We start from the raw sequence: 72,089 nt of genomic DNA, 5'->3' as shown, positions 1-72,089 counted from the left end.
TTTGCCTATAAGCGTCGGAAAGACTATATATATATATATATATATATATATATATATATATATATATATATATATATGGAAAATATGATGCAAGGCCTATAGATGAAAATGAACAGTGATTTCGCCTACCCTCATCACCGTCCAAAGTTCATCGTGCGGTCACAATTGTCCGGTAGTGTTTCATTTTTCATTTTTTTTCTACAAATTGAAATGACCTGAAATTTGGATTTTGTATTCATCAAAAATAGAGGAATATTTGAAAATTATGAAAGCCATATTTTACATGAAAACAATTGACCAAAATACCCCCGAAATGTTTTGGGGTATTTTGGTCAATTTATGTTTTACGAATAATTTTTTTTATAATTTTATTAGATGTAGCTCAGTAAGATGTACATGCTCTCCATATTTTAGGTTATTCGGATTTTTAGAAAAAAAATTGAAAAATAAAATACTACCGGACAATCGTGACCACTCGATGAAATTTGGACAGTGATGAGAGTGGGCGAAATAACTATTTATTTTCGCCTATAGGCGTCGGAAAGACTTATATATATATATATATATATATATATATATATATATATATATATATATATATATATATATATATATATATATATATATAAACTCTTCCTAACGCCTATAGGTGAAAATGAACAGTAATTTCGTCTACCGTCATCACCATCCAAACTTCATCGCATAGTCACAATTGTTGTCTATAGGATAAAATGAACTGTAATTTCACCTATTCTCATCACCATCCAAACTTCATCGCATAGTCACACTTATCCAGTAGCATTTTATTTTTATTTTTTTTCTACCAATCCAAATTACTTGAAATTTGGAGCATGTGTACATCTTAGTGAGGCACACCTAATAAAAATATGTAAAAAATAATTGATAAAATATAAATTGTTCAAAATACCCTTGAAACTTTACAAGAGTATTTTGATCAATTTATATTTTACGAATTATTTTTTTCATATTTTTATTAAGTGCGCCTCATTAAGATGTACACACGCTTCAATTTTTAAATCATTCTGATTCGTAAAAAAAATAAAAATTGAAACACTACCGAACAACTGTGACAGTGCGATGAAGTTTGGATGGGGACGAGGATAGGCAAAATCACTGTTTATTTTCGTCTACAGGCGTTTTGTAGTATCTTTCATATATATATATATATATATATATATATATATATATATATATAAAATAAACCTTACAATAGCTAGGTTCCTATAATGAATAGTTATATATGTAGAATCACGGCCATCAGTTCTTCATCGAGTAATTCAAAATGAATATTACTATTTTAATTTTAATTTTTTTATTAATCTGATTAAGATGAAATTTTGGGTGTATATACTTAACACTATTGAGCACAATACAAAAATATTAAAAAATTATTTTCAATAATTTAAAATGACCAAATTACCCCCATCTTTTTTAGGGGTATTTCGATCATTTTGTATTTTGAAAAATATTTTTTCATTATGCACCTTGTTTTTTAGTACACATAAAAAATTTCATTATGATCCAACTTTTGGAAAAAAATATTATAATTCATATAGTGATATGCATTCTTAACCACATGATGAAAATCTGACAGTTGGGATTTCACCTGTATTAGTATTCATTATAGCTACTATTAGCTTTATATATATATATATATATATATATATATATATATATATATATATATATATATATATATATATATATATATATATATATATATATATATATATATATATATATATATATATATAGACATGGGTGCAGTTTGCATACGGATGCATCCGTAGGTGTTGAGGTAAGGTGCACCTTCAAATTTTATCATGGTATATAATTTTGATGTAAAATGTTCTTAGGATTATCTCAAAATCTATTTTTATATCTAATTGTAAAATTTTAAATTTAAAAATTGGTTAAAATCAAGTAGATTTATAAACATATGAAAATATTGAAAATAGACGGTGTACATAATATTTTGTAAAAAGCACTATTTCTGAGACTTAAAATCTTTTTATTTTTCATAATCATACCGAGATGATCAATCAAAAGGTTTTTCAACATTAAAACTACCTTTTCTGATGGATTTTTGAAGGACATCCGTAGTTCTACATTATAAGGTAGCATCCTTATATAAACTTTTTCATTTATATATATATATATATATATATATATATATATATATATATTATTATTTTTCTTAAATTTACCTCGATCTGATGTTTTCGACATTGCACCAATAGGTTCTTTTTAAAAAAAGATATCACGTGGATGGGGCTTAAACGCCCCATTTTGCCCCCACCTCAACAACTTTCCTCTCTCTCTCTTGCATTGTTCCATTTACCTCTCCATAAATCCACCCCCCTGCTCGCTCTCCCTCTCTCTCTTGCATGCTCCATTTTACCCTCGACATACTTTAATAAATAAATTGAATTACTAGCATTCCATCAATATTTTAAGAGTCCCCTGTTTTCTTAGTCTTTCACTATGTGAAGAGTGAAAGAATTATCCTATCAACAAAAAATATATAATTATATAACATTCCATTTCAAGTTTTTAGCCTCCATTCTCCATTATTTTGTTATTGTCTATTAATTGGTGATGGGCAATTCTCTTTGATATAACAATGGGTCCTTTCTTTTCTATACTCAATTATTTTTTTTAATTAATATTAATGATACATGATTAAATCATTAGCTAGTATGGATGGTTTGTTATATAGACCTGGATTCTTGATGGGCTACTTTCTTTTCTTTATTCGTATTTTCATGGTTCTACTTGGTTATTATTTTAATTCTCTTGCTTGTATGGGTGGCCCCTATTTTATAATGCAATACTTAGATTCTGGTGAGTTATTTTCCAGTTCCTTGTTCTACCTTCTTTCTTCTTCTTTTTTCCTTTAATTTGCGTGACCTGTATATAATTGTCTTGAAATGCTTTTGGTAATGCACAAGGTTTAACATTTTTCTATTACTCATTTTGATAAATTATGTAGTTTATTCATTTGTGGTTTGGCCTAATTGATTATTATTATTTGCCTTCTTGGAAATAATTTATTGTGGATTTAGTTAATTGTTTTGAGTCATAAACCTGAAGTATGCTCATTTCTAAATATGTGTCTAGTTCATATGTCCATATGGAGACATAAAGATTCCTCCTTTGAGCATATTTTTATTATTTCTTCATATAAATCCTGTTTGTAATGTCACTATTTATCTTTTCCAAAAGTTTGTTCTCCCATTCTACATTTGATGTTTAGTGCAAGGAATGAAGCCTTTTCTATGTTTAATAAGGCCTAATCGCAAATATGGTTGGGGTTGTCGTTCGTTGGGGATTGTACATGAGTGGTAGATGGAGTTAATCATGAGTTTAGTGAAAAATAGTATTTATAAGAAGTTTTTGTACTACTAAATTGAAGTTTTGAAGTAAAGAAATTTTTAACAAGTGGCCAATCCAACTTATATGAATGGGTCTTTTTTTATTATCATAATTTTGGTGCTTCCTAATTGTTATGGAACATTCAAATATATGAGTGACATAGACGAGCTTCCAAATTTGTTATTTCATCATACTTGAATTGCTCAATCATCAGAAATTCCTATATTATACCATTAACTATATTATCTAATTGCAATAAAAGTTCCTTTCTGAAATATGCTTACTAAAAAACACGTTTGTTACAGTATGAAATGTATACTATGGCCCACCCAACAGCAGAGCAATGAGCTGAACTTGAGCTCCTGTACTTGCAGGGCAACACATCTCTTAACTATTTTTGGGAAGAAGTCATAACTAATCAACATGAACTTAAGAATACCAACATACTTTGATCAACACATCTTGATAAATGATTAATCAAGCACTTTTGCAAATCCTTGCAAGAGAGGAAAGGTATATATCTTGACATAGATGGAATCATCTCCAGAGATGGTCTAGGTTGCTGACACTGGTGCAGAGGGACCTTGTTGGTAGGGCAAGGTTATTGCCCTTCACGGCCTAATCATTGTGGTAAGGGAAAGATGACCGAGCTCAAGTAGTTGTAGGGAACATATCTCTAACGATGTTTGGGAAGAAGTGGCTAATAAATCTACATGAACTTGAGAATACCTACCTACTTCATCAACACTATCTTAGTAAATGACTAATCAAGTGCTTTTACAAATCTTAACAAGAGAAGAAAAGTATATATCTTGACAAACGATGGAACTATATCTGGAGATGGTCCAGGTTGCTGACACCTGTTCATAGAGCAGGGTTATTGCCCCTTGTATATCAACAGGCAAGGAAGATCGCCCACGGCTTAGTCATTGCAGTAGAGGAAAGATAATGCTTTATTGTGGCTCAATGTGATTGGAGACCCTATTACTATAGAGGATTACCGACCCTATCAGGTGTATATTCACACTTGGCTTGGCGTTTCTCTTGGAGGTCCATTTGATAAATTAGTTACTATCAAATACAATTGGTTGAGGGAGAGATTCTGGTGCACCTTGTTGGGAGTACCATTTTTGCATGCTCAAATAGCAACGAGGTGTCCGCAAGGTATTTGAGGCTCTTCGAGGATTTCGACAGGTCAGGGAGATATGCATGGGCTATTGTGGCTCTAGCCTTTTTGTTTCGCTCTCTTTATAAGTTTGACATTACCAAGAACCAACACTTTAGTGGTGGGTTAGCGACACTTCTTCAAGTAATTGTGCATGGGTAGTTGTGTATCAGTGTGACAATGTCTTTGTGTGATATTCCTTTTTAAAAACCATTAGGTTGATATACTTATTTTATTTTATTGTCATTAATTCATTCTGCAGAGTTGGGCATTTGAGTATTTTTTTGACTTTACAGCCTAATGATAAGGAGAAAAAGGTTAGTGTGGGCGAGCCACTAGCAAAGCGATAGAAACATCCCCTTAAAAATATAAGCCCTTCACACAATCTTGCCTACTATTGTCAAGAGATCGACCTCATTGATCCCAATAGGGTTAGTACAACCACACCTATTTATCAAAATTATCAATTTATTGGTAAAAATGTGCTCTATCCATTGAATAAATTGAATTATTTAATTAGTGATGAGGTCTAAATCTAATTACCAATTTTTTTGTTAGAATAGTGATAGTGTTGTTGAAAGTTTTTAATTATTTGTGGGTTTCATATTGTACTTGTAAAATAAAGCTATTGTTCTCAAATTAGAATATCTCCTTGTACGAAATTTGTAAGAATAGTGCGAGCCATATGTCAGAAAGTTAAATAGGGGCCAAATGGATCAGGATGAGTGGGAAGCATTTAGTGATGCCTTAAGCTCTCCAATGTGCAATTCCTTTCTTATATTTCATTATATAGTGGACTACTATATGCTAGAGCGAGTGTTTTGACAATTTGAGCGCAAGCATGGACTTCCTCAGAATTCAGAGAGATGGCAACGAGGAGAGGGGTAAGTATGTGACTTTGTGGGAGCAAGAGCTAGCCCCTAGATCCAAAGATCGAAGGATCGATACCATTACTAGGTTAGGGGTGAGGATGACACTGAGGGTGGGGTGCCCTCAATACGGTATATGCAATGGCACTCAAAGGTGTCAAGACCGATGATTTGGGACCCTACACATCCAAGGGATGTAACATTCACCCTGAGAGACTATGCCGATAGGTTAAGAGTGGTAAGGAAATGTTACTTATTTATTTTTTATTTATTTCACAATAATATCTTTATGGCATGTGACATACACCTTTTATGATACTTGCATCTTTTGCAGATTAAAAGGGTATAGTGCACACTGAAACACCTCATTTATGCACTGGCATCAGGTAATATGGGACCCATCACTCCAAAGCACGTAATGGCTGCATGTCGAGAGTTGACCATGTAGGAGGTGCACGCAGTAGATGAGGAAGATGAGGAGGTGCATGTAGCTGAGGAGATAGATGAGGAAGCGGAGGAGGAGGTCCCCTTCCCCAAGAGGCAGAAGCAATGGCCCCCTTGGCCAAGCCTGTGGAGGCCGCTGAGGAGGTCCCCTTCTCCGAGCATGTGGAGGTAGACAAGGAGGCGCCCATGTTTAAAGACATTTTCCAGCACCATGGGTTCCCGAAGCGGAATAAAAGAGAGAAGCCGGTCAATAAAGCCTGACAAACTGTGAAAATTTTGACAGTCTCAGAATGGCCCGAGAATTGGTCAAGTTCTTCATAAGGACTCCTGAAAGTCTCATGCCAAGTTTCGTCACATTCTAACATGTCTAGGGCAGTGCAGAGTGAGAAACAGTTTTGGCATAGTCAACCTCAAGCACCCTGAAATGGACTCCTATAACTGGAACCATACTTTTGAAGCATCAAAAAGCCATGGGACCATCGTCATTGGATCCAGCATGGTTGAAAACCCCTAGGGGTCAATTTCAGCTTAAACAAACACTCCAGGAAGAAGTTATGTGCAAAATATTAAAACACGAGGAGCCGCACACTATTCTTGTGTGGCCACCCTGCAACTAAACTCCATTAAAGAATAGCCACAAACAGTGAAATTTTGACATCCATATCTCCCTCGTCTAAGATCGGATCACGCTCAACCTTGTTAGAGCGTGTTTATCTCGCCGAAACGAGCGTTTTGATATGTGGCACGTCCCGTGATGATGTCGAAGCAGGGAGAAAAGCTAGAGAGAAGTTCGTGATTCGAAGCCGCAAGTTGCAGAAAATCAGCAGGACCTCCACTCACTCGAGCAGCCATATCACAGTGCCCGCGAGCCTGATCGACGTGAGATCAGTTGCATCACATGCATAAGGTCCATCGTGTGCATAAGGTCTGTGGCTATCGCTGATTCGAACCCCGCGCGTGATGAACGATCGGATTTCGCACAAGATTTAGTTGAAGTCACTGCAGATTCCGACAACCAGAATTCTAAATTTCGACCAAAATTTCAAGGTTGTCAAATCTTTGTTCGAGCACCAAATCGTGTTCTGTTTGTTGCAACGTGATCGTGGTGACATGCTCAGTGCAATTCAGTGAAGAAATCGAAGAAAAACATCAAGATGAAGACGCACTATCAGTCAAAAGTTTTTAAGATCTATTCAAATTTCAAGCTACATGATCATTCCTTTACAATATGATTCATGGCTTAAATTTATTATCAAAATGATCGTAGCATCGAGCCCTACGCGATGGCAATCATCTTTTGTTCATTGGGATGCTGGATTGTCAATGGATCGTTCGAGAAGAATCAAGAACGTCCCTAGTTCTCAACAGGGACTATTTTGAGATTTTCCTAATTCTTAGGTAGAGGCAAAGCCATTTTGCACCCTATTTTTTTTTTCTTTTTTGATTCAAATAAACTTTAATTATCATCAATTAGGGTTACTTTTGGGTAATCCACCCATGCATTAGCCCTAGTCTATAAATAGACGCTACTTCTCATTGAGAGGGAGGAGGAAAATCGTTGTATAAGGATTCAACTTCTGATCAATAAAAATTAAGGTTTTCTTCTTGAGTTCTCTTGAACACACTTGGAGAGAGAGAGGAGAGAGAAAGTTTAGAGCGATACCCCTCCCATCTTCAAGGTATTTTCTCTCTCTTCCCTTCTTCTCTCTCTCTTTGGTTTTCTTTTTCTCTCTTCTTCTCTTTCTTCTTCTTCGTCTGTATTCCTCTTCTCTACTGAGTTTTTCTCAGAGGTTATGCATGGCAGTGGCAGTGTTGTGCATGCCTCTTTCTTCTTTCTCTCTTCGTTATTCTCTTTCCCTCAACATAGTTCACACATGGTGTTAGTCGTTGCTACGCGTGATGCCGTCTGAAGGAGCACACAGTGAGTCAAACTGTACTCAAGCAGCGGGTCGGGCTCCTGTTTCGGTTGCAGGATTGGTGCCACGCGCAGCGATATATTGCCGACCGTGAACTATTTTTCTTTCATCTCATGGGTCACAGACGGCACTGCTCATTGCCGTTAGCAGACGTATCTTTGGCGTTCTGCGCAAGCGCAGATGGCGATGGTTATTGTCGTCCGTGGACCTGCCTTCGGTGTGCTGTGCCTATCGCAGACGATGATGCTTATCGCCGTCTGTGGGGGTCTCAATCGTGCTTCACATCTATGGCAAACGACGATGCCTATCGCAGACGGCGATACCTATCGCCGCCCGCGAAGGGTCATTGCTGCCTTCTAGTGTCACCGACGGTGATGGCCAACGCCATCTGTAGTTCACTGCTCCCCCCCTTCCGTCATGAGTAGCAGTGCCTAGTGCCGTCTAGGGGCCACGACACTGTTACTCCTTAGCTGTGGGCGGCGATGCCTAATGCCATCGGGGCCTTCTTTTTCCTTCATTTCGCAACTTCTCTCCGCTCTCTTCTCTTCTCCTTTCTTCTTCCATTTTCGCTTGACTAAAGGACATACCACTGTTATAACGATCTGGCTGTCGAGCAGTATTACTGTCATGCTGGTCCAGAGTATCATGCCCGTCCTGCTGCCATACCAGATGAGGACAGTCATATCGTCCTTAGTTTCGAGTAGTATTATCGTCGCACAGGTCTGAGTTACCATGTCCATCTTGTTACCACTCCGAGTCGGTCACTATACTGGTTTAGCTATCATGCTAATCTCAAGTCCTCTTTTTTTTTCTCCTCCTTATTTAAATCCTCTTCTTCATCACCCTAACTTCTCATCTTCTCTGCCATATGAACGTGTACATTTGTGTATGTTCACCCCAAGATAAGGGTGGGTCCCTCGACCCACTTGTGTTGCAAATTAACCATATTAGTGCTTTGCAGAAAACAAGGAGATTGCAAGTCAAGAGAAGCAATTACGAACCAGCTGAAACAGCTGGGGGGCTTTCCGTCGTAATCTAAAAGGGCGCCCGCGTGAGTCAGCTCGAGTAAGTCACGGACCTGAGTGAGGTTGGTCCCACCTCACGAATAAAATTCCTCTCTCACCAATTGGGCACCTGCCCTTGTTTTGTGAACAAGGTTCCCGAGAGAGAGGTCTTAGGTCTCGGGTCTTCTGAACCTAAGATACATGTCACTAGATCATCTAGATCTAGGGGGTGAGATCGAGGCATCCGACCAGTTTGGCGACTCCATTGGGGACTTACTACCCCTTTGTTGTTCGCTCTTGCTTGATCGGTATCACCTTTTATTTTCTGCACTGCATTCCATGGCATTTGGGTTATTCGACCCATTCATCCGTACGCTCGTGACTGTCCGGGGGAAGCGAGTTTCTCAAGTCTTGTTCCCTACACTCCTCTTGAGTTGGGACTCACTGTTCGGCTCTCAGGTTCTTTCCTAAATTGATGGGAGAAGGGACTTGAAGGTCCCTAACTCCCCACTTTCTAGTCCAGGTGGACCCTCCACCAATGCCCTTCGCATTGGTAGCACATTTGCTACCACCCACAGCACGCACCCTGCTACTGGCAAGTCCCTTGCCAGTCACATTGCTAACGTACGACGAAAGGCTACCCTGTCCGCTTTCGCGATAGGCAAGCAAGTTGTCATCTCTCTTGAGGGTCGCCACAAGGCCACCCCCTATACTCCTTCACCACGCCGAACCTCTATGCCTAGAGGCTCGACACACCGAGGAGGATATCCTATAGCCTCCACCTCTTACACACACCTAAAGGCTCGTGATCCGTCCACTCGAGCCACACCTCGGGGCAAATTTCATGCTTCCTTGAGCTCGCATCCAAGGCTAGGCCTTCTCGAGACGAACCCTACAAGCACCATCCATCTGCATCCAATAGCTCGGGGCAATGCCAGTTCTGCGCCAACTCGAGCACACGAGGATCGACCACTTCGTCCCCCTTCTCAGAACACATGGCTTCACCTTGTGAGAGATAAGCTCCTACCCATTCCCTCACAAACACGAGCTCGTAGTGCTTGGCCTCCTAAGGTCGAACCAGCTGACCGAGCCCTGGCTGACCCCTAAGTCACTCGGAGGGCTGCCTCCAAAGGTGCATGCGCACCAGCTTCACAGGTTCCTGCCCGATCTCGACTCAGGCATGCACCCGGACCTTACAAGGGAACTCGGGACAAAGGCCTAATGGTAGATAGAAGCCTACAGCCTCCAAGGCAGCCTAGATTGCCCTCTATCTTTGGACCTCACTCTTTGCTCCAGCTGATGGACGTAGCCCTCGCATGCTCAAGAAAGATGGGGCAATCCAAAGCACAGGCTCAATTCTGGAGTAAAGTCTATTGCAGCCTCAAGATCAAGCAGAAGAGAGGCTTGTAGCTCTTGACTAGAGAGGCCCCTAAGGCAGTTGAAGTTACCACTCTTGATGACCTCCTGCCCCATAATCCCTTCTTCCCTCTTCAGATTCTAGAACCTGAGCAAGAATTCCAAGAATATTGCTCGGTGGTTACCATAACAGGAAAAGACCGAGCTGCCAAGAAATCACGGTCCCAAGACGGTCAAGAATCGATCCTTACACGGTCGGCATACAAGACTCGAGTCCAGTCGGGGCATGTTGAGCCCCTACAGACCGACTTACCAAGTACAACTCGCCAACCCTAACAGCTCACTACTCCACCTAGCTCTGACCCTCTAGAAGAAACGGTCAGCTGTGGTGATCAATGAGCCGAATGTGCCCAACAAGAGCGAATGAACATGTTCGAGGTGATGATGCAGTCCATTCTCGAAAAGATGGATTACCTGGAAGCCTCCCGGCCCCCTTCTTCTCACCATGAGGCCTACTCCCCGCTTGGAGAGGACACAACTCCCAGGCAAACTTCTCCACCGGCCTCCCAAGACAGTTATGCTCCTGGCATGGTTTCGCAAGCTAATATAGATGTCATGGTGACCCACAGGCTTAAGAGTAAGATCCCGAGCATGCAAGGGGCGCCGATTTACAAAAAGCCATACCCCTCGTATATCGACCAGGTTTCATTTCCCCCAGACTATCAAAAAGGGAAGCTCCCCCTATTCAATGATACTACATCCCCGCACCAGCATATCGCTCACTTCCAAGCGGCTTGTCGAGATATGACAGTTGATGGGCAACTCCTCCTCCATCAGTTCATCGAGACTCTCAAAGAGCCATCCTTCCAATGGTATGCTAGGCTACCTCCAAGCTCGATACACACATGGCAAGAAATAGAGCAATTGTTTTACCAGCGTTTCTATGAAATCCGAAGAAATGTGGAATCCATCGAGCTCCTCACTCTGAATTAGGAGCCTGGTGAGCTAGTCGATACGTTCATCGCCCGATGGATATAGTTGGCAACCTATCATGCCACTCCCATGACTGAAAGAGAAATAGTTCAGACCTGTATACGAAATATGCTGCTCGAGATCGCCCTACATGTTGAGGCTTCCAATCCAGCCTCCTTATCAGAGCTCATCTCTAAAGCGGTTCATATAGAAGGTCTGTTCAAGCACCATAGAGGATCTCGTCAGCAGCCCTCTAGCTCGGGAAATGGTTGAGGCAACGGCAATTCTTACTCCTATAATAGAGGCAACCACCAAAAAGGGGTGATTAGTGCGGCTGTCACCGTGACTGACACTAAGAAAGGCGCCCCTCAAGCCTTGGATCTCTCCAAAGGGGTAGTCATAATCAAGGCACAGCTCAGGCTGGAGGCAAGCAACAATAGTCCTATAACAACGTCCCGCCCCCTAAAAATATAAATCAAAGTGACTACTGGATCCAGCACTAGAACAAGGTGTACCCCTTCGAGAAGGAATGGGTTTCTGCGTTGCTTCGGTTACGACTAGAGCAAAACATGATCCAACTGCTGGAGGTCAAATCCCTAGAGCAGGTTGGACAGGAGACACACGAGAGATACTGCGCCTATCATAGGAGAGTAGGCCACCCCACTCAAAAGTTTTATACGCTCAAAGACATTATTGGAGCCCTTATTAACAAGGGTCAGATAAAGCTCGAAGAGTTAAAGAAAGCATTCGAGGCAATTGAGGCTTCCCACGTAGCGACAATCCAAGAGGAAGATGAGGCACCTACTGTCCTTCGTGCAGTATTCTCCATAATGCTCAAAGAAGGTCTCAACATACTGAAGCCGACAAGGCAGCCCAAGTTGCTGCCTCCAGGAATTGAGAACCTCTAATGTCCGTATCATCTGATATGAGGCCATGACCTGAGCGAACGTACTAACTTCCACAAGCTCTTGGCAAAGAAGATGTAGCACCACCAAGAAGTTCATGGTAACTCAAAAGGACACCCTCAAGTCCCTGCTCTACCAGTGCAAGAATGCCTCCCAACACAAGCTCAAGGAAGTGCACTAGACCCTCAGCGAGCCCTCTTCGTGGCGATACTCCAACAGCATCTTGTCACTCCCAAGCCCGCCTGGAAACCTAGGCGTCTTTCCCAGGGTATGGAAAATCTCTGGTGCTCATATCACCAGGTATGGGGTCATGAGCTAAAGGAATCTTTGGGTTCAAAGCTGAAGTCGCGGAGAAGGTACAAAAAGGATACATTGTTTGTGCTATTCTCCCATAACGCTTCCAAGCCATCACTCCCGTCCAAGAGGAAATCTCATTACAGGTCCCCTATGAGCATACACTAGACCCTTCAGAGCCCTTAACTCCTCAACATTGGGAAGTCTACCGTAGACGAAGTAGGCTCAAGTCCCAGACACATGAGGCAGTCCGCGAAGCTAGGGCTACTCATCAGCCCGATAAGACAGACCAAACACCTCCCAAGGGATTTAGAAGGAGACGAGCGCCCAGGTCAACTCGCCGAAGGAGCTATATCCCTCAACCACCAGTTGAGGAGCAATTCCTCAAACCCCTTCCTCCACTGCCGACCTTACAAGACTTCATCCCAGGCGCAACTCGCCTTATCCCATCGTCCAATCAGGTGGACGTCCCTGAGTCATCAATTGCTCGGGACTCATCCTATGCGGGCGACGTTAAAAGGATCCCCAACAGTCAAAGCTAAGGCAAGACTTAAAATACCCCCTACACACGTCCAATTCTGGCGACGACGTAAAAAGCTGCCCTGAACACTCTAACTCCACCTCTTCTTCTTCTCCTCCCTTTTCTTTTATCTCTTTCACAGGTACAGCTCAGCAATGTCCAGACTTCGAAGCTCTAAATAAAAAGCTCGAAGGCATCAAGATCAGCAGGTCGCACCCGAAGCGCCTAAAAACGATGTTGGCCCACACAGTTGGATTCTTAACCGTCGCTGATGCCCTAGCAGCCCAAGCCAACACCGAGCCATCTTCAAGCTCATGTTCCAATGATGCCTCCCATATGGTTCAGATCTCGGAAGTATCATCCAGCACGGGGCAAATGAGCCTAAAATCAGGGAAGAAGCTACAGCCCACACCTCAGAAGCTCAAGGTCCTCGAGTTTCATGATCCTTCACTTTTCCCTAAGCCTCAACCTCAGGCCTCCACATCCCTAACACAAATCTCTATTACTTCCCCATCAACCCAGATCGCACCTGCCGAACAACAAAGTCAGCCAGTATCACAAACCAAAACCTGCTTCTAAACCTACCCTACCACCTAAACCAGTGACATGAACAACATCGTAGAAGGATGATGATGATAAGGTGAAATATGACGTAGTTGGGCATTTGAAAAAGCTTCCAGCCCTTCCAAGTATCTATGACGCCCTTATGTTGTCTAGAGACTACCGTATGGCCCTGGTTCAAGCCCGTTCTAACCCGGAGGTGTACTAGACTGAAGTAGAGCCTATTGAGGTGGACCCAGCCATCCTGAGTGGGTACTTAGTGATCACCTTTTATAAATATGACCTTCAGTTGGGAGAAAAATTTCACAATCGCCCCCTCTTCATGACTGGTGAATTACATGCCTGCCCTATCGATCGGATTATGCTGGATGGAGGGTCAGCAGTCAACCTAATCCCAAGAAGGATCCTCACCTAATTGGGATTAGGATCTGGGGACCTCACTCCTACCCACATCACTGTGCAAGGGTTCAACCAATCAAGAGAAAAGCCAGTTGGAACAGTTCGTCTTCGCCTAAAGATCGGTGATTATGCTCAGTTTCACGTAATCGACACTGATACATCTTACAATGTCTTGCTCGGAGGCCCTTGGCTTCACAATCAGGGGGTGGTTCCGTCCACACTCCACCAATGCTTCAAATACAGTCGAGATGGGAGACAACACACGGTCTATGCTGATAAGAGGTCGTTCCCTGTAGCCAAGACTCACTATGCTGACGTTAAGTACTATTCCACGGATCTTCCAGCACCAGAAAGGCCAAAGGATTATGCTTGGAAGCCTGTGAGAGAGATAGGACCCTTTTCTCATGATGATGTCGAGGACCTTGGGCGAATGATTACGGATATGTTCAAAGAGAAGGAAAGACAAGGTAAGATCCTCCCTTTGACTCTAATTTATCCAAGTATACCTTGCCACATCTCTGAGGTCATCGTGTCATCCCCCGAAGATGAAGCTTCCCCCTCTAACTCCACTTCTAATTTGCCAGAACAAAATAATGAGCCAGAAGCAACTCCTGAGGCTGAGAAAGCCCTACAGTTAGACCTTCCAGCACCGAGGGTGACCTACACACCGGGCCAGCAAAAGGTCCTGCATGTGCCCATTACTCTCCTAGAAGCAAAACTGTCATACCAACCACCAAGAAAGGTACTCTAAATCCCATCCTCCTTAAACAAGGAGATCATCAATAACCAAAAGAAGCCTTACACTTCTCAAATGCTCTCGGAGAAGGGCAAGCAAGCACGGGTCAGCCCTCTGGCTCTCAGGAACGAGACCCCATGGAAGAGCTAAGAAGTGAGGTTCGAAGTCTCCAGAATCAGTTGGAGGTTATGCGCGTTGCTTCAAAGCGCTTAAAGGAGTTTGTCCCTGAGACTAAGACCTATGATCAGCTCAAGAGCAATGCACCCCGGATTGAAGCCAAGGATCCCCTAGATTGGAGTATTTACAACAAACAAGTTCACCAAATCATGAGAACTATGAATTATGAGCCCCTGTCTAATCAAACACTAAGGGGTGAGGAAGCAAATGCTCCCCCATTCGAGGTCATTGAAGCCACAGCAAGCTGTCATAAGACAAGCAAGGAGTGGGCTATTCTTTTTTGTCTTACACTGTGAAAGGGCAGAAACAATGAAGCCGAAAGAGAAGGAAGAGTAAAAGACATGCATCACACATAAAGAGGAAATAGCTATTTCATTCATAAATCAAGGGGGCATTACAATCATCCTTTCCTTTACAATAGAAGAAATGAGAAGAAGAAGAAGAGAAAGAAGGCACTGTAAAAAATGGTTAATGATCTCATTGACCTTTCCCCTGCACACTTCGGTCGATGCCTTCGCCTGCTGGATATCTCCTCTCAGTCCACCAGCCTGGCCTCATGCTCCACCAAGATCAATGTTTTGCCCAAGGAGTATTTGAGGTCATGCAGCTTCAGACCCAGCTCCTTATCCTCAGCCCCCCCAAGCTGCCATCTTCTTCTCCAGTTTTTCAAGTTCTCGTGCCCACTTGGCTATTTTCGCCTTCAGGGCCTTTACCCTGTTGTGGTGTGTTATAGCCTTCTTAGTAAGGGCGAAACTATGAGAGACAATAGCCTCCCTCTCTTGTAGTTGGGCCTCCATCAGTTCACAGTTGTGTGCCAGTGAGGCTTCCAAGGACTCTAACTAGTAGCCCCCTAATTGCACTACAATCTCTTTCTCTTGCAAAGCCTTCACCCTCCATCCCTCCAGCTCATTCACGATTTTGTCAAAATACGGGATGGCCTCTGGTGCGCTCCCTAGGGCAAGCTGCCTCAGTTGCGTGAACGTGCCACCAAGCTCTGCCAGGGGTAGCTCCTTCAGGTTTTGAACACCTACCCAAAGCATCTCCATGATAATTCCAGGCATTCCACTGAGGATGGGCCTAGGCGGCGCAGCACGCATGACTACAGCAGGAGAATCCCCAGCTGCAGCCAGGGGACTCACAGGAACAGTGGCCAGATGGGTCACTGGCGTCTCGGGAGAGACCACGAAACCCAAGGCCTCAGGCTCCCCAGATTCAGGGGCAACCTCAGGCTGCCCTGGTATCTCAGCAACAGCCCTCTCGCTCAAATCCCCTCCATGACCTCTTCGGGCTCGACCCTCACATGTTCAGGTGCTGCAGCGTCGCCCTCTGTAGGCTCCGCAGCCTCAACCCAAGCAAGGGCGACCTCCCTCCTGGAGCTACCGCCTCAGTATCATAGTGCACCACGGTAGCCTCCTCTCCCGGGGTGGTGTCTTTTTCTTGCTTCCTCTCTTCTTGAACCCCCACCTCTGCCTCGGTAGGTGCGACGCCTCTCCCCTCTCCTTCTTCGCCCTTATCCGCCAGGACAGTCATTTCAGCTACAGGCTCTTCCACAAGGTCTGCCTCTTTTGCAAACAGGGGTATCGCCTCTGAGCCTACGAGTTCAACCCCTTGAAGATGTCATGGCTCTTCGACCTCTTCTATAGCTAGGTTGCTCAAGGCAACGACTTCCTGCTGCTTGGGTAGCCCTTCTTCAGTCTCTGAAGCCCCAGCCTCCTCTATCACCACGGGCCCCCCTGTTTTGAGCAGAGTTTGGGTTGCCCCTTACATGACTGCATCCTCTGCTTCAGTAAGTGCAGCAGCTTCCTAGGCCACAGCAATTTCCTCACCTTGAGCAGCACCCTCAAGGCTTGCATTGCCAGCCCCATTGATCTCCATTGGGACTGGACCCTCTCCCTCAGTTGCAGGCCTCACTTCCTGACACCTGCTGGAACCTCTGAGGAGCTAGAAGAAGGCTCAGGTGAAAGAGAAGTTGAATCCTTCAGAGCAGAAGGTGAATCTGAGACCACCGAAGACACATAGGACTCTAAGGAAGCAGGTGGCGAAGAACCATCGACCGGCTCCCGAACCAATGGAAGCTTAGGCCCCTTGCGCTTCGAATCCCGTGCTGCAAGACGAGTTGGTGCACGAGGAATAGCCGTGGCAGCCCGCTTCCCTTTCGCTTGAGATGGTGCAACAGTCTCAGAAACACCCCCTCGAGAAGAGCCGGCAGCAAGTTTGTCTTTAGATGCTTCTATCCACGTCCCCACCCAAATGATAAAACCTCATATAAGTAGAAACCTTCCTCAAAGAAAGCTCACACACAAAGAAAGAAATGCGGATATAAAAAAGGACTTATCTTTCCTGAAAAAATGATCTCTTATTCTATTAGAAAAAGCTTGCTAGAAATTGATTTTATCAAACTAACCAAAAAACAAAAAACATTGTAATCCTATTTCTAATATTTATCCCTAACAAGATAAAAACAAAAATATATTCATAAAGAAAATAACGAAGTAATAAAGGTCCCTTAAAATTAATATTGAATCCATCAATCTCTTGATATGTATCATTTTCCCCTATTTGGAGAAAGCTCATTCTCGAGTTTTGAAATAAGTTAAGATGAAGTCTATGTCAGTTAACTCGAATATTATAAACACTATCTTAGGGTTTGCGGGTTACTACACTAATCAAAACATAGTGATCGTGCATTGAAACTAAGAAACCCTCGAGGAAAGGATCATTGTATGTCAATAAAATATGTTCCGCCACATATACTTATTGAAATTGAATCAGTTCATCCATTTAGCCCTGCTAAATTTGTCAAGATTGGAACACATCACGAGTGTATCTTTAATATTAGTGTTAGATTCTAAGACTGGACCGATAACTTCACATATCTATTCTCCTTTGAGTGCTTCAACTTTTTCCTCATCAAATATCAATTCAACCATGAAATCTTGATTATCATCGTAGATCTTATTTCGTACGAAATGTTATTCTTCACTTAAATATGTAACAAAAACTGGTGGCACATCTACAACTTGCTGATTTTCGATACGAACTAGGCCAAAATTAACCTCGTTCTCTTTCAAATCATGTAGATCAACTAAATCCTAAGATCTATTTTCCCGAACATGAGGCTTCAGACGTGGAGCACATGCATAGATCGGGTTCTTGAATACAGCTTTTGACTTACTACCGTTAATCATAGTGTGCCGAGACTGGTTTTGCGCTAAACGCTGGGTCAGCTCCTCAACTTGCCTTCTCATATTTTCTAACTAAATATTTTGAATGTCTCGTTCTTGCTGGACGGGCTTATTCCCGGTATTCGGTTGTTAACCATATTCATCAACCATGATGCCTTAGTGATGAACACCAGGATCCACAAGAACCGATGCTCAGATACTAGCTCACGTATATGAAAAATCACAAGCATCCAATAACCAACGATAAAGTTACGTTTTAGAGAGAAAAAAAACAATATAGAAGATATCGCAAGAAGGCACGATAACAGACAGTTGAGACCTCCTACTGTATACTTGTAACAAGAAACACACAAAAAGAAAAGAAAAAAAAAAAATCACAAAGGCTCTCTCTCTCTAAATTGTTGATGTTTCCTTTTTCCTTTCATCAAAACATAACCATCTATTATAATGGGTCATTTTCATTTTATTCACTTCCAAAGTCTCCTAAAATATTTGCCTACTAAATAATAACTAACCAAACAATATATTGCCTTTAGATGCGTTTATCTACATCCCCAACTAAATAATAAACCCCATCTAATTAGAAACCTTCCTAAAGTTGACTTAAACAAAAAAGACTTTCTTTCTCATTATCTTTAAAAGAAACTTGCTAAAAATTAAACTTTATCAAACTAACCAAAAAAAGAAAAACATATTAATCCTATTTCTAACAATTATCTCTAACAAATTAAGTCTCCTAAAAATTTAAAATAAAAACATTACGTCCATCCATCTGCATCAATTCCTTTGGTTATTTTCTTCAACAACGTGCTTATTGGTTGGGTTTCTTAATCGGGATGCCTACACCTGGTGTAAGTCTTTTCATTATTCGGTTCCCCCTTGGAACAGAGCGGTCAAAAGCATGGTTTTAATCTCAATGTAGTGACCCTCCTCGAATGATGGCCTCGCCAAGTTGACAGCCCAGGCCTTGCCCTTGTCTTTAGGCCTTGACTTGATGTTCATTACTTCAATCTAGAGGAGGAATGTTGATTACTTCATTCTTCAATCTAGAGGAGAAGGCATCATTTCGACGGACATGCCTTTTACTCAGTGTTTTTAAAATCAAACCGGAACGGTTAACTGAAAAAGGAGCCGGAAGTGGTTTAATCAGTGTAATCAGTAAATCGGTCGATTCAACCATTCTAATGGAGCACAATCCATGCAGCCAAAAAATTGTTGACAAAAATGAAAAATATGCAAAAACAAATCTACTAAAATAAGAAAAACATATAAAGAATGATTAAAACAAAACACATTCAAATGAAGTTGAAAATTAATGAAAAAATAGATATTAAAGTGAGTATTAATGAGCAAAGCAATTTTAAATATTTAACATAATGTAAAAAATATTAAAAAATGTATTACAAATCAAATTCCTTATTTCATATATTTTATAGATAGTTTTTTGAATTTTTATTTTTAAAATACCGGCCGATCACCAAAACTGCCCAAAAAAGAACCGGCAAGGGGCCGATTTTTTTCTGTTTTTTAGTATCCATATAGTATTAAAATAAATCTACTATTAAATTTAGGAAAAATACAATCATTACATAAAGGGTAGAGCCGAGGATCTATACAATCAAAGTAAACTGCACATTCAAATAGTGTCGAAAAATGTGGTTTCAATACTAAAAATATTTGTGATAGTCTTAAAATATATTTTTATCTTTGATTATAAAATTTAAAGCTTTAAAATAATATAGATCGTGCAGATTTATGAAAACATGAAAATCTTGAAAATTAATGGTCCAAAATTACGTTAAAGATGAAAATATAAAATTTAAAGCTTTAAAAATAGTATAGATTGAGCACATCTATGAAAACTTAAAAATCTTGAAAATTGATGGTCCAAAATTACGTTAAATTCAATGTACACCGTGCTTGATGCGAGTGCTACAACTTCCAATTTGAAAATAAGAAATCACCATGAAGAGAGAAAAAATAAGAACCGTATTGAAAGAACAGAGAAAGCAAGAAGTAAAAAACATGAATGTTCATGTTAAGACAAGAACGGCTTTGATGTTGTTCCACGGATAAATTTGTTATCTACATGCCACTCTAGTTATGACAAAACACCCATGAACTTTGCTAATTAACACCTTTGTCTCAACTCTATGGCATTTTGTGTGAGAGGATTGTCTTATATATTTATGTTTTTAATGTATAAATAGTCACACGAGGGAAGAGGTCCTCTGCTCATGCCCATATTAGGAATAGAACTCAAGGCATCACATCCTCATCACAATGCCTTTTAAGTATCATAAAGAGCAAAAGCATGGGCGAGAATTTAATCCGATAAGATTTCTTTAAAAAAATGATAAAAATCTGCATGAAATGAAATGGTTTCAAGGTTTGCATATCGAAAACCATTAGCAATAAGCTATCATTAAACAATTCAAACCCCACAATAGCATGATGCAATTTAAACCAGTGTTTTAAAAACCGGCGAGTCGAACCGAACTTGCCCGGTTCGACTCGGGTACAGGCACAGCCCGCGCCGGTTCCGATACAAAATTGGGAACCGCCCGGTTCTAGAGGAGAACCGCCGGTTCCAATCCAGTTCTACCCGATTCCCTTCCTGCACGCATGCGACACGCCCCTGCACGCGTGCGACACGCACGTACCCGTGTACGACACGCACGTGCACGCATGCGACACGTGTGAGATTACCCTAATATTTCTACACAAACATATTAATCTATATTACATAGGTATTTATATACCAAAGTAGAATACCCATCTTTCGATATGGGATAATTCCCAAACATCATTAAATGAAAAGGGAATTTAAATATATTCTATTAATCATCAAGTTATAACCGCATATGGTGAAGTGTCATGGTGGTTAAGACCTTTGCTTCTTCATGTGACCTCTCAAGGTCGAATCCTCCCGTGGGCGTTATTTTTGTGTTGTATAATTTTTGTTGTATATATTGTATAAATATTTTTGTAAATAATATAAAAAGAATAAAAAATGAAAAATAAAAAGGTTAATTTTTTGTATAGCAGTTAATTTTTGTTGTATATAGTGGTATAATTATTTTTTTAAATAATAAGAAAGGCATAAAAAAAAAAAACATAAAAAACTTATCCTATTTGAAATCTCTATCTTTCTACTCACAATCTCTTTCACTAAATTTATTATAAAAACCTAAAAAAATAATTTTTTTAAAAATTGAAGTGTTATTTCCAAAACTTTTACGCATTTTATTAATTTTTACATTGATAACCAAATCTCTTATTTTATTTATTAATTTTTACAATATAAATCATGTAATGTACTATTTTTCTTATAGTTATCAATAATACATTTTAAATTAGATAATATTATAAAAAAATTTTAATTTGTTATTATTTGTCTAATAAAATAATTATAAAATGTAAACTAATAATTATAATTTCAATATAAAATATTATAATTCATTAGGTTTTAATAATTTTGGATTATAATTAGTTAGACTGTAATAATTTGGATTTTTTTAGCAGATTAGGGTTTTTCGCCAAAACGAGATTTTAATGGCCATTCTTTCATTGATTAGTCTACTCTTTATAATAGTCCATGTATAATTATATATTTTACCTATGATAATTCTATGATTTTTCTTTTATGTAATGCAAATTTAATGGTTAACATAAATTTACACAGGGAAAGAGCATCTCAATATTCACAAATTAATGAAAAAAATGAAAGTTAATAATGTAGTACCTTCATTTCTTATTGGATTCTTAAAAAACAATATTTACAATGAATTTTAATAATTTTTTAAGATTTTTTTGAAGCTTTAATCCGACCGATTCAGCCGATTCTCGATCCAAATCGCCAATTCGCTGATCCAGATCGGTTTTTGAGATGCCCGATCCATAGTCACCGATCCACTCTTTAAACCATTGGTTTAAACAAATTAAGTTCATAATTCAGACAAAGTGAGTGATTTAAAACTGCTTGATATGGTTAATTTCAAGAAAGAAGAAAAATCTTAGACTAAAATATTCAAAGCATTATATATGAAACAACCATATCAAATATGGGTGTTGGAGAAGTTGGCGGCGCCGATTGGTGGCGGAAGCTCGCGTAAGTGGACATGCTACAATTTATGTACAGGGGAAGGCCAGCCATTGGGATTGTAGGTGAGCTCCAGAAGTGAATCCCTCACATGCTCTGCCTGTATAGCTTCGTTATCCTACATTGGCAACAACACAAGCACACCAATTTGCATTCTCAAAACCGGGAGGGAGGCGGCTCTGTCCCAGAGAAAGGATTGCTGAGACATACCTCGACTTTGAAGACATTAAGAACGAGGCTCATGTAAGTAGTGATACTAACGTGGATTACTTCGAGGCCCAAGGCATCCATGGCCTCCATTAGCCTCGCAAAACCACCACTGCTTTTCTTGCAAAATATCTTCAGGTTGAACTCATGGGCGCTTACTTGGTTCACCTCAACCTGAACCTAAAAACAAACAAAAAACAAATCACCATTCCGTATTTCACTATTAGGAGGTTTTGGAGATTAAGTAATGCAGAGAGATGAAGAAGAGAAGGAGCGAGTAGTGATATCTGCTCCGAGATCGGACATACCTCCATTTGCTGCTGTTGAGCCTTGTCATCGGAAGAGTCATTGTTGATGTTGGGGATATGCAGCAGGTGATGAGTAGTGGATGAGGATTCCTCAACCCGCTCCTCCATGACGTTCAAGCCGCCATGGTTGTTGCTATCAGAGGAAGGGGTCGTAGCCGAAGGAGCAACACCATCGCCTTCGTTCCCTTGCTGTTGCTGTTGCTGCTCTTCCTCAGTTGTCTCATCCAACTCCTCCTGCAGCGCCTTCACTAGCATCTGCAGCTCCTTTACATACTCTATGGCATCACCCAAGATGGATGCCCTGTCCATCTACAAACAATCTCATACCCACAAAATTACATATGTTTACTTCGAAAAAGAATGAGAGCATAGTTGAAAGATGAATAAAGGAAGATGGAAAAAAGACTGAAACAAATTATAAAAATGAGAGTTTACAGTTTGAAAAAAAAAAAAAAAGAGAGAAGGGGTTGGGTTGTCTTGTTGGCCTGCCTTGGTGATCTTGGGCACGAGGGAGCGGAGGGCATAGAGCCTTTCACTAAGCTTCTTCCTTCTCTTCCTCTCAGCCACCAGGTTCTTAGACTGATGTTTCCTTCCAGGCTTTCCCTTTTATTCGTCATCATCCTCGCTGCAGTCAGAGATAAGAGTCACCCCTCTGCTCACCTCCTACGTCACCTGTGATGAGGATGATGTCGATTTAAGATTGGGGAAGGAGATTGGAGGCTTCATCATGTCATCTGAGAGCGTGGAGTCGGCAGAGCCATCAAAGAGAACGTTGTTGTTCCTCAACTGCTGTTGGCCATACGACCCCCAATCCAAAGGAGAAGGGACACCAGTCCATGGGGGGTGGTGATGGAAGTCCTTTTGCCTGCTGCCGAGCATTTGGTGGTGACGGTGGTAGTATCTTCTTTCATAATCTTCCTGTAGGTCTGTGGGGGATTGGGGCTCGAAACTTTGGTGGTTTCTGGCTAAGTTTTCCGATGAGAAATGGAAAGGTATTTCCTTTATGGCGGAAGATGAAGAAGAAGATATCATCATCGCTTCCTGCCTCTGCTGCTGCCAAGATTCTTGATGGAGAGGGTGTTCAAGGGGCCAATTTGCAGGCCACTGCTCCTCCATAACAAACTCAATCACCTCACGATCCTCTGATACCTATTGTTATCATATTATCAAATCAAACACTCTTGAGAACTCCTTTTTCGATATGTTTTTCTTTTCCCTAATTGCTTAAACTTGTCAAAATATCTGTTTTATATAATATAATATAATTATTTCGTGCATTTTCAAAAAAATAATAAAATAAACAAGGATGAAATGGAGAGGCCGTCGCCTTCTGAATTCCATTGTAGATGGAGTACAAAACAAAGAGTAAGACAGAGAAAGAGCAGGTGCTTCACATTATCACAAGCAAACAGCTCCACAAGGCCTCCTCCAGAAACCGGAATGAATGCCCTTGTATTATTATTATTTGTATTAGCCCCCACTTCCTGCACGATTAAACAAACAAAGAAACTGAATGCCATCTCTTCCAAAAACTAAGAAAGAATGAATAAGAGTATTATTAATACACTGCAATCCTAAACAAACAAAGAAACTGAATGCCATCTCTTCCAAAAACTAAGAAAGAATGAAGAAGAGTTGTATCAATACACTGCAATCCGTTAGGTGGGTGGGTTGAGTATTATTATTAATCCATCTGGCTTGCCCGGACAAAAGCACCTGTGCATAAACCCTGATTTTTTTTGACAGAATAAGAATTAAGGTGGACCCGAATCAATCGATCAATGAAATTGGTTGGTTAGGTTACCCAACAGCAGCAGAGTCCAAAGGGATGGAGGTAGGCGACGCCAAGAGAAGGTGGCAGGACTGGGTGGGTGGGTGGGGTAAAACTGTATCCCTGCAATAAAATTTAGATGCAAAAGACCCCACCAAACCATTCTCACTATGTCCATTTTCAGTAGCTCCCCCGCAGCAACACCCCACCCATTCAATACACCTAAACATAAATTTTCAGATCAATCATAATTTATTTATAAAATATAAGTTTTCCCCAATTACAACAAAAACAGAGAAGAACCTCTCTCTCTTAGAAGCAACAATGGTATGAGCTCACCTCTAGTCGTTGCTGGGTTTCCAATACACACAGTAGTCCCAGCGCTTAGTAGCTAAAAGGGCTCTCAAACGCTCTTGGAAGTACCCACTGTTCATCTTTTTCCACCTCTCAACTCTTCATGAAAACAAAATTGCAGATTGAAGAATTAAACGTGCAAAGGAGCAGCTAAAAATGCAATTTCTCTCTCTAAAATAAAATTGTGGTTAGTAATAAGAATTATTAAGGGAATCTGGGTGATCAGAGGGGGTTTCAGAGTGCAATTTCTCTCTCTAGAATCTGGGTCATCAAAGGCGGGGCAAAGGAAAAGATGTTCATACCTGCCACATGAGCCTGTATAACCTTTCTTCTCTCTTTCCTTTTCCTTTCTATATTATTTGTAGGGGAAATAGATATATCATAGTTTGAAAGATCAAAACTCTCTTGGCGTTTCACAACAAGAGTAGGTTCTTGTGAATTGAAGAAACTCGAGGTGGGCAGTTAGTTAGTTTTAAGGGTGAGGAAAATAACAAATAAATAAATAGCCATGAGAGAGTAGGTGAAGAGTGGTGAAAGCGTGATCAAGAGGGAATTGAGGGGATTCCCTTCTTTTTGAACCCACCCAGTACCTGAGGGGTAGATTTGATCTGGGTCTCAGTATGGGCCTTTTAAACCCGATGGGTTGGGTCTCGGTCCAAATCTTGGACATGAGGACTATTGAGGTATGTGTCTAGGTCTGGTAATATTTTTTGGTTCATGATATATGAAATATATTTAAATAATACACAGATATTTTAATTTTGGATGCAGTTTGCATACGGATGCATTTGTAGGTGTAGAGGTAAGGTGCACCTTCAAATTTTATCATGGTATATAATTGTGATGCAAAATGTTCTTAGGATTATCTCAAAATCTATTTTTATATCTAATTATAAAATTTTAAATTTAAAAAATGGTTAAAATCAAGTAGATCTATAAACATATTAAAATCTTGAAAATGGATGGTGTAGATAATATATTGTAAAATACATTATTTCTAAGACTTAAAATCTTTTTATTTTTCATAGTCATACATCTCGATGTCGAGGTGATTAATCAAAGGGTTTTTCAACATTAAAACTACCTTTTTCGATGGATTTTGAGGGGCATCCGTAGTTCGACATTATAAGGTAGCATCCTGATATAAACTTTTTCCTTTAATTTTTGGGTCGCATCTCCATGTTCGAGTCTAGGTCCAGGTCCGACCAGACCGGACCTGACCCGATGCCACCCATATTTCTCCCGCTCCACTCTAGCAAAACCAAATCCGATATGTTCTTCATACGAGATAGAGAAATAATATTCAGAATTGGCAAAAGATTTCCTACTTTTTGGGGAGTATAATGTCTATTTACTCCACCTCTTAAACCCACTATTGGAATAATTTTAGAATCCCAAACTTTAGAGAAATGATATTTTCAATATATAGGCTAAACTCAATAAGAAGAATTTCTAAATTGCATTCTCTATGCCCTTCAAAAAAAAAAAAGGTCAAGATTGAATAGAGATCATCTAACTTTGGGAAGGTGAGATCTAAGTGATAGAAAACAATAATCTAATGGTTATTAGGTGGTTCCAAAATTTCAGATCTAAAAATCCTCCCAAAGTAAATCTTCTAATCAAGGGAGTATTTGAACAATGTACTCTCGTAGGAGAATAATATAAACTTAAAACTTTTCACATTTCTAGTCATTTTACGCCAAGGCCTTAGAATTTGGAGGTTTTCTGCATTCTCATTTCAACCCCAATTTTGGAAAATATAAATTTATGACATTTTCAAACCTCACTTTGAGGTCTGAAGGAACAAACGCAATATGAGAAAAACAAGCGACTGAAAGGGATGAGAGATCCTTAGCATGTATCAGAGAAGTGAACCATAAATGTACTCAAAAGAAAACCACCAGATCTGCTGATTTTCCACTGTAAAATGCCTTCACCCAAAAGAAAAAGAAAAAGAAAACATAGCATGACAGAACAAATCGGATTAATCCGGACAAGGCTCTCATACCATGTAGAGAAAAAGATTTATGTCTTGATCTTGTTGGAGAAGTTCCATAATCTATAAAGTAGTTGATGCATTACACGACCTCTCCAATAAACAAAAAAGGAAAGAAAATATCCTAAAATATGTGTAAGACATGCATACTTTCCATTCACGCACAAAAAGTCAGTTCAAAACTTCTACCTTCGAACAACTTCCAATACCCAAAAAAGCAAAGTGCGGTGGGAAGTCTGATCTTCTAACTTCGAACTCACATATTACACTTGGACTTAGCTTCATTTGGAGTTTCTAGTGAGCGTTCTAGTGAGCATCCAAAGAAGGAAAAGCTACTCAATAAAACATTCTCCCTCACAAAAAAGCAACTCAATAAATCAGTAAATGAGAAGATGCAGATACCTATAGTATTCTGGGAGAGGATTTCCAGAAACCCATAGTAAAAAGCATTGATTATCAATTAAAGAGGCCATAATAAAGAGAGAATCCACCTTTTAGAAGTCATAACTTGGACTTGATTTTTTTTAAATAAAATAAAAATTACAGAGAAATGTTGAAGCCCATGACGCATTAGGAACTTGTTCCTTTAAGTCACTAAAAACAACCTCTTCTAGTGCAAAAAGAAATTGAAGTAGAAATTCAAAGATGTTCTTTCTTTTGGTAAATGAATTCTAAAAGGAGCTCATCCTCCTTTCTCAACAAAACAAAGCAAACCAAATGACAATTTATCAAATTCACAAATAATAAAACTACTTAGTGAAAATTTTTGAAATTAACAAATATAAACCATGGGTGAAAGATAGAGAGGATCAGAGCATCAAACAGCAATCAGATTCAAAGGCGTTACCCCATCAAATTTATAAATAAATATAAGCCAATGGTCCCTCTACAACAGTCAAACAATTTTGAGTTCAAAAAACACAACCTCTATAGAAATCGAACAATTTTTTAGTTCAAAGACTACAATAATTCATAGTGCAACAACAAATTCCATGAAACAACATCTCAATTCCACAGAAAAACATAATATATAACACTTACACCAGAAAATAGCAGAAAAAAGAAGAAAACCGGCATTTGGGAGGCCGAAATTTGAGTTCAAAGAATGCAAAAAATCACAGATAAACAACATACTCCATGAAACAGCTTCTCATACCAATAGCAAATAAAATCCAACATATCTCTGATAAAAGAGAATATAAGAAATCCTGCACAACAAAAATGCAAATTCATACCCAATAAAAGCAAAATAAAAAACAATTCACAAATCCATCATCCAAAAAAGTAAAAGAAAAAAACAGCAACTTTACTCCACCTAGAACCCAAAATCAGAAAAATACAAATGTCAAGTTACTAGTTATCAGAAAAACCCCAGTTGTGATAAGGGTGCATTGAAACTCTTCAATTTGGGCTTATTCATGATAGGGGTTCGATTTAAATTGTGATAATCTGAAATCACATAATTTATTTTTAACCAAACCAAAATTTCCTCTCCCATATGTAGTTTTCTCTTTCAATTTCTGTGATTATGATTTCCTCTCCTATTTTTGGTTATTCATTAGGAAAAAATGTAGGGTTTCATTGAAACTATTCAATTTGGGGTTTTTTAAAAAAAATGAGTTTCTCTTTTTAAAAAAGGGTTTTATTCTTGATTTGGGGTCGGATTTGTTCGAGCAAAGAAAACATCCAAACGGGGATACAATCTAGAGGTCACTCACCCGTTTGTTTGCTGCAGAAGAACTTTGCCTAGTCCAGGAGCTTTACAGAGGGCAAAGAGAGGGCGAGCGAGAGAGCTGGAGAGCGAGACGTTCGCAGAGCTTTGCCTGGTCCAGAGCTCACGCGTTTTGCAGATGGGAAGAGAGGGAGAGCAAGAGAGAGGCAACCCTTTGCAGAGGCACAGCAGAGGAGCGGGAGAGCGAGATGTTCGCAGAGCTTCACGCGGGAGGAATGGTGGTGATTAAAAATATGGTTAGGTTAGATGTTCGCAGAACTTCACGCGCGAAGGATGGGGGTGATTGAAAATATGGTTAGGTTTGAAGGCTTTTGAGGCTACGGCCTTTTGTTTTATTTCTTGCAATAGTTGTATAGTAGTATAATGCAATCATTTTAAAAAATTATGTTAGAGATATTTGTTTGATACAAATTTTTAAATGTATACTCCTTTCATTATGAAGAACAATCACAAAAAAGAAAATTTTGAAAAAATGCTTTAAAAAGTTTTCATTCTAGCCTAATTAATATAAGCCATCCATTTTATTTCGATGGTTAGATATAGTCCTCAAAAGCATTTTTTTATTCCCATAATGTTTAAATAGTGTTATCATCATTAGATTAATAATGTTAAAATAGAAAACAGTGATTTTGAATTTGTTAAGGCCTTGATCTTGATATTCACAAAATGGATGGTCGAGATTCATTGTTGGATGGGTACTAATTTTGACCATATCTAGCATGCAAATTGAAATTCTTTTTTCATAGGATTGATTATGATGATGCAGAGAATGTATGTGTAAAATTTGGGATCATACAAATGCCAAAAATATGGTTTTCTGGAGGTGTGGTTGCATTATACTACTATACAACCGTCGCATTGGATCATTTCCATATATATATATATATATCAATGAATTCATGCAACAATTGTATCAAAATATAATGCAACCACATTAAAAAACCATGCTAGAGATATTTTGTGACACAATTTTTTAGATGTATACTCTGTTCATTCTAAAGAATAATCACAAAAAAGAAAATTTCGAAAAAAAAAATTCCTAAAAAGTATTTTTCTAGCCCAAACAATATAAGGCGTCCATTTTAGTGAGAAGGTTAGATATAGGGCTCAAAAGGATTTTCTTATTATAGTGTTATCATCATTAGATTAACAATGCTAAAAAAAGAAAAAAGTGATTTTTAATTTGTCAAGGCCTAGATCTTGAAATTCATTGAATGGACGGTCGAGATTCATTGTTGGAAAGTACTAATTTTGACCATATCTAATGTGCAAATTGAATTTTTTTTTTTTTTTTTCCATAAGATTGATTATGAGGATTAATGGGCGTGCAAAATTTGGAATCATATAAATGGCAAAATCATGGTTTCATAAGGATTATATATATATGAAATTTCTATATATATATATATATATATGGAAGCCGATTTCCTAAGCTACTAGCTATAATGAATAGTATAAGCTACTAGCTCCCAATTGTCAAATCTTCATCGGATGGTTCAAATTTCATATCACTATTTTAATTTTAATTTTTTTTTATAAATTAGTTTCAGATGGAATTTTTCGTGTATATACCTAATACTATTGCGCACCATATAAAAATATAAAACAATTACTTTCAATAATTTAAAATGAACGAATTACCCTTGTACAAAATTTTATTTTGATCTGATTTTAAGAAAAAAAGATTAAAATTCAGATAGTGATATGAATTTTGAAGCACCTGATGAAGATCTGACGGCTGAGAGCTAGTAGCTTATACTATTCATTATAGCTAGTAGCTTAGGAAATTTTGAGTTTTAAAAGTCAAATTGTTATATTTTGTTAAAACTAGATGACTATATTACTTATTTTGATATCATTATAAAATATAAATTCTAAAAGAAAGGTATTGAAAGAGACCATTTATCTTTAGTACAAAGATGTCACAATCATTATTGTCCTTTAATTTCAAAATGGGTGGTTGTAAGAATGTCATTGAATAGACTCAAAGTTTAGAAAAAAACAAAAAAAATCTTGAACTTCATGACATACCCCAAGTCATCCAATTTGACATCTAATGAGTAAGAATAATTGTGACCTCCTTGTTACCAAAGTAAATGGCCTCTTTGTGCAAAATCCCAATTCTAAAAGCCTATTTGACTACCGCATATTTAATTCATAGACTAAACTTAACACTAGTGGGCTCCTTTGCCTCAAAAGTGGCAGCAGTAATGGCAACACGAGAGACAAGGAGAGGAAATGAGAGTGTGACCAGCAACCTCTCATCATGAAGAAGGTCAGTGCATCATCTAGACATGCTTAGACTATGTCCATTGGCTAGTAGAGTACGTCCTCTTCCTTCCTTCTTCCTCTTCTTTTTTTTTTTTTTTTCTCCTTTTTTTTATCTTTTTCTTCTTTTTTTTCCATTTGAACATTCATGGGCTAGTGGAGTATTGGTCATATATCCCGACCAATGTCAGAAAATCCTTCTTTTTTTAGACACACACGGGATTCGAACCCGGAAAGCCACAGCTGCTCCCAACTAAGCCATTCAAGAATGGTGATGTAGATTTTACACAATGCATAACATATGATGTTATATGTTTACTTTCCGATATTTTTTTAGATCAGCGATTTGGCAACCGATATGGGATCGAAGGTGGGATGATCCGCTACACTGATCCATTTTTAAAAAAATTGTTTTTTTCGATTGGTGAAACTCATTTAACTGTTTGCAACTCATTGCAGTCAAGTCGACTAGCAAGCTATCATATTATATTAAAAAAGGAAATTACCGAAAATCCCACATATTTTTTGAAACACATAAATAGTCTTCCATATGTTATGTTATACACACAAGTCTCATTTTTTTCTCTAAGTTTTTTTTTATTTAAATTAACTTTGGTGAAGTTCTGAACTTGTCCCTAGCTGGCAGCTTCAAGTTTCCATATTCGTCCTTTTTGTTGGGTTTATGTGGACTTTAAAGGCCTTATAGATGCTTGTAATACAATATAGTGGAACATGAACTCAGAGGGAATGTGGTCCGTCGTAGACCATACTAAGTAAACGATATTTGCAGATACAGAACTATGCTTCGATCTGGGTCAGTCGGTTGAAAAATCTAAGGTATCTTGGGCATAAAGAACAAACCGATAAGGAATTTGGGTTATCCCTTAATGAGGTCGGAGCTTATACCTGGATGAATGAGCTGAAGGACTGTGTGACCCTTATGTGTGATGGTGGACCTATAAAGACGGGGACCAAAACCTCATCCATGATCCATCACACGGCATGCATATCGATAGATCGTTCGGAAAAGCCAGATATCCACCTTTTAAGGTGAAGCGTATGCATGTACGAGAGATACCCCTATGCGCCATAGGGCTGTGGTCGCATAAGATCTTGGTGACCTTGACTCGTATCTAGAGGAGAACTTGAAATCCATAGACTAGGATTGCGACCCCTTGGCTCATCAGTCAAACTTTGGTGACCCGCTAAGGAGTCCCTACTTGGACTGTGGGTCATGGGATATACAAGGTCAATCTGATAAAGCAAGTGTGATCCGTAGTCTACAGTTGAAGGTAGAGTGCCCTATGATTGTTAATTCATGTCCTAAAACATATGGATCAATTTCCCATTATATTAATTTAATCATGTTTGTTCTATGATAGAAATTGTTTTAGAATTAATATTTGAATTTTTATGAGTCTTTTGATATTTTATTTATAATTTTTGGACTTATAAAAATAAAGTTATTGATTTTACAAAAGTATAAAATTTGAATAATATTTTAGAAATTAATTTGTTAATTATCATGGGAGCCCATAGTACACATGGGCCCACCATGTACTATGTGGGTGGGGCCCACACGTCCCACACATGGGTAGCAAGCCCCACCTCTTGGTTGTTTGCTTTGTTATCAAACTATTCAGATTTAGGAAAGATATCTTGTCGTATGTGATTTACTATTAGATATGAAAAAGATTGACCACATATTATCCTAAATATTGAAAGCATATCTTGACTTGACATATTTTTGAATGGTACGGGAAAGAATATGCTATTTTATGGAATGAATAATATTTAAATAAGATTCAATATATTTAAATATATTGATGGGAAAATGGTTTAAAGAAACGGTGATACTGGTCCAAACAGCTTCCATAATGTTGATGGCCCATCTATGGAATGGAGGGCTCAGATTTCTCACTCCACAAGTCACCTTGATCAACGGTCCATATTGAATCTCAAGAAAAAGGCAAACTTTGAGAAACCCTAAAAAACTTTAAACGTAATTTTTCTCTTTAAATAAGGATGCACCCTCTCCATATTCTCTATACCTTTCTCTCTCCCACAACTCTCTCTCCTCTCTCTCCCATAGAGACACGCCCCACTCTCTCCTCTGGGTCTCTCTCTCTCTCCAACTTTCTCTTTTTAACCTTCTCTCTCCTAAGCCTCTAGAAGGGCACGACCCAACCCTAGGTCTCTCACTTTCTCTCTCATGCTTTAAAAATACTAAGGGTTAGGAAATTAGGGGTAAGCCAACAAAATTTTAGGGGTTAGAGTTTTTAGAGATTTAAGGGTGAATACTCAGTTTGGTTGAAATTTGCTTTCCCTATTTGAGATTGAAGCTAAGCCGTTGATCTCGCGCCATCATATATTGGTGAATCGGTATGGGGTGTAATAAGATCGGTTGAGGTAATCTCTGACACTCTCCTTTTTTTTTGTTTCTTGCTATATTTAATTAAATTGGTTTTATATTCTCAAGCATAAGAATTGTGAATATTTTTTTTGTTTAAAGAAAATTGGTTTTACAGCATCCAGGTTTTTAAGATCTTGGATTTGTTAGTTTTATTTTCTTTGAAGCAAGAATTATTGTAATAAGACTACTTATAAGTGATATTTGCCAAAAGAAAAGAAAAATAAAAGAAAAAAGGGTCAAAAGAATAAAAATAAATAATATATATTCCCCGGCAAGATCGCATTAGTCTTTCTTTCATTTGTATCAGAACTATTGATACTTGATGTCATTAGTTATCATTTTCTCTTTACTGAGTCTAGATCAAGATTGTGAATGAGATATATGAAAGCTAATGAAGTTAATGACTTTTGTGGTCAAGTAATACACCCACAGTTAAGAATTATTGGAATATTCAAACACAGAAACGACACTCTGCATAATGGGTTTTCTAGACTATTTTGGAGCAGTGATATAAAGAAAATAATGATGTATTTTTCTATTGCATACTTCAGTAATGTTGTGTGTCTTTGAGAGTAGGATCTATCTACAAAATTTCAGAGGGAGATCCTAAGAAAGTTATTGACTCATCAATAAAGGGTGTCAGTTCTGACTCTACAAAATCCAAGAACTGTCTTCTGAGTTCCGTGATCTTTCCCACTGATCATATGATTTTATTTTTTGCTAAAATTTTATAGTGACTCATAAAATTGAGTATACTTTCAAACAAAAAAAAAGTTTCATCAATAAATTCGTTGTGGTTTGAAAGATATGATCGATTTATTGAAGGGTACGCAAATATTATTTTCTACAACGAAAATTATTTCTATGAATTGGAGTCAAGGTTTTATTTCTATTATTAACAGAATGTTTTATGGCTCACACTAAGTTTTTAGACTTTCATTCTGAGTCTCGTTTCTAATAAAATTTATTTGAGAGAGAAATATCTATGGGAAGAAAGGAATATAAATTTTGGATTGAAGAGAGGTCATCCTGAATTTTCTGCAATTTGGTATAGCCTTCATTAAAGACATGGATATCTATATTTATTAAGCATACTTAAAAGAGTGATAGGCTTGTGGAAATATATGTGTTACTATTATGTGTCTACTTTCAAACAAAATTGGTTTGAAAGGGAAACTCCATGATGCTAGAGAAAAACTACAATTTTATTAAATAGTATTCATCCTGAAATTCTGTAGTATGATTTATTTTGTAATATAAATGTCACTTATTTATTTCTTTGAAGAAAAATATTATTTGGGATTCACACTATGATGTTATGATTTATTTTTGAGTCTAGTTTTCAACACAAAAGATTTCAAGAAAAAATTCTTTGAGGGTTGAGAGAAACAAAATTTTTATTGAGAGGTGGTCAACCTGATTTTCAACTGAAAAAATTACATTGTGATGTAAATGTCACTAAAGTGAATACTCACTAAATGGTATGTTTTACGGGATGGAACTGAGCACTATTTTATATTTTTGAGTCTAGTTCAATACTCAAAAAGATTCGAAGATTAACTCTTTATGAGTTGAGAGATATCATATTTTTATCATGGGATGCTCAAGTTCTATTCTGCATATATTAAAAAGATGTGGCATATTAAGGCACATCTTTGGATTCCTAATTATGGAGACCTTTTTTTTAAGGCTCATTTAAAAAGGTTTTATAGTGTGCTATGAGTATGATTATTATAATAAAACTTTAGAGAGAGGTAATACAAAGTTGGCAAGATACGACACTCTATGTGAAGAGTATTTGATTTGGGAATAGTAGAAAGAAGAAGAAACACAATACCTATAAAAGCATCTTGGTTTCTTCGAAATGAAATGATATATAGAGAAAGACTTGGTGGTAGCATATAAATGCTAAAGATCAGTGAGATAATCAAAATTGTGATATTTGAAATAATGTAATGAATAAGAGATTTTCTTCACGGTGTAAGACAAGAGAATCCAAGTGCCGAAGAGATGGACAATTCGTGACATGTGAAATGGATGACTAATATATTCTCCATCAGTTGTGTGCACTTCCAAGATTACAAGCGCTTGCCAAACAAGTAAAAGCGATGAATCAAGAAAGCCCAGGTACCACACTACATAGTATTGAGGTATGAAATCTATCTCACATTACATGGCATGGTCATATAAAGAAAGAGGATTCAATAGCTTTGCTTAAAATGCTTTGGCTATATTTTGGCTACTTGTTTCATGAATATTTGTGGAGTGTATGGACATTAAGTGATAAGTGCTAACAAATTTGAAAGAGCCGGTTTTGAATATTGTGTTTTTGTACTTCCTTGTGCTTGAGTATAAACTTCTTAAGGTAGTGATACACATAGAGATATGATTTGATCACAGGCTTTGAGCCCTAAGGATGAAACACGAGAGATCAGTGTGGCTCATTCAAATCTATAAGCATAAAGGAAGTGTTATGATGAAACTCGATCTTGGTGACCATCATCTCAATAATATTTATAATATGATGTGTTGCATGTAATGATGCTCTCTTGATAAATTTAGGAAAGGTATCTTGTGGCATGTGATTTAATATTAGATATGAAAAAGATTGACCACATCTTATCCTAAATATTGAAAGCATATCTTGACTTGACATATCTTTGAATAGTACGGGAAAAAATATGCTATTTTATGGAATAACTAATATTTAAATAACATTCAATTTATTTAAATATATTGATGAGAAAATGGTTTAAAGAAAGGGGGATAATGGTCCAAGAACCTTTTATAATGTTGATAGCCCATATATGGAATGAATGACTCAAATATCTCACCCTACAAGTCTCCTTGATCAATAGTCCATATTCAATCTAAAGAAAGAAGCAAACTATGAGAAACCCTAAACCTAATTTTTCTCTATAAATAGGGGTGCACCCTTTCCATATTCTCTATCCTTTTCTCTCTCCTACAACTCTCTCTCTCTCCTCTCTCTCCCATAGAGACACGCCCCACTCTCTCTCCTCTAAGTCTCTCTATCCAACTTTCTCTCTTTAACTCTCTCTCTCCTAAGCCTCTAGAGAGGCACACTCCAACCCTAGGTATCCCACTTTATCTCTCATGCTTTAAAAATACTAAGGGTTGGGAAATTAGGGGTAAGCCAACACAATTTTAGGGGTTAGAGTTTTTAGAGATTTAAGGGTGAATACTCAGTTTGGCCGAAATTTGTTTTCCCGGTTTGAGATTGAAGCTAAACTATTGATACCGCGCCATCAGATGTTGGTCACTCGTTATGGGGTGTACTAAGCCCAGTTGAGGTAATCTCCAGCACTATTTTTTTTTTTTTTTCTATATTTAATTATATTGGTTTTATATTCCTAAGCATAAGAATTGTGGATATTTTTTTTGTTTAAAAAAAATTTGTTTTATGGCATCAAGGTTTTTAAGATCTTGGATTTGTTACTTTTATTTTCTTTGAAACAAGAATTATTGTAATAAGACTACTTGTAAGTGATATTTGCCCAAAGAAAAGAAAAGAAAGGAAAAAGGGTGAAAAGAATAAAAATAAAAAATATATATTCCCCGGTAAAACCCCATTAGTCTTTCTTTCGTTTTTATCCATATTCATATAAAAGATCTGAAGCTTACAAACTTGAATGAATGTGGCCTCCTTAACAGGTGATGCCTTGAGAGAGAGACATGAGGTGTGACATTACATTGTATTCATATCGATTCTGTCATTTTGAAGGGAGACAAATTGTCTCTTTACCCTTCACTATGTGAAAGTTAGTCCTTTTGTCTGATTCAGAAGGTTGTTTTGCATTGCTTGTGTCCCACAGGGGAAAAGGTACAAAAGGAAGAAGATGCTACAATAATAGAGGTGCAAGCCTTTTCTTACTAGGGCCAGCTTTCTATGCTCCCCCTACAGCATAAAACTTATATACTTCTCCTTATCCAATCGTCCATTCTGAATAGAGGGCTAAGATTGCTCCAATGGCAGTATCACGTGTCTACACTATTTTATTTTTAATTTTTTCTATAAAGTATTTTGCCACCAAATTTTGGACGTATATTCCTCTATTAAACTCGCACTAGCGAAAAATATAAAAACAATATTTTCAATAAAAATAAAATAACCAAAATACCCTTGAAAGATTCAAGGGGTATTTTAGTCATTATATTTTATCGAAATTTTATTTTTATTATTTTTTATAGGTGTGTCCCAATGAGAATATAGCACGCACCAAATTTCATATTCATATAATTTGTATTAAAAAAAACACTTTGAGATGTCGGATCTAAGATTAAACAACGAGTGGCTCTCTTGATCAAAATTGGATGGCTGGATGGTAGGGGAAGGACAGAACTTCTATGTTGTAGGGGAAGTACATTAACATTTCCCTTCTTAATAATTCAAGATCTGAAACTTTTTGAAACTTCGAGTTTTCATTCTTTTGAGAAAAAAGACAAATGAGTCCTACCCTCTATCCCCAAATTCATCCTACCCTCCATTCCCATTGTTAACATATCAAAAAAAATGAAAATAAAAAGATTAGTGATCATGTTGAAAACTAGAAGTTATTCTTTACTTTTTAGGGAAATACAAATTTGCAAGTTGTCGTTCTTTCACTAAAAAAATAACCAGTATACAAAATAAAGTTCTAAATGGGAGGTAATTAAAAAAACAAAACCAAAAAAATGAAACTTGAGCATATAAAATGCTAGTAGATTTACGGGTGTTAGATATAGATATAAATATCAAAATATTTAAAGACCAAAATTACAACATATTTTAAATTCCACAACGTTATGTGAAACAATGAATTTAAGCAATGGTTACAAAAAAAGAAAGTATATTATGAGATTATTTGGTTTTTATTAAGGAGGTCATGCTTAAGGGTGTGCTATTAATTTTGCAGAATGCAAAATAAAGTTTTTTTCAAACTTTGTGCATTTGTTTTTAATATCCAAATTTCAAATCTAATGGTTGGAGATGATTTTGACCTTCTTGTACCAAAAATAGAAGGTCTCATAGTATATATATTACCTTAAAAAAAATGAATAACATATGGTTTTTAAACCAACATGAATTCGTAATATATTTTGATATTTTGGATCTACTTATATATCATTGAATTTAAAATATCCATTATTATTCCTATTTCCCAGAAAATTTATGTGTGTTACTTGTAGATATAAAATGATACATATAAGAATAGAAAAATATTAACAAACCAAACTAATCAATAATATATTTTAAATTCCACAACATTAGGCTAAATAGTTTATTAAGCAAAACTTTAAAGAAAAAAGGAAAGGAAAAGATGGTTTCTATACCAACAAGAATTAATAATATATTTTGGATCTACTTTTATGTTAAATTGAATTTAAAATATCCATTATTGTTCCTATTTCCTAGAAAAATAGGGCAATGGATCAAACTTTAAAATTATTGGAAACGGAATGTTGTATTTTGGATCTACTTGTATGTTAAGTTGAATTTAAAATATCCATTATTATTCCTATTTTGTAGAAAATTACGGCAAAGTATCAAACTTTAAAATTATTGGAAAAGGAATGCATGATTATTATTAAAAGAACGATAATAAAAATTAGTCAGAAACTATTTTTAAAGTGTAGAACTTTTGGTCTTTTATCTTTTAATAAAAGGATTTACTGTAGACATAGATATTCAATGTGAGATAGATGAATAGCTAAACATTCACAGACCAAAAGGAGCAGTTAGATAGAAGTTGGTGCCGTTTAATAAGAGCACTTGTAAAAGAATAAGAAAGTTTCAAATATAATAAGATTGGAGCGGGAATTTATAAATTAAAAATATGTCCTTGAAAATTTGAGAATTATATGAAATTTGAAAAGTCGTCATAAATGTTCTTAAAGCATAAAAATTTCCTGGCAAAAATGACTTCCAAATTATCATTTCAATATTTTCTAAATTACAATATAGTATATGACTTATAGTATAATATCTTATAGTGGATTTACATGAGTTGCACGTAAAAATGTATAAAGAGATTAAAGAATACATAAATTTTCAAAGAGAAATAGAAATCACTAATGTAGTTTGAATATACTTACATAATGTTAAGTTGTATTAGTTCTGCAAGAAACCCTCTTTGATTTGCGTTTTCAATTTGAACAATCAAATTTATAGAAGAGATTGGTGGGATTCATCAAATTGCAATTTAAAGATATATCTGATCTCGAAAGTTCTGCCCTCTGTAAGAACCACTAGCAATGCCAGATTCAAATCGTGCAAAACCCGATGAAGAAACCAAGAAAAAAAAAAAAAAAAAAATAGAAAGCAAACAAAAGAATTAGACGTACCTAAGAATTAAACTAAAGAAAAAGAAAATAAACTTGAGAAAGCAAGGAGTTGGAAACCATATTAGGATCAAAAGTTGAAAGAAACTTGAGAATACCAGCAGTTGGAAACCGTGTTAGGACCAAAAGTTGATTTATATTGTGATGCAGTGACATTGTGATGCCTTTTCATTTTGCCTTGAAGAATTGGCTTCAAAGGCACTTTGAATCGGATCTTCTTAGGGTTTTGTGGAAAACTTTATAGGCATTTTTGGCAAAGAAATTTAGAAGACTTTGGCTTTAGGTTTTAACTTAGGGCTTTCCTAGATCCAAGGTTTCACTACTTAAAGTAATATGTTTTGATATTTTCTTGGTGTTTTTGGATGTAGGGATTTTCAAGGGAGTTTGATTATTTACCTAAAATATTCTCGGGATTTTTGTATCACAATTTCTAGGGATTTTCTAATGTTTTTTATTGTGACTTTTTGTTGATTTATTATGGAGGGTTGGGAGGCTTATATAGGGATGGATCCTAGACACCTTCTAAGCTTTGAATGGACAAAACGCGTCCAAGAATTGATCCATAATACCTCAAGTTTTAGTAGTGTCATTGAACCACGTACATGGATCAAAATAAAATTTCCATAAACAAACTTATTCGGGCTATAACTTCCAAATTATATCTCGGGTTTGAGTGATTCTTGCACTGTTGGACCACATATAGCCTTCTCTACAAGTTTAGGACTTTAGGGTATTGGTTTTCAGGTTTTTGGGTGTCAGATTAGTATTCGGATCAGTCTTATATATTTATTACGCCTAGGGGTATCTAGGATAACTAATTTAGGGTATTGAGTAGGTAGGTTTGGTATTTTAGGCCTGAGAAGGGGATTGGGCCAAATTTTGAGGAATTCCCTTGGCCAAAATTTTGGGTCGAAAAATTGCAAAAGGCAAACCACCACATAAATATTTTAAATATTTAAAAACAATTAAAAAAAAAAAATAGTCCTAAATATTTATGAACTATAAATTTACTTTGCAAGCATCAAAAAATCTATTATAACTTGATGCATTAATATTAGAATTTGAAATTTGTTTTTTCTTCTTCATATCCATGCATCTCGAAATTGAGAAGATTAAACGGAAGGTTATCCAACTTTTGAACACTCTTTTATATTGGATGTTTGCGATGCACCTTATTTCTACATTGTAAGGTTGCAACCTTATATAAACTTTGTCCTTTGAATTATAATTCCCAAAATGATCTCAAACCTTCATAATATCTCATGTTATCGTATTTCTCTAAAAATCTCTTCTCAAACTCTCTCTTGCAAACTGACATACTAGGGTGTTCTGTAAAATATCTCCTCTCAAACTCTTTGGATAAAAAGGTAAACAAAAAGAAGAATGCTCAACATCATGCCCTTACCAGATAATTGAAAAAAACTTTATAAGTTCCTATCGAGTGATGATGAATTTGATGATTCACTAGGCTTTTCTTATGAAGAGTCTCAACATTAAAAAATCAAATAAAGATTTCAAAGCGATTACAAATTGGACTTTAGGAAATTATTTTAAGGACTTTAAGAAAGAAAGAGATCTCAAAACAAAATATTTATCAAATTCGAAAGATGCATTCTCAACAAAAATTGCAGTAGATGGAGGAGAAAATTGGACAAAGATTAATATAAATTTTTGTGCCAAATAATTATTGAAAAACTGGGTAAAATACTCATAAGGACAAGAAGTTGATACCATGAATGATATAACAAAATTAACAAAATTTGCCATCAATGAACCTGTTAAATTGGAGAAAAAGCGATTTTGGCAAATTTTGATGATGGAGGATATCAAGCAAGAATAGGCTCTGTGACTTTAGATGAAGTAAGCCCTTGCCTAGTCTCAAGAGACTTATAATTTTACTACAGAAGAAGAAAAAGAAATTGTACTTCGAATTCAACCAACTTTCAATACGAAGACAAACAAAATTCAAAATAATCCTTCTATAATAAAATTATGAAAGATGTTCAAAAGTTGGAAAATGTACATGAAAATTATGAATTTATCAGACAAATAAAAGGCATGAGCTCAGAAGCCAGTTCAAAATTGCTTGATAAAAAAAATTACATAAATCCTCAGAAAATGTTGTGATGAACTCCCTTGGAGAATTGGGATAAGGATTCACCCAAAACCCACATACCAACTCTCCATAACATTCTAGTTCAAAGTAAACCTATAAGGTACAACAAAGAGGATGAAGAAGGGCCAAAAACTTAGATGAAAGAATTGGAAGAAAATAGATTAATTAGGCTATCTCAATTAAATTATTCCTATGAAGCCATTATTGTGAGAAATCATTCAAAAGAAGAAAGAGGAAATGCCAAAATGGCAACTAATTATATTCCTCTTAACCAAATAATAGTAGATATTAAATGACCATTACCCAATAAAAAATAGTTGACATAAAGAGTCACTGAAAAAAGGATCGTTTCAAAATTTGACTGTAAATCAAGATACCACCAAGTGAAAATTGAAGACGAAGAAATTCATAAAATAAAAAAAAATCCACTTTAAACCATTCTCTAATTTTATTGCTAACTATATAGATGATTTTGTTGTATTTTCTATAGCATGCACGAACATTTGGAGCATCTCGGGATATTTGCAGAAATTGTGCAAAAACATGGAATAGACCTCCCTTCTTGAAAGGAAAAAGTTTATATAGAGTCGAGGCTCTAAACAATCAAATTTGAGCCCACCTTAAAAATTTCACTAGAAGAGGTTGTTTTGATGCCCAAATATCCTTAAATTGATCATCTATGCATGGATGTGAGAAAAGAAATGGATTTTAAGTTTTGGAAATAGTACATCATGTAACACATTTTGGATCGTCAATTTTCAAGATTTTCAAGTTTTCATAGATTTGCTCAATCTACATTATTTTTCAAGCTTTAAATTTTATAATTAAAGAAAAAAATATATTTTATGACTATCACAAATATTTTCAGTATTGAAACCATATTTCCCAACATTATTTGAAGATGCATTTTACTTTGATTGTTTAGAACCTCGGCTCTATACAAACTACACCCTTCTTCAAAAGACAAGTTTCAAATTGCTAAAGAATCAATTGATTTTCTTGGTGTACATATCTCCAAAGGACAAATACAGATGCAACCCCATATTATCCAAAATATTGAAAATTTTTAGATAAACTGCAAGATAAATTACAATGCTACAAGTTTTTGGTTGTCTCAACTATGTTCTAAGCTTTATTCCCAAGCTTATTGAGAAAACCAAGAAAACTTAGAAACACTTTTAAAGAAGAACCATTCAGATGGACCAAAGAAGCTGCTCAAGAAATAAGACAACTCAAAGCAAAAGTATAAACTCTGGCCCCTCTGACACCTATATACGGCGGTCCATTTATCCTTTCTACTGATGCCTAATCTAATACATGGGTGGCTATACTATTAAAAAAGGAAAACATAGAAGAGAAAATATGTGCTTACACTAGCAGCCAATTAAAAAAGCATGACCGAACTATTGGCTCACAGAAAATGAAACTTTGGCTACAGTACGGGGAGTTGTCAAGTTTCACACTAGTTTAATAGGAGAAACATTTATCTTTAGATCTGACTTTTCAAACTTGGTCAGTGTAATAAAAAAGAAAATTAGTAGCATTCCAAAATTACAGAGGTATGCATGGTGGCAGTTCATCCTTTACAATTATAATTTTTTAGTTGAGAAAGTCGAACAAAACATCATCTTCCAGATACCCTTACAAGAGAAATGAAGATGATAAGAACACTTCAAAATGATGAGTGGCTAGCATGGCCTCTAGAAACCCCAGAAGAAAGATATAAATTCTATCAAAAAATAAGGAATTATTTTCCTCCTGAACCTAAGAATATTGATTCAGCAGTAGAGTCTAACACGAACATAGATTGTTTTCACACTTTCGCATGAAGAATCAATATAGTTATAAATAATTTCAAATGGTCATCCTTAGAACCTGAACTAATTGCCTGGATTATTAATAAAGAAGTCTCGGATGATTTGATACTTTTTGGAAAACAGTTATATATTAATAACATTGCCAGAGATTTCATGAAAAAATTATTAAGATATAGCAATTGGGAAAATGATTTATGTAAATATTTCCAAAAGATTAATTTCACTAAGCGAGGAATTATTCAGAGATATACTGATGAATTACTTTATAGCCTTGAAGCATCTAGCATAAGGCCACCTACAACAATACAACCATTGGATCGCTTTTTAAAAAGTGTTAAAAAATGCTATAGTTGCCAATTCAGAGAACATTTCTGTGTATAACTTCATGGAGAATATTGTAGCATAATCAATTATGAAGATGAACTGTAATGATCCTAAAGAAAAGAAACTCACAGTTTTCTTAGTGATATTAGTTTAAGAAAGTGGTACTTTTTACAAATAGTTTTGCTTTTTAAATAATGGATGTACTATTTGCTTTTTGAGTAGATAGAATTTGCTTTTTAAGTGGATGTAAGAATAAGTGACAAGTGGATGTATTACAGTGTGGTTTTTATTTATTTAAGGGTGGTATTACTTTTTGCCCATGGTTTAAGCTCGTTGTTTTGTAAACCACTGTGTGGTATTCTAGGCTACTTTTTGTTTTTCCTTTGCTATAAATGTGTATCGCTTTTGCATGAAATGAGATAGCAATGAAGTTGTGTTTGTTTGTACAAAACAAATTAGATAACCAAGCCTGGTAGAGTCTTCATGCTCTAATATTCTTTGGTGAACTTGTCAAACCCCGTTCCAAGATAAAACTCAGGATATTGAAGCTCTTTTTTAATGTGAGTGTAATATCAGTTATGAACATTGTCATGTATTGTTGATTGAGAGGGCCAGCAAGCTGCAGCTTTTAAAAAGATATCTCGGTGAGCTATTGGCAGTTGAGCACATTACTCAACCCCCTTCATCTATCTTCCCATGTAATTTATTTCTACCTCACTTGTTGAACTCAAATCAGCAGGTAACCCCCTCAGACAAAAAAAAAGTAGAAAGATCAGTTTTTCTCCTCTCTCTTCAAAGTTCATCTCTCTCTTCCTCTATTTATTCATCCGAGAAGTCGCAAAATGGTTTTGACTCTCTTTCCCAAGTTCTTCTAATTGTGATTAAGGAATATTAATTAAGTATTAATCTTTAATCCTTAATCAAGTGATTATCCAACGTCGTCTATCTGTCTCTGTTTCTCTCTCTTCTACTATATGTTTCTTTGCTTTCTTTTTTCTTTTTTGAAAACTCTATTTACCTTATCTCTTAGGATTGTAAGTCTCTATCTCTTTTACTAAAGAAGAATGCTCAATATGTTAGCCCCTTTGCTTTAAAAAAACAAGCTCTCTTATTACTATGTCTCTCTTCTTTCTCTATCTTTTATTACTATATATCTCTTTGAAAACTCTCTAGACACAAAGGGAAACAGAAAGAAGAATGCTCAACATATGCTTTCTCTAAAAATTTGGAATGGGAAAAAGCCCTAGTATGTCAATTTATAAGATGTTTAAACAAATATAATATTTGCACAAGCTTTCCAAATTTTTCTTTAAGTCTTAATGATGAGTTTATTATTAAAGCGTTCATGGTGTGTATAGAAGTCAAAAGAATTGATTTATTACCAGGGTCTGTATATGCTACCATAACATCTAGATGTATTTTCAATTTAACCAACTCAGCAATTACTTGTTCAAAATTAGATTATGGTGTCAAATTTCAAAAAATCTAAAATTTTGTGTCTAATGTTAGTCTCTGTAAATGTTCTAAAAGTTTTATAACCATTTCCTAGCTATTTCTGAATATCTAGAGTCTTATAAGTTTCAGAAGAAAAAAGCCAGATTTTATATTGTTTCCCAAAAGTCCATATAGAACACATGTAAAATATTCTACGATTACCCTCAAACCTATGAATAAATCTCTCCCTCAGACTAGCCAGAAAAATGATTTGCCTCTTATTTCCCATCAATACAGGTTGATCCACTAGCTAGAGAAGTTTCAGATCCTTTTCCCATTTAACCAAGTGAATTATCTTTTCGTCACCCTTATTGCCTCATAAAAAATACCTCATCATTCCTTCTAAAGTTTCACCACTTGATTTAGCATCCGAAATAAGGAAAGGTATTATATTGGGAGGTTGGACAACGTTGATTTGATCAAAGCAATCCGCCCTACCAATAATAAATATTTCATTTTTCTCTCTGGTTCTCTCTCAGCCTCTCCTTATGTGGGTGATCAGCCAATTCGTTAACAGAAGGGGATGATAACAAAAAAACTGTATTCTATTGTAGGATTCTTCTCCCAAGTTGCAAATTCCGGCACGGATGGACCATGGCTCGGATCAAAGACTGCAATTGTTAGGTTGGATCTGTAGTAGCAAAAGTTTTGTTAGCTAGAGAATGGGAACTTCATGGTGTTATGTTGCCAGGGACAAGAGAAGAATACGGGAAAGTAACGGGGTTAGTTTTCAGAAGAGCGCCAGTGGAATTGGTTTTGAGTCACCACTGAAAGAGTTCCAAGTAGGCATTATCCTTGGTAGAAGAGCCACTTGAAAAGTCCATGAAATAAGGTGTTTTTTGACACCGTTTGAAAGAAGGTTCAAGTGTTAACTTTCCTAGTAATTATAACATCAAGTGCAACTCCTCATTTGATGCTTTCTTTTTCTTTTCTTTTTTCCCAATATTTTGCTAGCCAGTTTAACAACGCAACATTTTGTGCCAAACCGGCATAGAGAGAACATGAAACCATGGGTTAAAATAAGGGCATTTAAGTCAAAAAAAATCTTATTTTTTGCTTGAGGGTGGGCGCATAAAAGAAAGTGTTTTGAGTTAACAATTTGGCATCAAAAGTATTGTTTAAAAAGTCCAATTTCAGAGGTATCTATAATTTCACTTCCTATTTCAATAACTGATGGTCACGGTGGGGGATCCAACATTTTACCCAAAATAACACGTAAGGGACTTGACTGGGAATCCGTCATTATGTTAAACTTCCTATTCATATTTAAAATGTATTCTTGATGAGCTGCCTAATTGTTTCGCATCACCGGCAAAATAATGCATGCTAGTTTTCATATTCTTTTGCAATTTGTTCACAATGTCACCTTAAAACTTGTATTTATGCACAAGTCTTGAAAATTAAATAACAAATCCTGTTTGAATTGCGCTCTGAAAATCACGTTTGCATTGCGCTCTGAAAATATTGCTGAATATTTTTTTGGAGTTCTACGATCTCCACTCGATTGAAGGTAATGAATCCCTCTTAGCAACAAAGAAAGAAAGAAAACTTCAAATCTCCGTCAGGATGCATTTGGCATAGACAGTCAAGGGGGATATTTCAAGAGCCAAAACCAAAACAGAGACCGAAAGGTGCGACTAAGTTTAATGCTTCATGCGAACACTTCCATATGCAAGTACATGAGTGCAAACTACGGATTGACTGGGTTTACCACCTCTAGTCCAAATGAGGAACTCACAAATATTCTGCATATGAGCAACTATGGTTGCGCACAAGCAAGCAGATATATGTTTTTAACTGAAAACTTTCCAAGCATGATGAAATGTAAGTCAGCTTCCTTGGTTTTTCTAGAAATTTCCATATTTCAAACCTTTGACGTTCCCCATCCAAACCAGGATGTATACTACTAAGCCGAGGCTGATGGAACATGTGACAGGTCCTACCCACCAGTTGCACGTGCTTCAGCTCATTCTCCTTTTCTATATGGACCGTAATTAACAAAATGAAAGCTAAGCCACAAAATGACAAAAAAAAAGAAAAGGAAGTTTTGAATAGAGCTACAACACCAATAATCAACAGAAAAATGCCCACAAGGCAGCTGAAATTCAAAGAGCAGGGTCTCTCATCCAAACAGGCCTCGTGGAGATATGTGAACCCAAGGAACAGGACCTGGCTATAGAATTTCTAGACTTCCCAAAGAGGCGGGCTAGGGATATAAATCAGCATGCACATCCTCACCATCATTAGTAATATGGTCAGCCATCTGCCATATCTGAATAATGTTATCTGCCGCTACGCTTGCAATGACCCAATCATGATGGGGATTCCATGAGAAGTCAGATATCTTGTCTGTGTGACCTCCATGAACAAATAGCAATTCAGGTGGTCCATCTTCAGCATCTTCAGCAGCCTGCTCCTCTCCAATCCTGAAAATGATAACCGGCAGTTTATCAAAGTGCAGAACTATCAATAATCATAAAATCAATATTATACTACAAATGATGTGAAAAAACTATACGAGAAATGGTCCTGTTGGAAGATAATGAAACAAAATAGAGTATTCTAGGTACCAGTGGAAGTTTGCTCTAATTTCAGATGGCAATGGTCCAAATCAAGGAATACAATCAACCCAGTGATCACATACAAACAACTTGATCCTGTCGGAAAAGATTGGCCCTTAATTTAGAAATAAGTTGAATTCAGTCAAGGAATTAGACGAGATGGCTGCAACAGTAAAGTAAGGGACAGTCTCGGTGGGGCATATCAGCCATTGCTCCAACCAGACACCTAAAAGAATGGGTGTGGAAAGAGTCACACTTTATATACAATCCAAACAGTCCCTAGAAATATTGTGGATAAACACTCTACAACCAGGGGCTAATGAATGCCAGGTTAACTGTAAAATTCAAAGATTGATTGACTATGGGAGATGGATTTTCTTGTTTACCAGGTACCATCTAGCTCAGTACCCTCACCATCCAAAAGCCAGAAAGTTTAATGCACATGCGAACTAGCTAATGTCCATTTTTTAATAATACATGGCCTTAGGGAAAATTGTAGTATCAACATAGAATACCATGGTTTCTAAGACAACCAACTGTAGAGCCTTTAGCAAGCCCGACCACAAACTATATCCAATTAGAGTAATAAGGTAGGACCAGTGAGGAGATGAAGGATAAACTGATTGAATCCGGAACAACATTCCATGTAATCATATTTGTATCTTAGTAAAGTTAAATGTTGCCAGAACCTAACCACGAGCTTCAAATCTTAAAACATCCCAAGTATTAAAGGGCATATTTATTTCATGAGAATTAATAGGAATTTTTGCTGCAAGAAATGTCTCACCGTACAAATTCATCAGAATACCGATTTTTCAATCACAGGGAACAACTAGCAAGAAATCCACCCTGGTGTGGCTTTACATTCGTATTAGTCGAGAAGGACCAATCCTGACCCATAGAAAGGTCAATTAATTCATGGCACATCGTGAGCTCAGAAATGCGTGAAACAAGGAGGAACTTCAGAGCCTCACTTCTTGACAATTTGATTACATTAAAGTCACACATAAAAATCCAAAGATCAATCAAATACTTGAGCAAAATTAAAAAAACCGCTCATCATAACAGTAATAGCAGCCGTACAAAGGAAAAACCCTCCTGCACATCATATAAAGGTAATGGGCAGGGGTGTTAAACACGGTTTGTACTAAAAACAATGATCGTTATTCCTTTACAACAGCCATTATATAATGGCATAAAGCCCATTTTAATGGGTTTTTAATAGTAATGAGACATGAAAGCAACAGCCCTAGAGAAAAAATAACAGCCTTCATAAAGCAAAAAACCCTTTTTGTACATAAAATGAAAAGAGATGTTTTTTAGAACAGATATTTCATGCATTTTTTTAAGTCATTGAACAACCCAGCTTTCAAATTTTGACATGCAGCATCCCCACCCCAATGTGACTGTTTTAGAGGGGCAACAGATCAAATTGTCCTCTCTTGTAGGTCCAATTTCTTCTATTCCTGTTTACCTGTAGCATTTGGTGATCTTGACCCCTAACATATGCGTTGTAAAGAGGGCATTCCCACCAGAGGGATTCTCGAGCCTTTCATGATCCCAACCACTATGCTCTCTCTCTCTCTCTCTCTCATCTGAGTAACCCTTTGTGCTCCCTCTCTCTCTCTCCATTAGTGTACTGAGACTCAGATTCAGATTCGGCTGAGTCTAGAGCGAGTTCGAGGACCTCCGAGCAACCTGTACACCCATGGCGAGTGCTCCATGTACTCGCCCGAGATTCAACAACTCGGCCAAGCTGAGGCAAGTTGCACCTCATCGCTCTCTCTCTCTCTCTCCTCTTTTCTCTCTCTAAAATGAGGCCAAACCCCCCTTTCATCTCGCCAGAAGCCAGGTACTTTTTCTTTTTCGTTGTTCAGAGCTGAACTTGAGGAATGAGAAGACTCATTGATGTGATCATTGGAAACCCAGCTAACACTTTAGAAGGAGACCCCTGTTATCAACTTCGCACAAAATCCTTTAACGAATCAATTGCCCAGGGAGTTCATCATGCTTAGGTAGAGGGAAAGAGTTAGTGCCCAGGATTCTCTTTCATGCTTGGATAGAGGTAGACACTAGGGAGAAGAGAGGGGATAAAAGGGGCATATTTGAGGTTTTATATCTCTCCATTCTAGAGAGAGAAAATGCCGATGAGATTACCACTCTCCACTCCACAGAGAGTAAACGTGAAACCCTAATTTCACATAATTTTGCACTTAATCCTCCCACTCAAAACCTCAATCCAAGCCATGAGTTATGTGACTGGTGCTCAAAGCACTGGAGCTGGTTTGGTGTGCAAGGCTGGCACCAGGACTTGCCAGGTTTGGAGGCCTGGTTATGGATAGAGAAATGGATACTTAAAAAGGTGTGGTCACTAATGAAATTCATGATCCAGGTCCTGAAGACCCTCTTAGCAAAGTCACATTTAGGCATCCAATGTCTGTACAAGCTTCAAAAGGAGCTCCTTGTTGCACCAGAGGGCATGTACAAGCATCAGTTTGTTTATTGATGAAAAAAAAGTGAAGGTAATGGCAGCAACTATACTGCTGTTGAAAGTGATATTAGAGGGCATGGTGGTATGTAATGTGGAGCAAAATGTTGGAGATTGAGGGGTGGGGGCTTCAGGAAATATACACGATCATTATCAGTCATGACCTTGGTAATGGGGATACAAGGATCAAGCATCAAGCATCACTCCAGCACAATGAAGGTGGTTTCAAGTGGGTGCAAGGCCATTATAAAGCAAGTAGCAGGAGAGAGGACAGAAATACCATTTTAAAGGCAGACAAAACATAGTAGCATACCACAGAGTGACGAGGAGTCATCAACTGAAGGCCAGAGGTGTGGCTGTGAACCCAGTTGAACACTGTGGTAGCCATCAACACATAGGTCATGCAAGCACAATGAAAAGAGATGCAAATGCACCTTCGGGTCAGAAGGTTGGGCTCATTGCTGCTAGGAGGACTGCATGGATTTGAAGGCTGGCTGCTGGTTTGAAGTTGCAGAGAGAGAGAGAGAGAGAGAGAGAGAGAGAGAGAGAGTTTTAATTTCTTCTGTAAATTCATGACTTGCAGTAAGAAAAATTATGTGGTTTGAGAGAGGAGGGGGGGAGGGGGAAAGAGAGAGAGAGAGAGAAGAGTTTTAAATCTTTATGTGACCTAAGAGCATTTTTTGGATCTTATTTACCCTGCAAATTCAGGAACTAGTGACAATGATTCTAGAGATATAGAAAGAGGCATAGAGTCTAGAAAAAAAAAAAAGGAAAGAGGGGCAATTTGGTCAAATTGCCCCTCTAAAACAATGACATAGGGGTGAGGATACCCTACGTCAAAATGTAATAGCTAGGATATCCAATGTCTCAAGAAAAAAAAAAAATTAAATATCTTTTCTTTTAAAAAAGCCCAAAAACTTAAGTAAATATATCAAGTATATATTACCTCATTTTCTTCATTTTTTTGCAATTTCTGTTTTCTAATTTCTCCTTTTTTCTGTTTTTATCCACTTTGCTACTTTTTTCCTGTTTCTTTGGAGAAACACTCTTTTTCATTTATAACGGTTGTTACCTTCATAAAACAGAACTGAACCAGCCAAGTTCTTTTACTTGAATTTGCCCTAAAGTGTATTTAAACATAAATTGGGGGCCATACATAATACATTGCTAAGAGGAACCACTAAGCAAAGCCAAACAAACAGTCTAAACTTAAGGGAAACAGAGAACCTCTAGGTAAAAGCATCTTAACTTCATCGAACGATTGCCTAAAATAACAAGAAGCATTCAAACAATCCCATGTTTACTTCGAAATCCATTGCTCAGGGTGGAGTCCTAAATGAGAATTGTCCCAATTTCAGGTGTCCCAGCCAGCAATATCAATATTCTACAAAAACGTTTAGGTTCCATTTCTCTTATTGCCGTGAGCCCTTGAAATTCAATGAGTAATCATCATTTTAACTAGAAGCTGTGAGCATACCAGGAGACCTAAAGACCAATGCTACTTCACCAAGCACTCATGGGAATCTCTCAGAAATAAGCAAGAAACCATATTCTAAATCACCCTTGATCCTCTGCCTCTCCCTAATCCCCGACCACTTCAGTGTCCCCTACCTCGGTCCCTTTCACTTTCAAAACTAAGTAAGAACTATAGAAACACAATTAAGAAGCAATCCTTTTCCCAGTCCTTAAGCAGAATAATCAGCTCAAGCACCTGCACCTGTTTACCCTGAGACCAAGCTGATCAGCATGATTCAAACTATTATCTTCTTTCGAAGAGGGCCTGGACTCCAAGGAGAGGGGATCCATGAGCCCCTCCCAATAACCAATGGATTCTGCAGCAAACTCTATCAAAAAGCACCTAACAGATGAACTATATAACAGCCCATCCAATTTTTAAATTTAATTTCAAAAACCCTATATTTAATTTCATCTAGAAAGGACAATTCCAATTTTGCCCCCCTCCTAAAATTAAGTGCTTCTTAAGAAACCATTTGTTTGGGCTGAAATGTATATTTGCTCCTTTGCAATACCTTCGCTCAGATCCTAACTCTGGGGACATGACTGACTCTACCTAGCAACCATCATCAAAAAAAAAAAACAAAACATTCAGCACATACTTTGGAACTTTATGACAAAAAATCAAGCCATAGAATTGCACACAGACCATTTAAATTCAGAGTTTTAGGTACTCAAAAACTGTCTTCTTTTTATGGGAAATTAATAAAAAAAAAGCACTCACGATGAGGAGAAACTTCCTCATACTCACCACAACCCTAGTGTGTGATTTTTTTATCAAATATCAAAGTGTGCGTCGAAGTACTGTTTTTTCCCAAAGTGATCGCTAGGTTGAGTAGGTCATGTCGCCAAAATTGTTGCGGTCCATGGCCTTGCCACTAAGTTTTTTATTTCAGCTCATGCATTGTCATGTATGTTTAGGTAGTCATTTTTTTGGGATCCCATGAGTGTGGCTATACTTGGGGCGGGTGAGACGAATCATAAGAGCGATGAGTACTGCTTCCAAGGATGAAAGAGGCCATTGGAGAAATTTCCATGGATGAAACGAGCCATGAGAGTGCTTTTACTCATGCTTTTATGTTTTCAAACATTCTCAGTTTGAGTAGGAGTGTTGCTTTCACATAGATGAAACAGAACATTTAAGTTTACACTATGATGCAGGGAAAGATGGATGCAGGGAAGATGGAAAGAAATAAATCATCATCATCATCATCATCATCAAAGCCTTTCCCCAACTAGTTGGGCGCAGCTACACGAATCCTGGTCCACCATTCTGCTCTATTACAGGTCATGCCGTCATTAAGGCCATAAGTCCCCATATCTTTTCTCAGTATTGCCAACCATGTTCTTCTAGACCTATCCCTTGCCATTTTTGAGATGGAAATAAATAAATAAAATAAAAATATTAATTAAGGGATTAGAGAATATACCCTCTCTTAAGGTTTGCAACGAAGTCCACTCCAAAAATCTCTTCACAAGATCAAACAACAATTTCTTTACTAAAAAATAACCAAGCTCTCAAAAAGGGACAGCCTTCCCCTTTAAAAACAATTGAAAGAAATAATTAAAAAAATATGATAAAGAAAAAAAACCAACAAAAACCCCATTTCCCACAACTTTTTTTTATCTCCTCTCTTTAATTCTGAAGGATTTCTCTTAAAATCTCATACAAATCTCTCTCTCTCTCTCTCTCTCTCTCTCTCTCTCTCTCTCTCTCTCAATCCAATGTGACGCCCCATAAAAACCTCTACATCTTCCTCTCTTAATCTTCACCTAAATCTCTCCCTTGTCGCATATTTGAAACCAAGTCTAACATATCCTAACCAACCCAACCATGCTAATCCCTATTTATATCGTAAGCCCTAGCCGCCTCCTCTGACGTCTCAAAAGTTCCCAACCATACCCTTATGGCCCTATGAGGGTCTCGCAACTCGGCTGCCCATTTCCCCATGGCCTCTGTTTCATTCCCCTGTACTTCCTCTTCTTACTTGAGCTCGAAGCTGCAAAATCACACAGTTCCGTCAAGGTCAAGAAAGAGAGAACCAATCAATGTTTGAGAGGGAGGTAGATGTTAAAGAATGAGGTTGAAGAGGATCACTTGCCTTGTGGACTTGGGTCCGTTGGGGGTTCTACTAGTGAGGAGGAACTCCCACTGTAGGTCTCAGAGAGGATGAGAGAGGTGAGAGATGGAGTTTTCATAAAGAGAGCGAGAGAGATACGGAGTTTTCATATAGAGAGAGAGATACATGGAGTTTTCATAAAGAGAGAGGAGAGATACAGAGTTTTGAGAGAGAGAGATGGAGTCATTTTACAAAATGTCTAGGTCAATAATGTACGGTCAAAAGGGGTAGAAAGATAGAAAAGATAGAGACTTTATACCGCAAGAACTAGTTTAAAGTCTTGGGTCTCTTGAGAAATGGAAGCCAAAAATAGGGGGTACAAAGGTATTTTCCCTATTTAATATTTCGGTTGAATTATTGGGAGTGTGCATACATAAAGATTGTTCCATAATTAGAATTATGTGCATTTTTTTTAAAAAAAAATTTGGTTTTATTTTTTTTCCTAATATTTTTCTCAAATATTTCTATAATTCTACATTTTGTGATTTTCATATATTTTCTCATTTTTATTCAATTTGTACTGTATTTTCCTCTTTTAATTATCTTATGACTGGTCTGACCGATGAACTAATCCAAACCAGCTAGTTCAACAGAACTAGTGCCCTCACCAGGTCTTCCACCGGTCCACTCTTAACAACATTGACTTCAAGTACACCATCAACGGCAATGGACCATGAAATCAAGATTCTCAAGATGGTGAAGTAATGTCATTCGTCAATGAGTACAGGCCACAGTTTGATAGCTTAGATTGCAGTTCTCATAACAATGCAGCATTGTATGATTAGATTCTCCAAACACTGCAGAGATAACATGAGTAACAATTGCATAACAAGAGGCTCAGTTGTTGGGTGGAGCCAAGAGAAGGTTATGTCAACTTGTGGCATTAAAAGTTGAGAAGGAATATCCATAAATAAATAAGGAAGTTACGCCTATGTACTCCACTTCTGAACGTAGCATAGTATAACGAAGAATATTGTGAATTTTCATAACAATGATCCTCACAAATTCAAGAAGGTATAAGATGGACTACGAGTGGCCGTAATCCCACAAATGAGGTGTGGAGTATAACAAGTTCGCTAAAAGAGGGGGAGGGGGCACCATTACCAAATTCTTTAAAAACATAACACCAAATTCTTTAAAAACATAACAGACTCTGTCAAGATCACTAAAATGTTGACTGAGCTGAAGCAACATGATTGGATTACTAGGCTGAGCTGAATATCATGTATATGCTTAGAATTATTTGAATTTTGAGCACCTTTTTTTTATTGCAAGTTAGGAGGGTAAAGCTGGGTTCAGTTAAGGGTAGGGGAAGTGGCATTGATTTTCATGGTGGTCAATGTAATGAATGTTGTGAGGTTCAATATTGACGAGTTTCAATCCATGTAGCCATGGTTCCAATGGGTCAGTGTTTAGGGTTCCAAGTTAGACATTCAAGGTGAGCCATAAGTCAATGTATTGAGGGTCTCTAGGTTAATAGAGAGTTCCGATGCATGGGGACTTGGATGAATGCATACTGATTTGGTTGTGTAATTGGTACTTGAGCAGTCTCTTTGATGTAATTCGAGAGAAATTGACTCATTAATGAAATGAAATTATCTTTCTCTTGCGTGGTGTTGGAGCTACCTGAAAGTGTGTTGGAAGACCTCTACGTAGTGTAGTGGTGCAACGCTTTATTGTATCGTGGTATGGTGAGGGCCGGAAAGACCTTTGTTCCATTCCCTTCTTAACGAGGATCAAGAAATATTTTTCCTTGTTCGATCACCCAGCATGATTGACAAGTTGTTCTTGCACAATCAACCACGGACCTTCCCTTTCTAACGCCCGTTTTTGCATCATTTGAGATCAAAGCTGAAGTTGTGGGATTCATCGATCTGATGGCCGGTAGTGGAAGCGGACATGGTTGTATTATGGAACCTATGACCTGGATAGGATGGCTGAAAAGTTGAATAACCTAGAGGAGTCCATGACCTTGCTTATGTGCACTCAGTTGGCTGAAAAGGTGGACTACCTATAGGAGTCAGTAGCCTTGCTGATGCGTGAATGGAGATCAGAATAGGCATGCCTCGGTCAAGATAAGGTCTATGGTGATGGGACCGACACACTTGTTTGGTGAGCAACATGACTTGGAGACTGAGAGGATGTCGGACAGATCAGATTATAGTTGGAAATGCTTGTGATTCCGAATCATTTTAGGAGTAGGAATAGCGCAATCGTGAGTGTCGGATGATTACTGTCGTCGGAATCATCATCAATACAATACAAATCACCTGTGACATGATTCCCACCATATTGGAATCGCGATCCAATAAAATAGGGATTGTGTTTCCTATCTTGCTGGAATGGGTATCTCAACAATTTCGAATCAAGTTTCCTGCCTTTCTGGAATCGCATATCAATCCACTTCAATCTATGCCATCCAAAATCATGATCTTTGATAAAATAAGAATCGTGGTTCCTATTTTGTTGGAATCGATGCCCCATCAATTGGAATTGAGTTTCCTACCTTTAAGGAATCACACACCAATCCACTCGTGACCATGCCAAAAGTTCAAAGCGAGAAAAGATTTAAAGTTTAATATTATTTATAAGATTGAATTCTGGACTCCATACATTGAGTACTATTACCCAGAGCTCGACAGCCCTCCCCCAAAAATGCACTCGATGTATGGAGTGCTATGTGTCTAACTAATTCACAAGACATGTAACAACAATATTCCAACATACAAAAGTCCAAAGGTCATCCTTTGACTAACTTCCACACATATGTGAATAACTTATTATTTTCATTACAATACATGATTGATAAAATTAATTATTAGACAAAGAAGATCAATGTCATATGTGTTTCTCATGCTTATTTTAAGGATGAAACAAGGAACTATGTCTTCTAACTAGAAAGAGTCTTTGAGATATGGACCTCGAGCTCTTACAGTACTGTATGCTTCGGGGGTCTATCGATAGTAAGAAACCAAACCAATATTCGAATGTGTCTTTCATGCATCTTTTGATAACGAAGGAAAGATATGCATCTTCTAGCTCGAAAACGAGTCCTTATGATGTGGACCTCAAGCTCCTAGAGAGCCACATGCTTCAACGCCTTATTGAAAAACCCTTTCAACATCAGGGTCTATTAGAAGTGAGAAACAATTTGTAATTTTGTGAGGAGGGTGATGAACTGGTTAAGTACTTATCATTGATACACTTGGGCTCAAGTTGAAAATTGGAGGTTCTGGTTGACACTTACCACAAAAGAAATTACTATCATACTTAAAAAAACAATACATCGAAATTTGTATTTGAATTTTGATTCCGTGTTATTAGAACTTCGACTCCATGTCGATCAAAACATTTTATGGTGCACATATGAACCCTACATTTTGAAACTGTGGGTCTAGCTTCCAAAACAAATTGATTCGCTATTCCTAAAAATTGGGATCAAGGTCTCATAAATGTTGAATCCTGGTGTTGTGTGCCTATGAATCAAAAATTTTGTGAGATGGAATCTAGATTCCCAACTCCCAAGAATCACAATTCAAAGGATCGAGATTTGAGAAAATTGGACTCCTGATTCCTATATTCCAAGAAATGTGATTCATCTTAAGAAATGGGGAATCCTGATTCTGAACCAAAATCATGACCTCCATACAGGATTCGCGTTATGATAGATCACATTTTGTGTCTAATCCAGTGAAGCTGAGATGCACAAAGGCCTCAATATAGATACGGATCATATTGGCTTGAACATGTATCTGGTGAGGCGTAGACGCAAACAGGGGTAACATTGTCATTACAAAATTTAAATTTAAGTTTACAGATCATTTTAGTCATTATATGAACATGTAATGTCTTTGAACATTGAATTATAATATATAAGAGGTGTGTTGGGTCTTGAGAGGGTTAATTCCACATGATTTTTAGAAATTGAAAGAGTAAAAAGCTTAGGCTTTGGAATCCTAGCTTGGGGTGTGGAGAAGAGCCTTAGGTTTCTTGAATTGTGCTTGTGTTTGGCTTTGTTTCTTGCTGATTTTATTGCTCCCTTATATTTTCTTACATCAGACAGCTGCAAAGAATTTGGATGATTTGGCCATCGTTTGGAGCCTATTTACGATCTGTGCGGTACCTATGAGGTGCGGATCCAACAACTTCATGTTGATTTGGGATCCTATCGTTAGTGTTGGTGATTTGGCCAGCTCAAAAGGTGTGGGGATGGTTTATTTTTGTATTTTAAGGTAGAGTTTGATAACTAGAACTTTCAGCAGCTAGCATTGAAATTTCCAAGTCATTGTAGCAGCTCTCAACTAGGAACTGCGACAAGAGAGGTAGCTCGCAATCAACAAAAATGCGAGCGGCTTTGGAGGGGGGGGGTAAAAAAGAAAAAGAAACACTCATGGGAGCTCACCCATTACCCTATTCCCTTTTGGAATGAAGGCCTATTTTGTACATTGTTGAATGAATTTTTATATTTTATTTTTTCTAAAACTCATATTTAAATGAAATTTGGGTGATACGGGCTCCTCATTGGAGCTGTTAAAATGGGCTCCACATTGGGGTGTATTTTGGTCATTTTGAATTGGCACCCCATGGGGCCGGGGGGAAGGGGAAGAGGGGGAGAGCGAGAGAGAGAGGGAGAGAGAGACCCTAAGTGTGAGAACTAGAGAGAAATCAAGGCCAGGATGCATAAGAGAGAAACAAGAGAGAGAGAGAGAGAGAGAGGCATGATTTCTCCATACCCCTGTCTGAATTTTCTTCCGAAGCAAGGAAAGGAAGAGGACTTTGCCTTCAAAGATTGGCGACCATTGATCCAGGAAAACCATGTGGGGTGTAAGAAGTCCTAAGAAGTGATCCTAGGCAAATTTCAGGTTTGTAGTTGATACAAGTATTTTCCATTTCTTTGAGCCTAGTTTTGTGAAGATGGCAGTAAGCCTTTCCTTGGGAATTCCTTTTGTATCATTCTTCTTCTATATTGTGCTGATTTCATTGTTGAAAGAAAGGGCAAAAACTGCCAATGTGGGAACATGGTAAGCCAAAATACTAGAAGTGCTGAATTTTTTTTCAAAATCCCTATTACCATTGCTCACAGTTTTAAAATATGAAATCCCTACATCTGTGAAAAATTGAGACCCCATAGGGAGCCCAACATGTGTCTCTTCATTGTGCACTTATTTTCAACAATAGACACCAAAAATGCTAAAGTTACAAAAACTTTGAAACAATTCTACAGCAGCTAACCCATAAAGATATAAGTTCCATAAAAGTCCATCATTTTACAGAAAGATTACATAAAATTTGTATTTCAGCCATAGTGTAAGAACTCAACTCCCAAAATGCAGTTCATAGAATCTCAAGACAAATAGATGCCATAATATATATTCACACATGAAACACATACGTTATTTAACAAGTCTGCTGCAAAGAAGATTAGATCAAAACAGGATGGAAGATACATACGTGTGACTCAAGAAAGTATGTAAAGTTGAAGACAACTTTCGAAGGTCAAACAAGTTTATTGTTTTGTCTGCAGACCCTGTAACCAGAATCCATTCATTGAATGGACTGAATGAGAGACAGTTGATCTGGAAAGAGAACACCACAAAAGGCAACTAAATTACAATGATCATCACTTGGCAGGGAACATTTCAAACAAAAATCTCAATAATAGCATAACTCTAAATATTCAAAGCATTTTGAAAGTGATGTTTACATGAAACATTGAAAAACTATGCAAGAAATAGGAAAGAAAAACAAAATAATACTATCATGATTATAATAGTGGAGTCATAGTCATTGGAAGCAAGAGTGGGAATGGGAATGGGAACAAGAGAGCAAGGGCAAAAGATCAGCGATTGTGTGTGATATATATATATATATATATATATATATATATATATATGGAAAAGTCTTCCCAACACCTATAGACGAAAATGAACAGTGACTTCGCTTACCCTCATCACCATCCAAAGTTCATCGCACGGTCACGATTGTCTAGTAATGTTTCATTCTTCATTTTTTTTCTACAAATCGTAATGACCTGAAATTTGGAGCGTGTGTACATCTTAGTGAAGAGCACCTAATAAAAATATAAAAAAAAAATAATTCGCATAAAAAAAATTGACCAAAATACCCCTGAAACTTTTCTGGGGTGTTTTGGTTAATGTTTTTCATGTAAAATAGGTTTTAGATATTTTTCGTAGATTTCAATATTTTTTATGAACACAGGCTCCAAATTTCAAGTCACTCTGATTTGTAGAAAAAAAAATGAAAAATGAAACACTACCAGACAATCGTGACTGTGCGATGACTTTTTTACGGTGATGAGGGTAGGCGAAAACACTGTTGATTTTCGCCTATAGGCGTTATATAGTATCTTCTTATATATATATATATATATATATATATATATAGTTTTAAACAATCCAATTAAGGCGCATCTCCAAATTTTATCATAACATGTAATTTTGGTGTAACTTTAGGACCAGATGATATCCGGTACTGGTTTGGAAGTGCATGGGGGAGATTGACATTGATTGGCTGACAAAATTATTCAACAAGGTGCTGAGAACAAAGAAAACGCCAGACAAATGGAGAAAAACTACTGTGGTACCTACTTACAAGAACAAAGGAGACATACAGAATTGTGCGAACTATCGAGGGATCAAGCTTATACGCCACACTATGAAGCTCTAAGACAGAGTGATTGAGCAACAACTAAGGCATGAAACGAATGTATCTGAAAACCAATTTGGTTTTATGCTAGGAAGGTCAATGACCGAGGCTATTTTCCTACTTAGGCAACTAATTGAGAAGTTTAGGTGAACAAAAAAGACCGCCACATGGTCTCTATTGACCTAAAAAAAGCTTATGATAAAGTACCTCGAGATTTGATTTGGAGGGTGTTGGAAAAGAAAGGAGTCTCCAGACATTACATCGACTTGGTGAGAGATATGTACGATGGAGTGTTAACTAGTGTGCGAATAACTAGTGGAGAGATGTGAGTTTTCAATGACAATAGGTCTACATCAAGGGTCAGCATTGAGCCCGTACCTCTTTGTCTTAGTTAGGCACCTGCAGAATGAGGTACCATAGTGCATGTTGTTCGCAGATAACATAATTTTGATCGATGAGACCCGAAACGGCATCAACACAAAGTTAAAACTTTGAAATGATGCTCCAGAATCCAAAGGTTTTAAAATTATCCAGACTAAGGCAGAGTATATGGAATGCAAGTTTAGTAGTAATAGGAATAGAGACGAGGAAGTAGTTAAGATTGACAGCCAAGAAGTACAAAAAGACCGCACATTCGATACCTTGCATCGATAATCCAGGTAAATTGAGAGATTGAGGAAGATGTCGCACATAGAATTAGAACTAGATGAGCGAAATGGAGATGTGTAACTGGAATTTTATGTGATCGTCGTATACCAATGCAGCTAAAGGATAAGTTCTATAGAACAATTGTGAGACCAGCTTTGATTTATGGGGTAGAATATTGCACAGACAAAACAATATACACATAAAATGAGTGTAGCGGAGATGAGGATGTTGAGATGGATGAGTGGCAAGACAAGAAGGGAGATAATCCTAAATGAAACCATTCGAGAAAGTTTAGGTGTGGCACCAATAGGCGATAAGATGAGAGAGAGTAGACTTAGGTGGGCTGGCCATGTGTGGCGTCGACCCAGTACAACACCTGTTAGAAAGTGCGAGTTAGTTCAAGTGGAAGGATTGAAAAGGACAAGGGGTAGGTCCAAAAGGATGGTTGGAAGCAGTCGAAAAAGATATGGTGACTTATGGCCTCACTAAGGGTAGGACCTTAAATAGAGCAGAATGGCAGAGCACCTCAATATTTTTTTCTATGCATTCACCTATTTTTTTAGATTTATTAGAATATTTTTATATCTATTGACCGCATCGCGGTGATGCACCCTCATCTAGACCACATCGAGACCCCAACGCATCATGTCGCATCTCGCATTTTAAAACATTGGCATTTGGACATCACATCTATGCACATATATGCATGTGACACCTCAAGTGAAACCTAAGGTTCTAGGAGGCCCGCTTAAGCAGTTGGCGGCGCCCTACACCCCCTTGGGTGCCTAGGACGCCAAGCATTTTTGGAAACTTAACATTCAAAATGAAGCCAAAAACAATATCAAACAATCCACCAAATATTCAAAAACAAACCCCAATTACTTTTCAAAATCTTTGGAAGAATGATTTATTTTTTTTAATTTGAATTGCCTTTAGAGCCATGAAAGTATGGCTCTAGGGTTATATAAACCACCCCAACCCCCACCCCGCCCAACAAACAAAAAAATCCGTGCCCTTCCTTTTCGAGGAGGAATACAATTTTGCCAATGCACGTGGGCAAAATTCCACCCATGAGAAGGCGCTTGTGCGAATGCGTCACCTCTGATGCGATGTGCCCATATATGCAATCGATCGGCCACATAACACATCTCAAATTTCAGCATGCGCAGGTGGCAGCGATGCACCAAGGCTGCACAACAATATATGGGTCCGCATTTGATAACAGGGCATATTTGTAAAGAAAATCATGAGGAAATGGGGCAATTCAGATTCTGTTTTTGGTGGGGGGGGGGGGGGCGGGCGGGGGGGTTTGAGTTGGTGGTGGCCAAGCTAACACGATAATTTCTCTATAATGTATTAAAGCATGTCATTTTTATCTATTTGAGGACATACTCATCCATTCTTCTAAACTACCCAAATATATAGAATGAGAAAAATCCAAATTCAATCAAAACACTCAAACATTACCCAACATTTGAACGCACTCAAATAATAAATAAGTACACAAAAAAAAACCAGATATCGTATTAATAAATTCTCTTCTAGGGGTATACCCAGTGATATATTCTTGAGAGGTTTTGAAAATTTTGGGTTACTTGTAAATTATTTGAGAAAAAAAATAAAATTAAAAAAAGGAACAGTACACGTTTTAATTTAACAAGGAATTTCAAAACAGAAATATATAACTCTAGGCACCTGAAAAATAAGAAAAAGGCAAGAGAAAAATAATGAATCTAAGATAAAATGAAACACATACAAAATCAAAAATTTCTGAGAGAGATAAAATGCAAAATAGAATAATTACACAAAAAAAACGCAAAACAGAAAAGTAAAGCAAACAAAATGGCAAACACAAACAAATTCCATGTTATGATAGTTAAAGCCTTTTCCCAACTAATTGGGGGTAGCTACACAAATCATGGTCCACCATTCTACTATACTAAGGGCCATATCCTCAAAGAGGCCATAAGTCCCCATATTTTTTCTCATTACTTCAAACCATGTCCTTTTGGTCCTATCCCTTGCCCTTTTCGAGCCTTCTACTTGAACTAACTCGCACCTTTTAACAGGTGTTGTACTGGGTATGCGCCATACATGACCAACACACCTAAGTCTACTCTCTCTCATCTTTTCATAAGTGAGGAGTCTTAAATCTAGGGAAAACTTATGTACGTACTAAATTTAAGTATGGTAACTTTGAGGAGGTCCAAAATTTACCAATTGTCCTATGTTCCAAATATTGGACCGTTACTTTTTTCGCCTTTCCTATGTTCCAAATATTGGACCACTTTTTTATTTTATGCTTTTTTTTTAAGTGTAGAGACCGGTTTGAGATCTGGAACCTCAGACTGCTTGGCTTCTGTGAAGATTGTACAAGTTGAGTAGTTCGAGGCATAGAACCTTAAACTAATCCCCGGACTGTGAATTTCACAGTCCAGGTACCGGTCCAAGGTCCCTTGACTTTAAATGTAATAGTCCAAAGACCGGTCCTAGGTTCCAAACCTAGGACCGCTTGGCTTGCACAATCTTCACAAAAGCCAAGTTGTTTGAGGATCCAGAACTCAGACCAATCCTTGGACTTAAAAAAAAATCTAAAAAATAAAAAAGCAGTTTGATGCTAGGAACATAAGACTGAGGGGCAAAATTGGGGGAGGAAAAAAAGAGCATGGTCGTGGATGTCCATGTAAAATTTACAATAATCTCCGTGTAATTTCTTATTTTGTTTATGGTACAGAGGTAGTTTGTCCTCAATCTAATGATACCTAACAAAATAAAATACCACAATAACTTGATAACAAGATAATAAGGTTTATACCATCCATTAGTCGAAAATCATAATTTAAGCTTGATTGATTTTAGGCACTAAAGTATTGAGTTCAGATCAATTTAATTATTTTATATTTTATTTTATTTTTTAGCAGACTAGAAGGTCAGTTTATTAGACAGAAGGCCACGACCTGGGTTAGCTGCCATTACCTAAAGATGATTACTATGAAGTTCATCAAATTTTAAATTCCTCACAAGCAACAAATAGCAGATATAGCCACATATAAAATAACGGTGAATATTAATTTCCATTTTCAAGCAAATATTTGTTAAAAAGAACTTATGTTTTCATCGTGACAGAAATTCTTAGTTGAGGCAGTAAACCAAGTGTCCTCTATTCCAACTTAAATTCATTCCAACAGAAAAATCAATTCTCACATTCTATCTTCATGTGTATGTTCTCTACATGGTCTATCATACCATTACCCATCTTTACTATAAATCAATAACTGACAATTAGGTCCTCCAAACCTACTTCGCAGGGGAAGTCTCTTTAAAGTGGCAAATCATTTATGTAGAAAATTCAAAAGATTGAGTTCCATATCTCAGTATGTAGAATTGATGTTTTCAGCAAGCAAAAATCTAATTCCAGCACGGCAATAGTTTATTATTATATATGTCATTTATTATAAGAAGAACTGCTAGCAAACAAATAAACTCATCTCATACAATTACATAACTACATAATTAGTTCGAACCCAATAAACACAAAATCATCAAAAGATGGTGATATCTGTGTCATTCAATCCACAGTCACAGTCCTTGTTTCTTTCCATCTCTACCATTTAGATTGGTCATTGAGCTTTTCAACAAGATCAGATATTTTGGTGGGATCATATGTATGTCAAATGCTAACTCTTTCCCACTCTAAATAAAAACCAAAACATTTCCACATGGAAAAACAAGGTTAGCAGGCATAACCATATTTTTGCTCTACGTTAGGATTTAGGAAACAAGTGAACACTTTAATTTTGGAATCTGACCCACTAGAACAACATAAATAATAGATTATCCCACAAAAGTTAGCTATATGGATGAACAAATAATAGTTGTCATAGCCTAACCGTAGATCTCCTCACCTCAGCCTGATGTGCAAGAATGGACTGCAGAGGCGTTTTGGGTAGAGAAGAGCGCAAGTCCCAGATGTTTAACGAACAATCTTCTCCTACAGATCCAAATAGATATTCATGCTTTACGTGCCAAGAAAGATCTCCAACCACGCCCTCATGAACCTGAAATAACATTTTCTTCATAATGCTGCATGTCTAGATATATATACAAACTGCTTCCTTTTGCATGGGGAACAGAAGTGCTTCACGACTTCAGCAAATTCAGGAAAAGTCTTTGGTTTGGTTTTATTTTATACTAACAAAGAAATAACAAAATTTTCAATATAAACAAATATACATAAGTAGTACATTTAAAAAAATCCAAATTTTTACAAAAATATCTTCAAAATTTCAAAACATTGAGGTTATTTTAATGGTGTTTCCCAATTTTTTCAAAATATCAACAATATTTTTTAAACAACCAAGGTGATACAGCATAGGTGCAAACTCTAGCCATTAGCAATTGAAACAGTTAAGATCATATACCATTCACAAACAGTGGGTTATAATCCACGATACTTCTGGAAAACATGATTCTTACATTGTACATTTCTTTCGCCTCAACCACCTGCTGCTGTGGCATAGTAGAGATATCCCACAAGCAAATAAGGGAATCATCAGAACCACTCAACAGGTAACCCTCCTTAGGAGGGTTCCAAGACAACCCATATGCTTCCATGGTATGACCTCTCAACCGTAAATCAGGACTGCACGAGGAGGAGTTCTAGAAGAATGCTTGCCATAGTCAAAGACAAAAACATCAGAATGAATTGTTTTGGTGGCAATAATGCGAGAATTTTGGGGCATATACCAAGCCCGATTAACTTCACCAGCATGACATATTTCTTTTTCTATCAAAACCTGCAACCAAAGCACAAAGTTTTGTATCTTTAAGAATTCATATAACAAAAAGACAATCAGCCAACCATTCTCAAAAAACAAAACAATAGTCAGCCAATACAGAAATAATGAGAAGAAGCATATGCTGAACCACTTTGTCTATGATTAGTCACATACGAGAACCCAATTTTTTTGTGATTTATAGCATGTTCATATGAGCAAACGACCATGACATATTCAAAATATTCCAATTTTCGAACCATTTTTTTATCCCCAAGCTACTTTGTCAGCACACATCTGATTCAAAGATGCAAATGGCTTCAAGAAAGATACTGAAAAAATGCCTGCAATGGTGATTGCCATGTAATCAAGTAAGGAAAGCAGGGTAAATTTCATTTCCATAAACAAGTGGTAAGAAACCGAATAACAAATACGAGCTATATTTGGTTGCAAGTAAAATCATAGAAGCTAGAATTACCCTCTAAGATATAGACTCCAGCCTCCTCTAGTGGGAGACACATGTATTGTATGCAAGGGGGAACCAAAGCTCTGTCTTTAAGGATGCAAGGACCACTTCTTGTGGTCCTATACAGACTATTCATTATTTTTGTATGGGTATGCATGGTATTCAATTTGACAAGATAGGAATAGAAACAAAGATTTGCATCATACGAGGCTTAAGATGTATCTCATTTATGGATATGCCATTTACAAATACACCTTAATCTAATATATTTAAATTTTGCCTTGTACCATCATCAGGAAAACCCATGTCCCCTTACATGCTCCTCTTTCCTGCAATATGGTTCCTTGCTCGCTCACTCACCAAATCAGACTCCACCAAACCTTTGCCCATCCAACCATGTATACCAAAATCACCCTCAGTTATGCTCCAAATATTCTCGGCTAGTCCACACTAGAAAGATTGAGGCCTCCATCCAGTTCATTAACCCATCATCCAAATAGTATTGTTTCCACCAATCTGTCTCTTTGTCACTTGGTAGATTTCAATAGACAAACAATCCAAGACCTGTTTATAAAAGCAGGAAGCAGATACAAGAAAGCCCGCTTGTCCCGAACTATTTCCATCGACTGCTTGCCTAAGAAGGGAATCTCAGATTTATAGGCAATTTCAAGCACACATGCAGGAACGAGGGAGCATGCGCTGTGTGCACACAGACGCATGCACGGTCGCACGCACACACGTATGTGCATATATGTGTGTGTTTATATATGCATTCTAACTCTTATTTTGCATAAGGGTCCGTTTTTGGGGTACCCATGGCCACACCAAGATCGGTGCAGCCATGCATTAAAATCATTTTCTTTCATTATTTGAGGATCCAAAAGTGGTTGTAAACATCTGCAAACAATCTCCATCACAAAATAAAATGCAAAATAAAAAAGGATTTCAACCTCATAAGATGTTCCACATCATATCAATCAACTGTCCATACAAATGGGTGGTTTTAATCAGATTTTGAGACTTCAGCAGAGATCAAGCAGTGTTAAGGGTTCCAAACCCCTTTTCTAAGGAAATTGATCTTGAAGTATTAAGAGAATGACTCCCAATTGTTCTATGGGTCCTCCAACATCCAAAAAACATGGCAACTGAGGGGCACCTTTGGTGTAAACAACGGGGCACCAAAACATTTTCGTATACGATGATGTAGATAATAACTGTCTTTCCTTTTCACATATAAACTACTTCATTCTGTATTAATATCATGACTATGTTTCTTTTTAAAACATAAATTATACCTTCTTTGTATTGATATCATGACTTGCAGAGCATATACATACATTATCAATGTAGCCTCTTAGTTATCGTTATACTATTTATGCATATTGTTTTCATTTCTATCTCAAAGTTTTTTAAGTAACATTCAAACACAGATGCTACAAATTCACACATTATCATCTAAGAGAAACATGTTTGAGTCCTGCTCAAACACCCTGGAGCAATATGATCAGAGAGGGTCTCATACAAACCAACTATTTATTTCAAGGACGGACCATACCACTAAATGAGCCTGTTCCTATCCAACCTAAAATGCAGAAGATACTAGCAGTGATTGTCACAATGACCGCCGAGGCTCAAAATTCATCCAAAGCTATTCACTTAGTTCGGGGAATAGAAAAAACATAACAGAAAACATGAGATCGAAGGAAGTTCTTGGGGGATGATTATTGCAAAGGATAATCATAAAACAGCACAAACTTCTAATAGAGCGGAAGGTAAGGGTTAATCAAATAATGGATATGAAAATAAGGAAAATAAGCATGTAAAATGTACCTTGGGAATGGAGAGGGAGGTTGCGGTTTGTTTTGGAGGGAGGTGAGCGTGGGCGATGTGAGGGAGTTGGGCTCGCTGCAGGAGGTGTGGGTGCCGAGGATTAGGGGGAAGACGGCATCGTCGTCATGGCCATTGGGAGGAAGCCATTGCACGGTTAGCGAGGGCCAGTCGAGGGCATGGCAGAGGACCATGTCGTAAAGGAGGGAGCTGTTCTTCTTCCAAATCTTGAACTCCTCCTCCTCCTCTTCCTCCTCCTCCGCCTCTGCCTCCCACGTCGATGATCCATCTTCTTTCGCAGCCATCTGCTCTCTCTCTCTCCACCACTCTGAACTCTCTACAGTCTCCACCTCTTATGTAATCTCATTCGTTCGAGCTTCAAACTTCCCTCCCTCTCCCCCTCTCTCTCTCCCCCCTCTCTCTCTATCATCGAGACTGCACTCTCCCGGTTCGTCTCGCGTGGTATTTTTGCTAGAGTACACCACGAGGAAAAAGTCTGGACTATGGAGCACCTATACTGTGTTCCCTTATAGCATAGAAATATTTGGAAGAATTTCTTTGAATACGAAAATTTGGGAATGATGAGTTAATTGACGATTAGCTTCAAAAATAAATTTATAATTTGAGTTTCTAATAAGAAAAATTAGGTAAATATTTGTTATAGTTTTTGTTATTATCAAAATACCGAATACTTTTCATTATTACTCATATATACGTTTTTTTGGGATTTTAGAACAATTTAAAAAAAAAAAAAAAAACGAAATGACCCATTTTCAATTTTTCAAAAACGGAAATCAGGCCAATTTCGATTTTTGAAAATTTTAAATTTTTGGTTTTCTCTCTTGAGGGTCCTCTGCATATTCTCTCTCTACCTATCTCTCACTACCAATGGGAAATTTTACTTTTGAGATGCCCTTCTTAGTGGAAAGAAGCACTAAAGGAAAAATTGCAGAGAGAGAATAAAAAAGGGAAATTATTAGATGTATACTTTAATTTTAGGTTAATTGAAAAAAAAAAAAAACCTCAACATTCATAAACTTCGTCTACACTCTTTATTCTCATTTTCAACTTTTTTTTTTATCTATCAAAATAACATTTACGTTAGTCATATTACTGTAATATATTTTGTATTTTATGTGGTGTTTCAAATTCCGTAATAAATTGAAGTAATATTACGGTACTTTAAGTTTCGTAAAATCTAACCATACTATACGACATTTTTATTACCGTAAGAAGTTGAATTTGTATTACTGTCACAAACTCACCCCCGACCCCTTTACCGTATGCGATGAAGGTGACCGAGTGCGGGATTTGTGATCCTAATGGTAGTGTTTGTCACTCAGGTCGGAGTGGACTCAACGTTTTTATCTCGATGATCAAAGCAAACCATGAAATAAGTCAATTGAAAATTCCAAGTACAGATGAATAATTAGAAACTTGGAAAAATCCATACATCAATAAAAGGCACTACATAACATTCCTTCCAAAATATTACAATTGAGTCTAGGGCACCAAGGCCCATTAGTACATATTTCCCAAAATAAACAAGATTCAGGGTTAACTGCCCAACCACATACAAGATCTGAACTTCTTCTTCACCGAATATGGCTTTGGCCCCCAGCTGCAAACCCGCACTTTTGACTTTTGATCTGCCACTATCAATCAACAAGGAGGGGAAAAACAGTGGGATGAGTTATAAAGCCCAATAAGTGGATCTAGGTGCTATGCATTATTATTGAGTCTATTCATGCATCATACGCAGTTCATTCAACTATAAGAAGTCACAGTGCAGCAGTCATGTAAATCAGTAATTAGGTCAGCGCATCAATTACATGTATTATATCCACATGACAGTTATCATTCAATCATTGCAATCATCGACATTCATATTCACTATTCAAATGTTACCCACTCCCTCCTTAGATCATCTACTCCCGAAGTAGGGGCTCTATCCACGAAGTAGAGGCTCTATCCATCAGGCTAAGCCAATCCCATTACTTAGGTCCTCTACCATCTCTTAGGAGGGAGGGCAATGACAAGTGGGGAAATCCACTTCGTAATGCCCTCATACTCACACACACGGTCCCTAACGCGTATTGAAGGTTTCGATAGGCACTTACCTTGCAAGGCATTAGCATTAGTCTCATCTCAGTAATTTCGAGGGGTGCGACCCTCCCATTTCACTTTCCCCTAACTCCATCCTATCATTCAGCAACTTAGGGGACATGGCGGGCATCACTTTTCTCAGTATAACATTTTCCACTACTAATGGGCGCCCCATCGCATAGCGGTCAATATCAGTAAAATAAATCCACTACCGATGGGTGCCCCATAGTGTAGTGGCTAGTATCACAGTATCATAACAGAACAGTACCCATTACCAATGGGTGCCCTATTGCGTAGTGGTCAGTATTACAACATCTTATCATGCTCAAGCATTTAATTCATTCATGCTAAATCAGTACCTTATGACAGATAATTCATATTTTCATTATACAAGAGTTGAGTCTTGCTCAGAACTATCCAGCAGTTACATAAGATTAAGACATTTAGCATTAAGCATCCATTCAAAGTGAGTTATCACACGACATTTACGCTTAGCAATCAGTATTAACATTAAGGTACTTATCATACAATATTCGTCATGGAACTATCACATTAGCAGGGCATTTATCAATTTTTCACATAACACATAGTTGCATAACACTATCCACATAACACTGTGGCATTCAATATTCATCACATGAAAATTATCACCTATCACTCACGCTTATCAGTTATCAAAGATGATACATTGCTACTTGAATTTCTTAGTGAGTAATTCAGAAAAAGGTACATAAGGCGAGCATAACACAAATTTCTGTGACATGCAACAGTGACGTACCCTTCTTCTCGGGGGCGTAACTACCAATCTAGGGAGAATTTTGAAATGTCTCAAACATGAAAACTTTAAGTTTACACGTGGATCTTTAAAATGACCGTGATTTGTAGGAATTTGGATGACTTTTGATAGGTCAAAAGCTCAACACAAAGTGAGTGGTGGTTGCTGGAAATTTCTTGCATCTATGGACATTGACGTGCCCCCATATTTCGGGGCATAACTCTCAAACTATGGGGAATTTCAAACTACTTCAAACAAGCAATTTTAATAACATTCATAGATCTTTCAAATGGTGGCAGGTTGAAGGCGTTTGGGCATTGTTTGATTGGTCAAAGGTTCGGTGCAAAATAGGTGACAGTCACTGGAAATTTCAGTGACTGTAGACAGCGATATACCCCGGCATTTTAGGGCATACTTTTTTATCCATACAAAATTTTAACATGGTGTAAAAATAAAACTTAGAATAGACACACATATATTTAATTCAAGAATGATTTGAGCCCATTTGGATACCATTTGGTTACTGAAAAGTTCAATATAAAATCCCTTACGGTTCCTAGAAATTTCCCCTTTCAAATTGTAGCATTCTTTCAAATATAACACACCATTTCACAAGCCAATGTAAACTTCAATGCAAAACCTTGTTCATGTTAAGCAAATTTTGCAAGGAAACTACTCCAAAGGTTTATCAAGTTCATTCACAGTACTCAATCACTCATTCAACTTCATTTTAATTCATTTACATTCATAGACGTCATTCTATTATTTTACCTATCATATCTACTCAAATTTGAGCCCTATCAATTAAGTAATGCACCAACACTAAACCCACTTACTTGGCTTCTCACGGTGTCTTCAAACCTTCACTCATGGGCCTCCTCGAGCTTCACAAGGTGGCTCTCTTCAAGGGCAGTAGTAAGCTCCTACTTAGCTCCTTGGGGAGAGAGAGAGAGAGAGAGAGAGAGAGGCAAATGGGGAAACAACATTGCAAAGGGAAGG

The 72,089-nt window shown here is 37.4% G+C and overlaps 1 non-coding gene and 2 pseudogenes across 2 annotated transcripts; 1 reads left to right on the top strand and 2 right to left on the bottom strand.

Moving 5' to 3' along the window:
• Positions 1 to 21,817: 21,817 nt before the first annotated feature.
• On the bottom strand, positions 21,818 to 28,672 carry LOC18428516 (transcription factor ABORTED MICROSPORES). Its single transcript, XR_016041383.1, has 10 exons — positions 28,356 to 28,672; positions 24,632 to 24,740; positions 24,591 to 24,598; positions 24,321 to 24,509; positions 24,164 to 24,245; positions 23,911 to 24,000; positions 23,006 to 23,665; positions 22,517 to 22,825; positions 22,212 to 22,388; positions 21,818 to 22,119 (listed from the first exon to the last, which is right to left on the bottom strand). It is a non-coding gene; the product is annotated as a transcription factor ABORTED MICROSPORES (transcript).
• Positions 28,673 to 46,763: 18,091 nt separating this feature from the next.
• Positions 46,764 to 68,635, bottom strand: LOC18428517 (histone-binding protein MSI1-like; annotated as a pseudogene). Its single transcript, XR_016041552.1, has 5 exons — positions 68,213 to 68,635; positions 65,618 to 65,937; positions 65,047 to 65,199; positions 59,279 to 59,403; positions 46,764 to 47,569 (listed from the first exon to the last, which is right to left on the bottom strand). The product of XR_016041552.1 is annotated as a histone-binding protein MSI1-like (transcript).
• Positions 49,951 to 50,702, top strand: LOC148780479 (large ribosomal subunit protein uL2 pseudogene; annotated as a pseudogene).
• Positions 68,636 to 72,089: the final 3,454 nt, after the last annotated feature.

Source organism: Amborella trichopoda, chromosome 9, assembly GCF_054954075.1.
Source record: "Amborella trichopoda isolate Santa Cruz 75 chromosome 9, AtrichopodaSantaCruz75HAP2 v2.0, whole genome shotgun sequence".
NCBI classification, from domain to species: Eukaryota; Viridiplantae; Streptophyta; class Magnoliopsida; order Amborellales; family Amborellaceae; genus Amborella; species Amborella trichopoda.
This window is presented reverse-complemented; position numbering and strand designations above follow the sequence as displayed.